This window comes from Lolium perenne, chromosome 1 (assembly GCF_019359855.2).
Source record: "Lolium perenne isolate Kyuss_39 chromosome 1, Kyuss_2.0, whole genome shotgun sequence".
Taxonomy (NCBI): Eukaryota; Viridiplantae; Streptophyta; class Magnoliopsida; order Poales; family Poaceae; genus Lolium; species Lolium perenne.
The window spans coordinates 233,559,401-233,631,489 of NC_067244.2; the positions used below are offsets into that span (position 1 = coordinate 233,559,401).

The 72,089-nt window shown below is 43.4% G+C and overlaps 3 long non-coding RNA genes across 3 annotated transcripts; all 3 read right to left on the reverse strand.

The window, feature by feature from the left end:
• Positions 1–12,085: 12,085 nt before the first annotated feature.
• Positions 12,086–12,622, reverse strand: LOC127321462 (uncharacterized). The gene is made up of 2 exons (XR_007864112.2): positions 12,541–12,622; positions 12,086–12,361 (listed from the first exon to the last, which is right to left on the reverse strand). It is a non-coding gene; the product is annotated as an uncharacterized lncRNA (long non-coding RNA).
• A 1,810-nt stretch (positions 12,623–14,432) lies between these two features.
• LOC127321374 (uncharacterized) lies at positions 14,433–14,967 on the reverse strand. The gene is made up of 2 exons (XR_007864030.2): positions 14,882–14,967; positions 14,433–14,703 (listed from the first exon to the last, which is right to left on the reverse strand). It is a non-coding gene; the product is annotated as an uncharacterized lncRNA (long non-coding RNA).
• Positions 14,968–21,455: 6,488 nt separating this feature from the next.
• On the reverse strand, positions 21,456–21,992 carry LOC127321409 (uncharacterized). The gene is made up of 2 exons (XR_007864079.2): positions 21,906–21,992; positions 21,456–21,726 (listed from the first exon to the last, which is right to left on the reverse strand). It is a non-coding gene; the product is annotated as an uncharacterized lncRNA (long non-coding RNA).
• Between the last annotated feature and the right edge of the window lie 50,097 nt (positions 21,993–72,089).

Below are 72,089 nucleotides of genomic sequence, written 5' to 3' on the forward strand. Positions count from 1 at the left end.
AGTGCCAAGGTAAGTTTTTTGCTCCTCCGGCATTTTTTTACCGGAAAACTTTCTTTCACTTAACACTTATGATTTTTGTTTAACAGTCATCCCGGAAGCTTCTATTGAGGCCCTCAAGGAGCAGCTTGCCACCGCCCAACGTACGACTTCCTGTCTTCCGGTTGGCTTGCTCCTTCTTTTCATCTTAATAGCACAACTTTTGTTAACATCTGCTTTTTCGGGTTCCAGAGGAGAAGGACCAGCTTATCCGGCAGCACCAGGAGGAGCTGAGCGCCCAGAAGACCAGCTACCAGGAGCTCAAGGGCCAGCTCATCCAGCTTGGACTTGACCATGCCAAGGCGTTGAAGGCTGCTGAAGCCGATGCGGCGACCAAGCTGCATGAAGCGCTGGAGGACGCCGGCAACTCCAATGCGGTGTTGCAGGCTAAGCTGGAGGAGCTTGCCAAGGCGTGGAAAGCTGCCGAGGAGAAGGCCGCGCGGCTGGAGGCGGAGCAGAAGGAGTATGACCGGCTGGTCGTGCAAACTGATGCACATGCCTTCCGTAAGTTTTCTTCCTTTTTCCTTTTCCGATTTCTGCTTATAAGCTTTTTTCTTCCGGTTGCATTTTCTTAGCCTCTTTCTTTCTTTGGGTAGATCTCTTCCCGAACTCCCAGGCTTTCGCCATGAAGAGGGTGGAAGAGCACCGTGTCGCCCAGGCCTACGAGAACCTTGGTGCGCCATGGGACCCCTATGACCATCTGGTTGCGCTGAACACGCGGGTCTCCCATATGCGCGCCATCGATCGGAATCTTTCTGATATTCCTGATGTAGCTACCCACCTCTTCAGGACTCTCTGGCCTGGAGAAGTGGTGCTAGACACCTTCTCCCTGATCAGCGACCGCCTCAAGGGTGCCGGCAGGAGGATCCGGGAGTGGCAGTGCTCTTCCGCCCGCGCTGGGGCAGACTGTGCGCTCCGCGTCGCCTGCTCTTGGTATCCGGAGCTGAACCTGGACGCCCTCACCGGAGTGCGCGAAGGAGCGGAAACCGGTCTGGACCCGGTCCTCACCGCTAAGCGGCAGGATCGTGCGTACCACATCGCGGAGTACGCCGACGTGCGCACCTTCATCCCTCCCCCTCCTGACGTCAAGGACTATCTCGACGAGGAGGAGGATGAAGCTGACGAGGAGCCTCTGGACGGTCCTGATGCTGGCGATGCTCCTCCGGAAGCCCCTGCTGCCTGATGATCTTCTGTTAAGTGTTTTCCTGTGAAATATCTGTTGGTCCTGCTTGACTGAAAACATTGATTGTTAAATTCTACCCCGGTATGCCGGGGTTTATGATGTAAAACTTTAAGTTTCCTTTTGGTTGTGGCACAACAGTTTATGCCGGTATGTTATACCGGTAGTTAATTATCTTTACGTTTGCCTTAGCATATTTGCTTATCGTTTTGCTTTTATCCTGCACTGCAAAGATTTCAAAATTGTTTCCGCATCCAATTCGATGCATACTTGGTTCTTTTGCCTTGGCTCTGCCTGCCTTCTCTGGGCGTTCTTTGGTGTATGAGCACAAGGTTCTTTTACCAAACAAGCATTTTCTTGAACTTAGAAATAACTTCGAAATTTTGCAAAAAACCGGTTTAACCGGGGTTAGTTAAGCTTTTCCGGACTGTTTGTTCCCACTGTCTCTTTTCGCAGTTCACGTGCTTAATTGCTACTGGTTTATCTTGCTTGCCATGAAGCCGGTTTGCGGACAGCAGCAGAGTCGAAGACTCCGGTAGGTTTAGCACGCTACTAAACCGGAAAGAAAAAATGTTCACTAAGCAACCGGTGAACTGAAAAAATAAACATGTTGCATGCAACTTAGGTTGGGTAGTCCCCGAGATTCATTTGCGGTTCCGACATCTTTTTATTCATAGCATATAAGGTACAAAAAGGAATTTCTTACTCCACAACTTCAAGAGTAGAAAGGACGCAGCAGAGCTACGTTCCATGGACGCTTGCTCTCCTCTCCGGACCTGTCCGCCTTTTCTTTTTTCCACTCCTGTGCATCGATCAAGTAATAGGCATCATTGTGAAGAGCTTTGCTCACAATGAAGGGACCTTCCCATGGTGGTGAAAGCTTATGCCGGCCTTCAGTGCGCTGCACTAGGCGTAGCACCAGATCTCCTTCCCGGAATACTCTCGGGTTAACCTTCCGGTTATGATAGCGTCTGAGGTTTTGCTGGTAAATGGCTGTTCTTGCCAATGCTAACTGTCTTGCTTCTTCTAGCAAGTCCACATCATTTTCTGTGGCCTCTTTGACCTCTTGCTCAGTATAGAGTTGTACCCTTGGTGAGTCATGGATGATGTCGGTTGGTATGACCACTTCTGCTCCATATACCATGAAGAATGGAGTGTATCCGGTGGACCGGTTTGGAGTTGTTCTTATGCTCCACATCACTGATGGTAGCTCATCAAGCCAACACCCTGGTGATTTCTCCACCGCTTCGATGAGTCTTGGTTTGATACCGGAAAATATCAAAGCATTCGTTCTTTCCACTTGGCCATTGCCTTGTGGGTGTGCCACTGAGCACAAATCCAACCGGATGTTGTTGTCCTCACAAAACCTTTTGAACTCACCTTGAGCAAAGTTTGTTCCATTGTCTGTGATGATGCTATGCGGGTAGCCATACCGCAAAATGACATCTTTTAAGAACTTCACCGCTGTGTGCCCATCACACTTTGCGATAGGTTTCACTTCTAGCCACTTGGTGAATTTATCCACCATAACCAAGATGTGAGTTATGCTGCTCCTTGCAGTCTTGAATGGGCCCACCATATCAAGGCACCAAACAGCAAATGGCCATGTTAACGGTATGGTTTTTAAGCCGGATGCTGGGGTATGATTTTGCTTGGCATACCTCTGGTACCCATTGCATTTTCTTACCAAATCCTCAGCGTTTTCCAAAGCAGTAGGCCAGTAGAACCCATGCCGGAATACTTTTGCTACCAGCGCCCTTGATGAAGCGTGGTGCCCACATTCTCCTTGGTGAATCTCCTCAAGCATTTCTTTTCCTTCTTCCGGCTCCACACATCTTTGAAGGACACCGGTAACGCTTCTCTTGTACACCTCGCCATTGATGAATGTGTATGCCTTGGACCTTCTTTGGATTCTTCTTGATTCATTTTCGTCATCCGGCAAGGTGCCGTTGATCAGGAATTCCTTAATAGGTTTAACCCACGAAGGTGTCTCTCGAACCAGAATCACAGGTGCGTCTATCTCCATGCTATCCACCAGCATTGTCTCCTCCGATATGGCTGTAGCAGTCCCCGAGCTTGTCGGTGCAGTCCCCGGGTTTACCGGTGCAGTCCCCGGGTTTCCTTCATCGATGTCCATGGGTACCACATGCGATTCAGGTACGAAAATTGATTCCGATTCCGGGCTTGGTTTGATTGATGGCTCTCTTAAGTGTGCCAAGGCTATTCCGGGAGGAATTTCCTGCCTAGATGAGCCCAGCTTGGACAAAGTATCCGCGGCTTCATTTTCTGCCCGTGGCACATGGTGAAACTCACAGCCCTCAAAGAAGCCGGCAATCTTTTGCACGTGAAACCGGTACAAAGCCATGTTAGCATCCTTTGCGTCCCAATCTCCGGAACATTGTTGCACCACAAGATCTGAATCTCCATAGCAAATGATCCGGTGTGCACCGATTTCTTTTGCGACCTTTAACCCATGGATCAAGGCCTCATATTCAGCGACATTGTTTGATGCCCTGAAATGCACTTGCAGAACATACCGGAGATGATCTCCCTTTGGCGAGGTAAGCACCACACCAGCACCTAGACCCTCTTTGAGTTTGGATCCATCAAAGTGCATTTTCCAGTATTCTATTTTCTGATCCGGCGGCTTGTATTGCATCTCCGCCCAATCAATAAGGAAATCAGCCAAAGCCTGTGATTTTATGGCATCTCTTCTTTCGTACACCGGTACATATGGTGATATCTGGATTGCCCACTTTGCAATCCTTCCGCTAGCATCCTTGTTGCACATGATGTCGGAAATGGGTGCTTCACTCACCACTTTCATGGGGTGTTCTTCAAAGTAATGCTTGAGCTTGGTAGCGGCCATGTACACGCCATAAGTCATCTTTTGGAAGTGAGGGTAGTTTTGTTTTGAGAGGGAGAGCACCTCGCTCAGGTAGTATACCGGCCTATGGACGGTTTTTCCTTCCTCTTCTCTTTCAACTACAATTACTACGCTTACAACCCGGTTTGTTGCTGCTATGTATAATAGCATTGGCTCCCTTTCTAGAGGGGAAGCCAGTATAGGCGCTATAGCCAACATTGTTTTTAGCTCTTTAAACGCTGCGTCTGCCTGAGGGGTCCAGACGAACTTGTCAGATTTTTTCATGAGAGCATAGAGTGGCAGAGCTTTTTCTCCCAACCTGCTTATGAACCGGCTTAGCGATGCTAAGCTTCCGGTAAACTTTTGCACGTCTTTGAGATCGCGCGGTATAGTCATTCTTTCAATTGCCCGGATTTTTACCGGATTGACCTCAATGCCCCGGCTTGATACGAGAAAACCAAGCAACTTGCCGGCAGGGACACCAAAGGTGCATTTTGCCGGATTGAGCTTCATCCTGAATCTTCTCAAGTTATCAAATGTTTGCCGGAGGTCATCGATTAAGGTTTCTTTTACTTTGGTTTTTACCACGATATCGTCCACATAGACTTGCACGTTCTTTCCGATTTGATCAAACACGCATTTTTGAATACAGCGCTGGTACGTTGCACCAGTGTTGCGCAAACCAAAAGGCATAGTGACATAGAAATAAGCCCCGTGCGGGGTAATGAACGCAGTTTTTATTTGATCTTCCTTTTTCAAGGGGATTTGGTGGAAACCGGAATAAGCATCCAAGAAAGACAACAGCTCACATCCTGCAGTGGAATCAATCACTTGATCGATCCGCGGTAAAGGGAAAGGGTCTTTTGGGCAAGCTTTGTTCAAGTTGGTGTAGTCGATGCACATGCGCCACACCTTTGGAGCTTTTTCTTCCATGTTCTCTTCCTTCTTCTTCTCGACCAGCACCGGATTGGCTAGCCACTCAGTGTGCAGTACTTCCACAATGAAACCGGCAACTAGTAACTTTGTCACTTCTTCTCCAATTATCTTTCTCCTGTCTTCAGCAAACCGGCGTAGCGGCTGCCTTACTGGCTTTGCATCTTTCCGGACATTTAATGAGTGCTCAGCCAGCTCCCTCGGAACACCTACCAAGTCATCAGTAGACCAGGCAAAGATATTCCGATTCTCACGGAGGAAGCTGACGAGCGCGCTTTCCTATGCCTCATTCATGCCGGCACCGATACGAACGGTGCGCTCTGGGTAAGCCGGGTCCAGCACAATGTCCTTTGTTTCTTTTGTCGGCTTGAATGCCGGTGTGCCCAGGTTTGCACTCATTGCCGCTAAGCTCAGCTGTGAAGACTGAGCCAGCGCAACTGCAGCTTGCATCCTACTTTTTTCTTCAGCGATCACCAGCGATTCTGCCAGGTTTAATCCGGTGGAAGTTGTTTCCAGTGAGACTTTGTAGTTTCCCACCACTGTCAAGGGTCCACGAGGTGCCGGCATCTTCATCTTGAGATATGCCGTGTGAGTCGAGGCCATGAACGCAGCCAATGCCGGTCTCCCCAGCAAAGCATGGTAAGGACTATCTAAGTCCACCACCTCGAACTCCAGGTTTTCAACCCAATAGTTGTCACGTCCTCCAAACGACACATCAACCCGGACTTTTCCAACCGGTGCACAGGACAGGCCCGGAACGATTCCGTGGAACGTTGTGCGTGTTGGCTGAAGCATGTTTTCTGTTATGCCCAGCATGTTCATGGTGTGCCGGTACATGATGTTTATGCTGATCCCATTGTCTATCAGCACCTTGCTGAACTTGACTCGAGCGTTTGGCCCTTGCATGATTGGGTCCAAGACAAGAGCATAGCCACCCGGGTTAGGCATGATCTTAGGGTGATCCTTGAACGACCACGAGATTTCTTGGTCAGACCACAACATGTATTTTGGTACTGCCGGCATCACCGCGTTCACTTCTATGGAACGGCGATGTAGGCTCTGTCTGTCGGTTGGTTCAGTTACGAACACAATGCAGCACATATCTGGGTCATGGTAAACATTCCGGCCCAAATGTGCCGGTGGAGGCGGTTGGCCATTGCCTTCTCCCACCTAGTTAACTTGCTGGTATTGCTGCCGGTTTGGCTGTACCGGTAAGGCGTTTGCCCCGGTAAGCGGTGGTGGTGGTAGCTGTTGTTGCCGCGGCATGTCTTGCGGTAGTTGTGCATCTTTTACCGTTCCCTTTTGCATCAAGTACTTGGTCCAGGTACAATCTTTTGTCAGATGGTTTGATGGGTGTGCCGGATTCGGCGTGTGCCACCGGCAAGGTTGGTCCATGGCAGCTTCCATGGTGTACTTCGCGGGTTCTTGCCAGTTCTTTTTTTGGCCCCAGGGTTTCTTTTCTACCCAATGTTTTTTAGGACCCGCCCATGGCTGCGATCCGATTCTCTGTCTCTGACTGCCGCTGGCCTCAGAGTTTTCTTGTACAGCAGCAACTTGCTGCGGACCGTACCTTCGATCCGGAAAATCTTCCCTTCTTTTGTTGTTCCGGTTATCCCGGTGTTGCTCTTGGCGTTGCTGTTCCGGCTCAGGTTGTACCGCCGGCTGCGTTGGGTCTCCCAACGCATAGCTATCCGCCACACGTATCATCTCTGCCAATGTTGTCGGCATGTTCCGCTGCAACTTTTTCCACAACGGTGAACCGCTTCTGCATCCACTGCTAAACCAAGCAATGGCTTGCGCCTCTATCACCCCTTCACAGGAGTTCCTTGTAGTGTTCCACCGGGCCAGATAATCCCGGTCTGTTTCATTCGGGCGCTGCATGCACAGAGCGAGCTGCTGCGGCCTGTTTGGCCTTTGATAGGTGCTGCTGAAGTTGCTTACGAAAGCTTCCTCAAAGTCCAACCAGCCATTTATGCTTCCTGCCGGCAAGTTGTTTAGCCAGATTCTTGCCGGTCCAACCAAGAACGATGGTATGATTCTCACGGCCCAACGCCGGTTTCCTCCTCCTGCTACGGTTCCTCCGCCGCCTGCGACGTATACCGCGGTTACGTAATCTGCGAACCAGTCTTCCGGCTTCGTGGTGCCATCATATGTTTTTGTGTCACGGGGCAACATAAAGTTGCGAAATGGTGGTTTTTCTTTCATGATCCTTGGGCCAAAGCACTTTGGGCCCGGCGGACCTTCTTCCTCGATCATTTCTGACAAGTATACTCTATCCAGACGGTGCCTCGCATCCCGTTCCGGTAGGTATCTTTCTCCCAAGCGTTCTCCCAATGGGTTCCGGTATGCTGCCGGTCTTGCGGAATCAGCCTCATCATAACATTCCGGTACCGCGGTCCTTGCCTGCCGGTACCTTGGGGGATCTATTTCCTCCTCATCGTACGCCGCCCTTGCAGCTCGATAGTTTTTCCCGGTTTCTTGTCTACCGGCATGATTGTTTCCGGCATAGCCTTCCTTGGCGTAGCCTCTGTTTGCCCCTTGGCTTTTTCTACCGGCATCGGTTTGCCCGGCTTGCTGTTTTCCGGCAAGAACCGGATCGTACACAGTCATCTGCTGCGCATTCACCTCTTTTTCTCTTCTTCTGTCCGGATGGGGGGACGAAGCCTGCCCATGGGACTTGCTACCGGCATTCTTTGTTGAACGCGCGGATTTTGAGGCCACAACTTTGTTTAGCTTAACAAGCTGTTCGGCGTGCTGCTGCTCGATAGTCTCAAGCAGTTCCCGGACATGCTCTTGTTTCTTCACCAGAGCGTCCCCGGAAAGCGATTCACAGAGTGCTACAGCGGCTTTAGCGGCTTTCATAGTTTTATCCGGACTACTGTACTTAGGTTTTTCTACAATGCTCATAGATGCAGAGATACTCTTGCCGGCAGCAACTTCTTTGCGCAGATCCTGATCTAGATTGCGAGCCTTAAGCCGGTTTTCCGGTATCCTAGCAGCATGCGCGCTAACAGAAGCAAAGCCATGGGCAGCGTTATACTCACGTACAGTTAGGTTCAGCTCGCGCTGCGCCCTGACGATGTCCTTGCCGCTCTCGAGTATCTTCTGGCGCTGCGCCTCTAGCTCCGCCTGAGCCGCTGCTGGGTCGATGTTCTGCGCGATGGGGGTGGCGAGGACATTCATCGCCGCTTGGAGTGGTGTTTCCGGTGGCGCGGATGATGCTCCCGCAGCGCCTGCGCCGCGTTCCAGCGGTGGCTTGGCCGCACGGGTCGAAACCGCACGCCCTGCGCCTTCTTCCGCAGCTTCTTTGCAGGCGTCGACCGCGCCTGCCATCATCACCTCCACGCTGCCAGGAGCGCGGCCTGCATGTAGCCATCTTGGCGGATCCGGCGCCACCAGTACCGGCGAAAGGCACTGGCGCACAGGGACGGTGCCGAAGTAGATGCGGTGGCTGCTGAACTCGATGATGCGGCCGTTCTTGGGGAAGATGCCGCCGTTGGCGAAACAGCCCGCGTTGTCGTTGATGAAGTCCATGGCGTAGATGCGCTGCACCAACGCGGAGACCGTACGCTGGCCGGCGACGTCGAGGATGCCCACCCGAATATGAACTCCAGCAAGCGCCACTTCATGCCCCACGGTGGGCGCCAACTGTCGTCGTGGCGAATGAGCAGATGCCATGGGATGGCTTAAGTTGGGGCCGAATGGGCGCTAGAGGATTCGGGGGAGGGTTTGCGACTAGATGGGATGAACTTCCGGATGCTTTCCTCAAGAACACAACCAAAGGCCGGTATGCAAGAAGAGAGACAAGAGGAAGAACTCTGCTCTAGATCGCTAGCTTCATTGATCTCAACATGGTTACAGGTTCTTGGATACAAGGTTCATCATCTAATCTCATATATCGTAACGTCCCCGTAAGAGGCTTTGCCCCTTCTCCTTATATAGGGGAGAGGGTGGCTTACAGAACAAGAAACCCTAATGGCATCTTTGACTGGACAAACTACTTTACAAATATACTTTAATCATGGATGACGCCGGGGTCTTCTTTAATCAGGGACGCTGACGTCCTCCGGCTTCTTTCAGCGTCACCCCTCACTTTGGCGCCAGGGCTCCGATTAAAGTTACTTTGCTTAGCTCATCCTTGTCTTCTTGCTCTGAAGAGAATCTTTGACCAGTCCTGCCGACATGCCCTTCCTTCCGGTAGCCCGGTATCTTCTTTATCCGGTTCCGGTATACCCCTCTAGGGGATACCGGCTTAGCTTTACTTAGCCAAACTCTTATCTTCGTGCTCCGGTAAGAATATTAAACCGGTATCTTGATGGCTCAAACCATCCGGTTTGGCATGCCTTTGGCATACCGGGGGTCATCCCCCCAACAATTTTCATGGTGTAGTTTGTGGTGGCTAACAAGTCATGCGCTCTGTAATGACGTGGTAGATGGATGGAGGCACTTATCACCGCGCCATAGACTGTTGGTGACATGTTGAATGGTCGCCCCATCACACTGACTAATGTGACTCAACCATCATGCCTAGCGTGATGCCACTATTTTTTTTGCATAGAAGAGAGATGGGAGGGGGAGATGATGAGATGGAGAGTGGTGATGGGTGGCGATTAAAGTAATGAATCTCACATTTCTAGCATCTGATTTTTCATTGTTTGCACACGTGCTAGATATTTTCTATGTAGTATACAACCCACTCGGGACTTTAAGCGAAAAAGTAAGGAGTATTCGGTAAAGCCTCAACTTCTTCTATTGATCATCGTCAACTCAGTCTACTTCAAAGACATAATATTTATTACATCACATCCTACGACAATTTCTACATGTTTTTATTCAACACTCTTTTTTGCATAAACATGACAATACAGGTGGTTTTATGATCACAAAGGCACACCCTCCTTGAGTAAAGCCCTCCTTGCGACAGGCATTAGCACATGCACCGTTATTGCATGGAAAACCCTGATATCTGACGCTCTTCTGTTTGCAGGTCTTGGCTTCCGATCCTACAAAACAACCACCACAATATGGTGCACGAAAAAACTTAAGTACCTACAATGATCCACCAAATAAAAATAGATAGATTTGTAATGGAGTAACGAGTTCATATATGAGTGGACAACATATAGATAAAGCATTGAGGAAGTTTCTTGCTTTTCATATGAAATTTCGAGATGTCACTTACCAAGAGCAAAGAGAAGTGGTGTGAGGAGAAGCATGCATAGCAGGATTGGCACTTTGATGACTCCCATGTCTTCACGAATAAAAAGTTGGAAAGGCAAGTGAGAAAGAATACGATATATGCAAATGAAAATAATCCACACCATATCTTATAGCCTTGGAAGGTTAGGAAAAAGAGTCAAAGATATGATTGTGATACCGTATCTGCAAGATATGTAGCTTCTACAATTACGATATTCTATCTCAAAGATATCTATGAATATACATGAAATCAAATTGGAAGGAAGATCTAAACCACAAAATTTAAGGAGTATAATAATGTATACATTTAACTTCTACCTATTAAAGGTTTTCATAGCTGCATATATATCCATTTCACAAGGGAACATATGACATGCTAATAGGTTATTTGTCAATAAGAATTCGTCTTATAATAGAGAAATAATATATTTTAAAAATCATGAAGTGTTCTTACCGAAAATAGTGTCAAAATAAATAAGGGCACAACTAGTTATAGGGCACCCGACAATGGAAATACCACCAATTGTTTCTAAGGGCATGAGAAGATACAATAAGCGAACAAGTATCCTAAGTAAAATTAGAGGCCCAAGCGGCCAGAGGAATTACGTTTCAGCCTCCCAACTATTTTTAGACTCGTGTGGCTCGTTGTCTAGACGACAATTAGAAAGACCAGCTTCTTGAAGCTTCGGCGTAGTGCCAACACCTCCAATAAACACCGTTAAAACTACACCATTAGGAAGCATTCATGTTAGGTGTTTCCCATCGGCTCCACTGCTATTGAATATATTTTTACTATTGTAAACGTAGAATGTTAATAACTAATATTGTATCACCAATATAGCCAACCGTTCTTCTGTATATAAGGGGTGCGGTCTAGGAATCATTTGTACTAGTTCTACACACAATCCAATTTAGAAGCACTAGGCTTTACATCCTCAAAGTACGACCGGACCTTGGTAAATACACTTGTAACTTTGGTGCCAAGATTTCCAAAACAAACTTGCTTTTCCTCGACATTTTTCTCACCCCTTGAGGTAAGTAGCTGTTGGTGTCGCAAATGTGATCCCACCAGGATTCTCACCTAGGATTCTATCTAGAGCCTTGGGTGTCATGTGGACTCTGTCTTGTCCTATAAATGTTCATTTTCAGTTGGAACGAGCATTACAAAAATTCCTAGTCCGTTTGAGGTATAGAAAGTTCCTATAAATCCAAATTAAGAAAAACGAGGTTTCTGTTTTCTAAACATAGATACCAATACAATGAGATTACTTGGAGGATCACATGAATAATTGAAAGCAGTGGTATAAACTTATCACATTATGCAAATATGTGTGATTAAAGCATAATGAACTACAAAGTTCATCGGTACGATTACAAAAGTAACCCCATTGACGGTGCTTTGTCGGATGGCATCAGCAAAAAATAACACCAATTTTTTTGGGCCAGCATTTGAGCATTCTTGATGCCAAATATGGGTCGGGGATAATAATACATCATGGTAGACTTGAATTTTTAAATTTTCATGGTGTAGTTTGTGGTGGCTAACAAGTCATGCGCTCTGTAATGACGTGGTAGATGGATGGAGGCACTTATCACCGCGCCATAGACTGTTGGTGACATGTTGAATGGTCGCCCCATCACACTGACTAATGTGACTCAACCATCATGCCTAGCGTGATGCCACTATTTTTTTTTTGCATAGAAGAGAGATGGGAGGGGGAGATGATGAGATGGAGAGTGGTGATGGGTGGCGATTAAAGTAATGAATCTCACATTTCTAGCATCTGATTTTTCATTGTTTGCACACGTGCTAGATATTTTCTATGTAGTATACAACCCACTCGGGACTTTAAGCGAAAAAGTAAGGAGTATTCGGTAAAGCCTCAACTTCTTCTATTGATCATCGTCAACTCAGTCTACTTCAAAGACATAATATTTATTACATCACATCCTACGACAATTTCTACATGTTTTTATTCAACACTCTTTTTTGCATAAACATGACAATACAGGTGGTTTTATGATCACAAAGGCACACCCTCCTTGAGTAAAGCCCTCCTTGCGACAGGCATTAGCACATGCACCGTTATTGCATGGAAAACCCTGATATCTGACGCTCTTCTGTTTGCAGGTCTTGGCTTCCGATCCTACAAAACAACCACCACAATATGGTGCACGAAAAAACTTAAGTACCTACAATGATCCACCAAATAAAAATAGATAGATTTGTAATGGAGTAACGAGTTCATATATGAGTGGACAACATATAGATAAAGCATTGAGGAAGTTTCTTGCTTTTCATATGAAATTTCGAGATGTCACTTACCAAGAGCAAAGAGAAGTGGTGTGAGGAGAAGCATGCATAGCAGGATTGGCACTTTGATGACTCCCATGTCTTCACGAATAAAAAGTTGGAAAGGCAAGTGAGAAAGAATACGATATATGCAAATGAAAATAATCCACACCATATCTTATAGCCTTGGAAGGTCAGGAAAAAGAGTCAAAGATATGATTGTGATACCGTATCTGCAAGATATGTAGCTTCTACAATTACGATATTCTATCTCAAAGATATCTACGAATATACATGAAATCAAATTGGAAGGAAGATCTAAACCACAAAATTTAAGGAGTATAATAATGTATACATTTAACTTCTACCTATTAAAGGTTTTCATAGCTGCATATATATCCATTTCACAAGGGAACATATGACATGCTAATAGGTTATTTGTCAATAAGAATTCGTCTTATAATAGAGAAATAATATATTTTAAAAATCATGAAGTGTTCTTACCGAAAATAGTGTCAAAATAAATAAGGGCACAACTAGTTATAGGGCACCCGACAATGGAAATACCACCAATTGTTTCTAAGGGCATGAGAAGATACAATAAGCGAACAAGTATCCTAAGTAAAATTAGAGGCCCAAGCGGCCAGAGGAATTACGTTTCAGCCTCCCAACTATTTTTAGACTCGTGTGGCTCGTTGTCTAGACGACAATTAGAAAGACCAGCTTCTTGAAGCTTCGGCGTAGTGCCAACACCTCCAATAAACACCGTTAAAACTACACCATTAGGAAGCATTCATGTTAGGTGTTTCCCATCGGCTCCACTGCTATTGAATATATTTTTACTATTGTAAACGTAGAATGTTAATAACTAATATTGTATCACCAATATAGCCAACCGTTCTTCTGTATATAAGGGGTGCGGTCTAGGAATCATTTGTACTAGTTCTACACACAATCCAATTTAGAAGCACTAGGCTTTACATCCTCAAAGTACGACCGGACCTTGGTAAATACACTTGTAACTTTGGTGCCAAGATTTCCAAAACAAACTTGCTTTTCCTCGACATTTTTCTCACCCCTTGAGGTAAGTAGCTGTTGGTGTCGCAAATGTGATCCCACCAGGATTCTCACCTAGGATTCTATCTAGAGCCTTGGGTGTCATGTGGACTCTGTCTTGTCCTATAAATGTTCATTTTCAGTTGGAACGAGCATTACAAAAATTCCTAGTCTGTTTGAGGTATGGAAAGTTCCTATAAATCCAAATTAAGAAAAACGAGGTTTCTGTTTTCTAAACATAGATACCAATACAATGAGATTACTTGGAGGATCACATGAATAATTGAAAGCAGTGGTATAAACTTATCACATTATGCAAATATGTGTGATTAAAGCATAATGAACTACAAAGTTCATCGGTACGATTACAAAAGTAACCCCATTGACGGTGCTTTGTCGGATGGCATCAGCAAAAAATAACACCAATTTTTTTGGGCCAGCATTTGAGCATTCTTGATGCCAAATATGGGTCGGGGATAATAATACATCATGGTAGACTTGAATTTTTAAATTTTCATGGTGTAGTTTGTGGTGGCTAACAAGTCATGCGCTCTGTAATGACGTGGTAGATGGATGGAGGCACTTATCACCGTGCCATAGACTGTTGGTGACATGTTGAATGGTCGCCCCATCACACTGACTAATGTGACTCAACCATCATGCCTAGCGTGATGCCACTATTTTTTTTTGCATAGAAGAGAGATGGGAGGGGGAGATGATGAGATGGAGAGTGGTGATGGGTGGCGATTAAAGTAATGAATCTCACATTTCTAGCATCTGATTTTTCATTGTTTGCACACGTGCTAGATATTTTCTATGTAGTATACAACCCACTCGGGACTTTAAGCGAAAAAGTAAGGAGTATTCGGTAAAGCCTCAACTTCTTCTATTGATCATCGTCAACTCAGTCTACTTCAAAGACATAATATTTATTACATCACATCCTACGACAATTTCTACATGTTTTTATTCAACACTCTTTTTTGCATAAACATGACAATACAGGTGGTTTTATGATCACAAAGGCACACCCTCCTTGAGTAAAGCCCTCCTTGCGACAGGCATCAGCACATGCACCGTTATTGCATGGAAAACCCTGATATCTGACGCTCTTCTGTTTGCAGGTCTTGGCTTCCGATCCTACAAAACAACCACCACAATATGGTGCACAAAAAACTTAAGTACCTACAATGATCCACCAAATAAAAATAGATAGATTTGTAATGTAGTAACGAGTTCATATATGAGTGGACAACATATAGATAAAGCATTGAGGAAGTTTCTTGCTTTTCATATGAAATTTCGAGATGTCACTTACCAAGAGCAAAGAGAAGTGGTGTGAGGAGAAGCATGCATAGCAGGATTGGCACTTTGATGACTCCCATGTCTTCACGAATAAAAAGTTGGAAAGGCAAGTGAGAAAGAATACGATATATGCAAATGAAAATAATCCACACCATATCTTATAGCCTTGGAAGGTCAGGAAAAAGAGTCAAAGATATGATTGTGATACCGTATCTGCAAGATATGTAGCTTCTGCAATTACGATATTCTATCTCAAAGATATCTATGAATATACATGAAATCAAATTGGAAGGAAGATCTAAACCACAAAATTTAAGGAGTATAATAATGTATACATTTAACTTCTACCTATTAAAGGTTTTCATAGGTGCATATATATCCATTTCACAAGGGAACATATGACATGCTAATAGGTTATTTGTCAATAAGAATTCGTCTTATAATAGAGAAATAATATATTTTAAAAATCATGAAGTGTTCTTACCGAAAATAGTGTCAAAATAAATAAGGGCACAACTAGTTATAGGGCACCCGACAATGGAAATACCACCAATTGTTTCTAAGGGCATGAGAAGATACAATAAGCGAACCAGTATCCTAAGTAAAATTAGAGGCCCAAGCGGCCAGAGGAATTACGTTTCAGCCTCCCAACTATTTTTAGACTCGCGTGGCTCGTTGTCTAGACGACAATTAGAAAGACCAGCTTCTTGAAGCTTCGGCGTAGTGCCAACACCTCCAATAAACACCGTTAAAACTACACCATTAGGAAGCATTCATGTTAGGTGTTTCCCATCGGCTCCACTGCTATTGAATATATTTTTACTATTGTAAACGTAGAATGTTAATAACTAATATTGTATCACCAATATAGCCAACCGTTCTTCTGTATATAAGGGGTGCGGTCTAGGAATCATTTGTACTAGTTCTACACACAATCCAATTTAGAAGCACTAGGCTTTACATCCTCAAAGTACGACCGGACCTTGGTAAATACACTTGTAACTTTGGTGCCAAGATTTCCAAAACAAACTTGCTTTTCCTCGACATTTTTCTCACCCCTTGAGGTAAGTAGCTGTTGGTGTCGCAAATGTGATCCCACCAGGATTCTCACCTAGGATTCTATCTAGAGCCTTGGGTGTCATGTGGACTCTCTCTTGTCCTATAAATGTTCATTTTCAGTTGGAACGAGCATTACAAAAATTCCTAGTCCGTTTGAGGTATGGAAAGTTCCTATAAATCCAAATTAAGAAAAACGAGGTTTCTGTTTTCCAAACATAGATACCAATACAATGAGATTACTTGGAGGATCACATGAATAATTGAAAGCAGTGGTATAAACTTATCACATTATGCAAATATGTGTGATTAAAGCATAATGAACTACAAAGTTCATCGGTACGATTACAAAAGTAACCCCATTGACGGTGCTTTGTCGGATGGCATCAGCAAAAAATAACACCAATTTTTTTGGGCCAGCATTTGAGCATTCTTGACGCCAAATATGGGTCGCGGATAATAATACATCATGGTAGACTTGAATTTTTAAATTTCAATGGTGTAGTTTGTGGTGGCTCACAAGTCATGCGCTCTGTAATGACGTGGTAGATGGATGGAGGCACTTATCACCGCGCCATAGACTGTTGGTGACATGTTGAATGGTCGCCCCATCACACTGACTAATGTGACTCGACCATCATGCCTAGCGTGATGCCACTATTTTTTTGCATAGAAGAGAGATGGGAGGGGGAGATGATGAGATGGAGAGTGGTGATGGGTGGCGATTAAAGTAATGAATCTCACATTTCTAGCATCTGATTTTTCATTGTTTGCACACGTGCTAGATATTTTCTATGTAGTATACAACCCACTCGGGACTTTAAGCTAAAAAGTAAGGAGTATTCGGTAAAGCCTCAACTTCTTCTATTGATCATCGTCAACTCAGTCTACTTCAAAGACATAATATTTATTACATCACATCCTACGACAATTTCTATATGTTTTTATTCAACACTCTTTTTTGCATAAACATGACAATACAGGTGGTTTTATGATCACAAAGGCACACCCTCCTTGAGTAAAGCCCTCCTTGCGACAGGCATCAGCACATGCACCGTTATTGCATGGAAAACCCTGATATCTGACGCTCTTCTGTTTGCAGGTCTTGGCTTCCGATCCTACAAAACAACCACCACAATATGGTGCACGAAAAAACTTAAGTACCTACAATGATCCACCAAATAAAAATAGATAGACTTGTAATGGAGTAACAAGTTCATATATGAGTGGACAACATATAGATAAAGCATTGAGGAAGTTTCTTGCTTTTCATATGAAATTTCCAGATGTCACTTACCAAGAGCAAAGAGAAGTGGTGTGAGGAGAAGCATGCATAGCAGGATTGGCACTTTGACGACTCCCATGTCTTCACGAATAAAAAGTTGGAAAGGCAAGTGAGAAAGAATACGATAGATGCAAATGAAAATAATCCACACCATATCTTATAGCCTTGGAGGGTCCGGAAAAAGAGTCAAAGATATGATTGTGATACCGTATCTGCAAGATATGTAGCTTCTGCAATTACGATATTCTATCTCAAAGATATCTATGAATATACATGAAATCAAATTGGAAGGAAGATCTAAACCACAAAATTTAAGGAGTATAATAATGTATACATTTAACTTCTACCTATTAAAGGTTTTCGTAGGTGCATATATATCCATTTCACAAGGGAACATATGACATGCTAGTAGGTTATTTGTCAATAAGAATTCGTCTTATAATAGAGAAATAATATATTTTAAAAATCATGAAGTGTTCTTACCGAAAATAGTGTCAAAATAAATAAGGGCACAACTAGTTATAGGGCACCCGACAATGGAAATACCACCAATTGTTTCTAAGGGCATGAGAAGATACAATAAGCGAACAAGTATCCTAAGTAAAATTAGAGGCCCAAGCGGCCACAGGAATTATGTTTCAGCCTCCCAACTATTTTTAGACTCGCGTGGCTCGTTGTCTAGATGACAATTAGAAAGACCAGCTTCTTGAAGCTTCGGCGTAGTGCCAACACCTCCAATCAACACCGTTAAAACTACACCATTAGGAAGCATTCATGTTAGGTGTTTCACATCGGCTCCACTGCTATTGAATATATTTTTACTATTGTAAACATAGAATGTTAATAACTAATATTGTATCACCAATATAGCCAACCGTTCTTCTGTATATAAGGGGTGCGGTCTAGGAATCATTTGTACTAGTTCTACACACAATCCAATTTAGAAGCACTAGGCTTTACATCCTCAAAGTACGACCGAACCTTGGTAAATACACTTGTCACTTTAGTGCCAAGATTTCCAAAACAAACTAGCTTTTCCTCGACATTTTTCTCACCCCTTGAGGTAAGTAGCTGTTGGTGTCGCAAATGTGATCCCACCAGGATTCTCACCTAGGATTCTATCTAGAGCCTTGGGTGTCATGTGGACTCTGTCTTGTCCTATAAATGTTCATTTTCAGTTGGAACGAGCATTACAAAAATTCCTAGTCCGTTTGAGGTATGGAAAGTTCCTATAAATCCAAATTAAGAAAAATGAGGTTTCTATTTTCCAAACATAGATACCAATACAATGAGATTACTTGGAGGATCACATGAATAATTGAAAGCAGTAGTATAAACTTATCACATTATGCAAATATGTGTGATTAAAGCATAATGAACTACAAAGTTCATCGGTACGATTACAAAAGTAACCGCATTGACGGTGCTTTGTCGGATGGCATCAGCAAAAAATAACACCAATTTTTTTGGGCCAGCATTTGAGCATTCTTGACGCCAAATATGGGTCGCGGATAATAATACATCATGGTAGACTTGAATTTTTAAATTTTCATGGTGTAGTTTGTGGTGGCTAACAAGTCATGCGCTCTGTAATGACGTGGTAGATGGATGGAGGCACTTATCACCGCGCCATAGACTGTTGGTGACATTTTGAATGGTCGCCCCATCACACTGACTAATGTGACTCAACCATCATGCCTAGCGTGATGCCACTATTTTTTTTGCATAGAAGGGAGATGGGAGGGGGAGATGATGAGATGGAGAGTGGTGATGGGTGGCGATTAAAGTAATTGAATCTCACATTTCTAGCATCTGATTTTTCATTGTTTGCACACGTGCTAGATATTTTCTATGTAGTATACAACCCACTCGGGACTTTAAGCTAAAAAGTAAGGAGTATTCGGTAAAGCCTCAACTTCTTCTATTGATCATCGTCAACTCAGTCTACTTCAAAGACATAATATTTATTACATCACATCCTACGACAATTTCTATATGTTTTTATTCAACACTCTTTTTTGCATAAACATGACAATACAGGTGGTTTTATGATCACAAAGGCACACCCTCCTTGAGTAAAGCCCTCCTTGCGACAGGCATCAGCACATGCACCGTTATTGCATGGAAAACCCTGATATCTGACGCTCTTCTGTTTGCAGGTTTTGGCTTCCGATCCTACAAAACAACCACCACAATATGGTGCATGAAAAAACTTAAGTACCTACAATGATCCACCAAATAAAAATAGATAGATTTGTAATGGAGTAACAAGTTCATATATGAGTGGACAACATATAGATAAAGCATTGAGGAAGTTTCTTGCTTTTCATATGAAATTTCCAGATGTCACTTACCAAGAGCAAAGAGAAGTGGTGTGAGGAGAAGCATGCATAGCAGGATTGGCACTTTGACGACTCCCATGTCTTCACGAATAAAAAGTTGGAAAGGCAAGTGAGAAAGAATACGATAGATGCAAATGAAAATAATCCACACCATATCTTATAGCCTTGGAAGGTCAGGAAAAAGAGTCAAAGATATGATTGTGATACCGTATCTGCAAGATATGTAGCTTCTGCAATTATGATATTCTATCTCAAAGATATCTATGAATATACATGAAATCAAATTGGAAGGAAGATCTAAACCACAAAATTTAAGGAGTATAATAATGTATACATTTAACTTCTACCTATTAAAGGTTTTCGTAGGTGCATATATATCCATTTCAAAAGGGAACATATGACATGCTAATAGGTTATTTGTCAATAAGAATTCGTCTTATAATAGAGAAATAATATATTTTAAAAATCATGAAGTGTTCTTACCGAAAATAGTGTCAAAATAAATAAGGGCACAACTAGTTATAGGGCACCCGACAATGGAAATACCACCAATTGTTTCTAAGGGCATGAGAAGATACAATAAGCGAACAAGTATCCTAAGTAAAATTAGAGGCCCAAGCGGCCACAGGAATTACGTTTCAGCCTCCCAACTATTTTTAGACTCGCGTGGCTCGTTGTCTAGATGACAATTAGAAAGACCAGCTTCTTGAAGCTTCGGCGTAGTGCCAACACCTCCAATCAACACCGTTAAAACTACACCATTAGGAAGCATTCATGTTAGGTGTTTCCCGTCGGCTCCACTGCTATTGAATATATTTTTACTAGTGTAAACGTAGAATGTTAATAACTAATATTGTATCACCAATATAGCCAACCGTTCTTCTGTATATAAGGGGTGCGGTCTAGGAATCATTTGTACTAGTTCTACACACAATCCAATTTAGAAGCACTAGGCTTTACATCCTCAAAGTACGACCGAACCTTGGTAAATACACTTGTCACTTTGGTGCCAAGATTTCCAAAACAAACTAGCTTTTCCTCGACATTTTTCTCACCCCTTGAGGTAAGTAGCTGTTGGTGTCGCAAATGTGATCCCACCAGGATTCTCACCTAGGATTCTATCTAGAGCCTTGGGTGTCATGTGGACTCTGTCTTGTCCTATAAATGTTCATTTTCAGTTGGAACGAGCATTACAAAAATTCCTAGTCCGTTTGAGGTATGGAAAGTTCCTATAAATCCAAATTAAGAAAAACGAGGTTTCTGTTTTCCAAACATAGATACCAATACAATGACATTACTTGGAGGATCACATGAATCATTGAAAGCAGTGGTATAAACTTATCACATTATGCAAATATGTGTGATTAAAGCATAATGAACTACAAAGTTCATCTGTACGATTACAAAAGTAACCCCATTGACGGTGCTTTGTCGGATGGCATCAGCAAAAAATAACACCAATTTTTTTGGGCCAGCATTTGAGCATTCTTGACGCCAAATATGGGTCACGGATAATAATACATCATGGTAGACTTGAATTTTCAAATTTTCATGGTGTAGTTTGTGGTGACTAACAAGTCATGCGCTCTGTAATGACGTGGTAGATGGATGGAGGCAGTTATCACCGCGCCATAGACTGTTGGTGACATGTTGAATGGTCGCCCCATCACACTGACTAATGTGACTCAACCATCATGCCTAGCGTGATGCCACTATTTTTTTTGCATAGAAGAGAGATGGGAGGGGGAGATGATGAGATGGAGAGTGGTGATGGGTGGCGATTAAAGTAATTGAATCTCATATTTCTAGCATCGGATTTTTCATTGTTTGCAAACGTGCTAGATATTTTCTATGTAGTATACAACCCACTCGGGACTTTAAGCGAAAAAGTAAGGAGTATTCGGTAAAGCCTCAACTTCTTCTATTGATCATCGTCAACTCAGTCTACTTCAAAGACATAATATTTATTACATCACATCCTACGACAATTTCTACATGTTTTTATTCAACACTCTTTTTTGCATAAACATGACAATACAGGTGGTTTTATGATCACAAAGGCACACCCTCCTTGAGTAAAGCCCTCCTTGCGACAGGCATCATCACATGCACCGTTATTGCATGGAAAACCCTGATATCTGACGCTCTTCTGTTTGCAGGTCTTGGCTTCCGATCCTACAAAACAACCACCACAATATGGTGCACGAAAAAACTTAAGTACCTACAATGATCCACCAAATAAAAATAGATAGATTTGTACTGGAGTAACGAGTTCATTTATGAGTGGACAACATATAGATAAAGCATTGAGGAAGTTTCTTGCTTTTCATATGAAATTTCCAGATGTCACTTACCAAGAGCAAAGAGAAGTGGTGTGAGGAGAAGCATGCATAGCAGGATTGGCACTTTGACGACTCCCATGTCTTCACGAATAAAAAGTTGGAAAGGCAAGTGAGAAAGAATACGATAGATGCAAATGAAAGTAATCCACACCATATCTTATAGCCTTGGAGGGTCCGGAAAAAGAGTCAAAGATATGATTGTGATACCGTATCTGCAAGATATGTAGCTTCTGCAATTACGATATTCTATCTCAAAGATATCTATGAATATACATGAAATCAAATTGGAAGGAAGATCTAAACCACAAAATTTAAGGAGTATAATAATGTATACATTTAACTTCTACCTATTAAAGGTTTTCGTAGGTGCATATATATCCATTTCACAATGGAACATATGACATGCTAATAATAGGTTATTTGTCAATAAGAATTCGTCTTATAATAGAGAAATAATATATTTTAAAAATAATGAAGTGTTCTTACCAAAAATAGTGTCAAAATAAATAAGGGCACAACTAGTTATAGGGCACCCGACAATGGAAATACCACCAATTGTTTCTAACGGCATGAGAAGATACAATAAGCGAACAAGTATCCTAAGTAAAATTAGAGGCCCAAGCGGCCACAGGAATTATGTTTCAGCCTCCCAACTATTTTTAGACTCGCGTGGCTCGTTGTCTAGACGAAAATTAGAAAGACCAGCTTCTTGAAGCTTCGGCGTAGTGCCAACACCTCCAATCAACACCGTTAAAACTTCCATTAGGAAGCATTCATTTTAGGTGTTTCCCATCGGCTCCACTGCTATAGAATATATTTTTACTATTGTAAACGTAGAATGTTAATAACTAATATTGTATCACCAATATAGCCAACCGTTCTTCTGTATATAAGGGGTGCGGCCTAGGAATCATTTGTACTAGTTGTACACACAATCCAATTTAGAAGCACTAGACTTTACCTCCTCAAAGTACGACCGAACCTTGGTAAATACACTTTTCACTTTGGTGCCAAGATTTCCAAATCAAACTTGCTTTTCCCCAACATTTTTCTCACCCCTTGAGGTAAGTAGCTGTTGGTGTCGCGAATGTGATCCCACAAGGATTCTCACGTAGGATTCTATCTAGAGCCTTGGGTGTCACGTGGACTCTGTCTTGTCCTTGAAATTTTCATTTTCAGTTGGAACGAGCATTACAAAAATTCCTAGTCCGTTTGAGGTATGGAAAGTTCCTATAAATCCAAATTATGAAAAGCGAGTTTTCTGTTTTCAGAACATTGATACCAATACAATGAGATTACTTGGAGGATCACCTGAATCATTGAAAGCAGTGGTATAAACTTATCACATGATGCAAATATGTGTGATTAAAGCATAATGAACTACAAAGTTCATCGGTACGATTGCAAAAGTAACCTCATTCACGGTGCTTTGTCGGATGGCATCAGCAAAAAATACACCAATTTTTTTTTGCCAGCATTTGAGCATTCTTGACGCCAAATATGGGTCGCGGATAATAATACACCATGGTAGATTTGAATTTTTTAATTTTCATGGTGTAGTTGGTGGTGGCTAACAAGTCATGCGCTCTGTAATGACGTGGTAGATGGATGGAGGCACTTATCACCGTGCCATAGACTGTTGGTGACATGTTGAATGGTCGCCCCATCACACTGGCTAATGTGACTCAACCATCATGCCTAGCGTGATGCCACTATTTTTTTTTGCATAAAAGAGAGATGGGAGGGGGAGATGATGAGATGGAGAGTGGTGATGGGTGGCGATTAAAGTAATTGAATCTCACATTTCTAGCATCTGATTTTTCATTGTTTGCACACGTGCTAGATATTTTGTATGTAGTATACAACCCACTCGGCACTTTAAGCGAAAAAGTAAGGAGTATTCGGTAAAGCCTCAACTTCTTCTATTGATCATCATCAAATCAGTCTACTTAAAAGACATAATATTTATTACATCACATCCTACGACAATTTCTACATGTTTTTATTCAACACTCTTTTTTGCATAAACATGATAATACAGGTGGTTTTATGATCACCAAGGCACACCCTCCTTGAGTAAAGCCCTCCTTGTGACAGGCATCAGCACATGGACCGTTATTGCATGGAAAACCCTGATATCTGACGCTCTTCTGTTTGCAGGTATTGGCTTCCGATCCTACAAAACAACCACCACAATATGGTGCACGAAAAAACTTAAGTACCTACAATGATCGACAAAATAAAAATAGATAGATTTGTAATGGAGTAACGAGTTCATATATGAGTGGCCAACATATAGATAAAGCATTGAGGAAGTTTCTTGCTTTTCATATGAAATTTCCAGATGTCACTTACCAAGAGCAAAGAGAAGTGGTGTGAGGAGAAGCATGCATAGCAGGATTGGCACTTTGACGACTTCCATGTCTTCACGAATAAAAAGTTGGAAAGGCAAGTGAGAAAGAATACGATAGATGCAAATGAAAATAATCCACACCATATCTTATAGCCTTGGAAGGTCGGGAAAAAGAGTCAAAGATATGATTGTGATACCGTATCTGCAAGATATGTAGCTTCTGCAATTACGATATTCTATCTCAAAGATATCTATGAATATACATGAAATCAAATTGGAAGGAAGATCTAAACCACAAAATTTAAGGAGTATAATAATGTATACATTTAACTTCTACCTATTAAAGGTTTTCGTAGGTGCATATATATCCATTTCACAAGGCAACATATGACATGCTAATAGGTTATTTGTCAATAAGAATTCGTCTTATAATAGAGAAATATTATATTTTAAAAATCAAGAAGTGTTCTTACCGAAAATAGTGTCAAAATAAAGAAGGGCACAACTAGTTATAGGGCACCCGACAATGGAAATACCACCAATTGTTTCTAAGGGCATGAGAAGATCCAATAAGCGAAGAAGTATCCTAAGTAAAATTAGAGGCCCAAGCGGCCACAGGAATTACGTTTCAGCCTCCCAACTATTTTTAGACTCGCGTGGCTCGTTGTCTAGACGACAATTATAAAGACCAGCTTCTTGAAGCTTCGGCGTAGTGCCAACACCTCCAATAAACACCGTTAAAACTACCATTAGGAAGCATTCATGTTAGGTGTTTCCCATCGGCTCCACTGCTATTGAATATTTTTACTATTGTAAACATAGAATGTTAATAACAAATATTGTATCACCAATATAGCCAACCGTTCTTCTGCATATAAGGGGTGCGGCCTAGGAATCATTTGTACTAGTTGTACACACAATCCAATTTAGAAGCACTAGGCTTTACATCCTCAAAGTACGACCGAACCTTGGTAAATACACTTGTCACTTTGGTGCTAAGATTTCCAAATCAAACTTGCTTTTCCCCGACATTTTTCTCACCCCTTGAGGTAAGTAGCTGTTGGTGTCGCGAATGTGATCCCACCAGGATTGTCACCTAGGATTCTATCTAGAGCCTTGGGTGTCACGTGGACTCTGTCTTGTCCTTGAAATGTTATTTTTCAGTTGGAACGAGCATTACAAAAATTCCTAGTCCGTTTGAGGTATGGAAAGTTCCTATAAATCCAAATTATGAAAAATGAGGTTTCTGTTTTCCAAACATAGATACCAATACAATGAGATTACTTGGAGGATCACATGAATCATTGAAAGCAGTGGTATAAACTTATCACATGATGCAAATATGTGTGATTAAAGCATAATGAATTACAAAGTTCATCGGTACGATTACAAAAGTAACCCCATTCACGGTGCTTTGTCGGATGGCATCAACAAAAAATAACACCAATTTTTTTGGGCCAGCATTTGAGCATTCTTGATGCCAAATATGGGTCGCGGATAATAATACATCATGTTAGACTTGAATTTTTAATTTTCATGGTGTAGTTTGTGGTGGCTAACAAGTCATGCGCTCTGTAATGACGTGGTAGATGGATGGAGGCACTTATTACCGCACCATAGACTGTTGGTGACATGTTGAATGGTCGCCCCATCACACTGACTAATGTGACTCAACCATCATGCCTAGCGTGATGCCTCTATTTTTTTGCATAGAAGAGAGATGGGAGGGGGAGATGATGAGATGGAGAGTGGTGATGGGTGGCGATTAAAGTAATTGAATCTCACATTTCTAGCATCTGATTTTTCATTGTTTGCACACGTGCTAGATATTTTCTATGTAGTATACAACCAACTCGGCACTTTAAGCGAAAAAGTAAGGAGTATTCGGTAAAGCCTCAGCTTCTTCTATTGATCATCGTCAACTCAGTCTACTTCATAGACATAATATTTATTACATCACATCCTACGACAATTTCTATATGTTTTTATTCAACACTCTTTTTTGCATAAACATGACAATACAGGTGGTTTTATGATCACCAAGGCACACCCTCCTTGAGTAAAGCCCTCCTTGTGACAGGCATCAGCACATGGACCGTTATTGCATGGAAAACCCTGATATCTGACGCTCTTCTGTTTGCAGGTCTTGGCTTCCGATCCTACAAAACAACCACCACAATATGGTGCACGAAAAAACTTAAGTACCTACAATGATCCACAAAATAAAAATAGATAGATTTTTAATGGAGTAACGAGTTCATATATGAGTGGCCAACATATAGATAAAGCATTGAGGAAGTTTCTTGCTTTTCATATGAAATTTCCAGATGTCACTTGCCAAGAGCAAAGAGAAGTGGTGTGAGGAGAAGCATGCATAGCAGGATTGGCACTTTGACGACTCCCATGTCTTCACGAATAAAAAGTTGGAAAGGCAAGTGAGAAAGAATACGATAGATGCAAATGAAAATAATCCACACCATATCTTATAGCCTTGGAAGGTCGGGAAAAAGAGTCAAAGATATGATTGTGATACCGTATCTGCAAGATATGTAGCTTCTGCAATTACGATATTCTATCTCAAAGATATCTATGAATATACATGAAATCAAATTGGAAGGAAGATCTAAACCACAAAATTTAAGGAGTATAATAATGTATACATTTAAATTCTACCTATTAAAGGTTTTCGTAGGTGCATATATATCCATTTCACAAGGGAACATATGACATGCTAATAGGTTATTTGTCAATAATAATTCATCTAATAATAGAGAAATAATATATTTTAAAAATCATGAAGTGTTCTTACCGAAAATAGTGTCAAAATAAATAAGGGCACAACTAGTTATAGGGCACCCGACAATGGAAATACTACCAATTGTTTCTAAGGGCATGAGAAGATCCAATAAGCGAAGAAGTATCCTAAGTAAAATTAGAGGCCTGAGCGGCCACAGGAATTACGTTTCAGCCTCCCAACTATTTTTAGACTCGCGTGGCTCGTTTGTCTAGATGACAATTAGAAAGACCAGCTTCTTGAAGCTTCGGCGTAGTGCCAACACCTCCAATCAACACCGTTAAAACTACACCATTAGGAAGCATTCATGTTAGGTGTTTCCCATCGGCTCCACTGCAATTGAATATATTTTTACTATTGTAAACATAGAATGTTAATAACTAATATTGTATCACCAATATAGCCAACCGTTCTTCTGTATATAAGGGGTGCGGTCTAGGAATCATTTGTACTAGTTCTACACACAATCCAATTTAGAAGCACTAGGCTTTACATCCTCAAAGTACGACCGAACCTTGGTAAATACACTTGTCACTTTGGTGCCAAGATTTTCAAACAAACTTGCTTTTCCCCGACATTTTTCTCACCCCTTGAGGTAAGTAGCTGTTGGTGTCACGAATGTGATCCCACCAGGATTCTCACCTAGGATTCTATCTAGAGCCTTGGGTGTCACGTGGACTCTGTCTTGTCCTTGAAATGTTCATTTTTAGTTGGAACGAGCATTACAAAAATTCCTAGTCCGTTTGAGGTATGGAAAGTTCCTATAAATTCAAATTATGAAAAACGAGGTTTCTGTTTTCCAAACATAGATACCAATACAATGAGATTACTGAATTGGAGGATCACATGAATCATTGAAAGCAGTGGTATAAACTTATCACATGATGCAAATATGTGTGACTAAAGCATAATGAACTACAAAGTTCATCGGTACGATTACAAAAGTAACCCCATTCACGGTGCTTTGTCGGACGGCATCATCAAAAAATAACACCAATTTCTTTGGGCCAACATTTGGGCATTCTTGGCGCCAAATATGGGTCGCGGATAATAATGCATCATGGTAGACTTGAATTTTTAAATTTTCATGGTGTACTTGGTGGTGGCTAACAAGCCGTGCGCTATGTAATTGTAGCGACCCGGAAAAATACCCCTATTAGATTTTGGTTGTTCTTTTTCTTTTGTGCATCATCATGGCATCATGCATGCATCATATACATGTTTTGAAAAAAAATAAAACTATTTTTATAAACCCTAAATATTTTATTTCCCTCTCGTACGGGTTTTATAAGAAACCTCCTTTTTGTCTATTCTTTTTTTATAAAACCCTATCCTGTCTCCCTGGGCTCTCTCCCTCTCTGGCCCATCTCTCTTCCTCTCTCTTCCAGCCCCTTGCACCAGCCCAACATCGGTGGCCCGTACCCCTTCGTGTGGCCTCTTTCTTTTCCCCCATCCTCTTTCGTCCTCTCTGGAAAGCGACGGAAGCACGCCGATGGCGTGGGCAGTGGTCCTCCACCACGCCACCACCGCACCACCCTCCCCCATTTGAGCCTCCCCTCTCCTTATCTCGTCCTTGGACCACGCACCAGTTTCTCGTCCTCATCCACACCACCTGCCTCCTCCACCATGCCTTTCCCCCTCCACCTTTCTTCTCCATCACGAAAGGAAGCAGCGAGGAGAAAACCCCACAACACCGTGTGCTCCTCGTCGCCGCCCAGTCATCTCCGGTCACCCCGAGCGGTTCCGCCACCACCAATCGATGCCCCTCGACCTCCTCTATCTCCTGGTGAGAGGAATCGTCCCGGGAGGCCCTCAGTCGAGCACACCATCGCTGTTTCTCCACCACGGCCGCCGCCGTTCATCGGAAAATTCCGGCTCCACCGACCTCCTCCGGCCAGACCGAGCTCATCTGCGCGTCTCTGGTATCCTCGCGCGTCTTCTGGACAACCTCTTCTCCTCCTTTGCTTCTTGGTAGCTTCCCCCTTTTTGATGTCGAGCTCGTCCGTCGCAGACCTCGCCACCGGCGTCTCTCCGGTGTTCCCTGATGCTGGCGCGCAGTTAACGTGCACGTTGGGAACCCCAAGAGGAAGGTGTGATGCGTACATCGGCAAGTTTTCCCTCAGTAAGAAACCAAGGTTTATCGAACCAGTAGGAGCCAAGAAGCACGTTGAAGGTTGATGGCGGCGAAGTGTAGTGCGGCGCAACACCAGGGATTCCGGCGCCAACGTGGAACCTGCACAACACAACCAAATTACTTTGCCCCAACGTGACAGTGAGTTTGTCAATCTCACCGGCTTGCTGTAACAAAGGATTAGATGTATAGTGTGGATGATGATTGTTTGCAGAAAACAGTAGAACAAGTATTGCAGTAGATTGTATTTCAGTATAGAGAATTGGACCGGGGTCCATAGTTCACTAGAGGTGTCTCTCCCATAAGATAAACAGCATGTTGGGTGAACAAATTACAGTTGGGCAATTGACAAATAGAGAGGGCATGACCATGCACATACATATTATGATGAGTATTGTGAGATTTAATTGGGCATTACGACAAAGTACATAGACCGCTATCCAGCTTGCATCTATGCCTAAAAAGTCCACCTTCAGGTTATCATCCGAACCCCCTCCAGTATTAAGTTGCTAACAACAGACAATTGCATTAAGTATTGCGCGTAATGTAATCAGTAACTACATCCTCGAACATAGCACCAATGTTTTATCCCTAGTGGCAACATCACATCCATAATCTTAGAGATTTCTGTCACTTCCCCAGATTCACGGAGACATGAACCCACTATCGAGCATAAATACTCCCTCTTGGAGTTACAAGCATCTACTTGGCCAGAGCATCTACTAGTAACGGAGAGCATGCAAGATCATAAACAACACATAGATATAACTTTGATAATCAACATAACATAGTATTCTCTATTCATCGGATCCCAACAAACACAACATATAGAATTACAGATAGATGATCTTGATCATGTTCGGTAGCTCACAAGACCCGACAATTAAGCACAATGAGGAGAAGACAACCATCTAGCTACTGCTATGGACCCATAGTCCAGGGGTAGACTACTCACACATCACTCCGGAGGAGACCATGGCGGCGTAGAGTCCTCCGGGAGATGATTCCCCTCTCCGGCAGGGTGCCGGAGGCGATCTCCTGAATCCCCCGAGATGGGATTGGCGGTGGCGGCGTCTCTGGAAGGTTTTCCGTATCGTGGCTCTCGGTACTGGGGGTTTCGCAACGAAGGCTTTAAGTAGGCGGAAGGGTAGGTCAGGGGGCAACGCGAGGGGCCCAGGAGACAGGGCGGCGCGGCCAAGGGTGGGGCCGCGCCACCTGCCCTCCTGGCCACCTCGTGGCCCCACTCCGTTGACTCTTCGGTCTTCTGGAAGCTTCGTGGCAAAATAGGACCCTGGGCGTTGATTTCGTCCAATTCCGAGAATATTTCCTTACTAGGATTTCTGAAACCAAAAACAGCAGAAAAACAAAGAATCGGCACTTCGGCATCTTGTTAATAGGTTAGTTCCATAAAATGCACGAATATGACATAAAGTGTGCATAAAACATGTAGATATCATCAATAACGTGGCATGGAACATAAGAAATTATCGATACGTCGGAGACGTATCAGCATCCCCAAGCTTAGTTCCTGCTCGTCCCAAGCAGGTAAACGATAAACAAAGATAATTTCTGGAGTGACATGCCATCATAACCTTGATCATACTATTTGTAAGCATATGTAGTGAATGCAGCGATCAAAACAATGTATATGACATGAGTAAACAACTGAATCATAAAGCAAAGACTTTTCATGAATAGTACTTCAAGACACGCATCAATAAGTCTTGCATAAGAGTTAACTCATAAAGTAATAATTCAAAGTAGAGGTATTGAAGCAACACAAAGGAAGATTAAGTTTCAGCGGTTGCTTTCAACTTATAACATGTATATCTCATGGATATTGTCAACATAAAGTAATATAACAAATGCAATATGCAAGTATGTAGGAATCAATGCACAGTTCACACAAGTGTTTGCTTCTTGAGGTGGAGAGAAATAGGTGAACTGACTCAGCAATAAAAGTAAAAGAAAGGTCCTTCAAAGAGGAAAGCATCGATTGCTATATTTGTGCTAGAGCTTTAATTTTTAACAAGAAAACAATTTTGTCAACGGTAGTAATAAAGCATATGTATCATGTAAATTATATCTTACAAGTTGCAAGCCTCATGCATAGTATACTAATAGTGCCCGCACCTTGTCCTAATTAGCTTGGACTACCGGGATTATCGCAATGCACATGTTTTAACCAAGTGTCACAAAGGGGTACCTCTATGCCGCCTATACAAAGGTCTAAGGAGAAAGCTCGCATCGGATTTCTCGCTATTGATTATTCTCAACTTAGACATCCATACCGGGACAACATAGACAACAGATAATGGACTCCTCTTTTATGCATAAGCATGTAGCAACAATTAATTTTCTCATATGAGATTGAGGATATATGTCCAAAACTGAAACTTCCACCATGGATCATGGCTTTAGTTAGCGACCCAATGTTCTTCTCTAACAATATGCACGCTCTAACCATAAGGTGGTAGATCGCCCTTACTTCAGACAAGATGAACATGCATAGCAACTCACATGATATTCAACAAAGAGTAGTTGATAGCGTCCCCAGGAACATGGTTATCGCACAACGAGCAACTTAATAAGAGATAAAGTGCATAAGTACATATTCAATACCACAATAGTTTTTAGGCTATTTGTCCCATGAGCTATATATTCTAAAGGTGAAGAATGGAAATTTAAAGGTAGCACTCAAGCAATTTACTTTGGAATGGCGGAGAAATACCATGTAGTAGGTAGGTATGGTGGACACAAATGGCATAGTGGTTGGCTCAAGTATTTGGGATGCATGAGAAGTATTCCCTCTCGATACAAGGTTTAGGCTAGCAAGGCTATTTGAAACAAACACAAGGATGAAGCGGTGCAGCAAAACTCACATAAAAGACATATTGTAAACATTATAAGACTCTACACCGTCTTCCTTGTTGTTCAAACTCAATACTAGAAATTATCTAGACTTTAGAGAAACCAAATATGCAAACCAAATTTTAGCATGCTCTATGTATTTCTTCATTAATAGGTGCAAAGTATATGATGCAAGAGCTTAAACATGAGCACAACAATTGCCAAGTATCACATTATCCAAGACATTTTAGCAATTACTACATGTATCATTTTCCAATTCCAACCATATAACAATTTAACGAAGAAGAAACTTCGCCATGAATATTATGATTAGAGCCTAAGGACATACTTGTCCATATGCTACAGCGGAGTGTGTCTCTCTCCCACACAAAGAATGCTAGGATCCATTTTATTCAAACAAAACAAAAAACAAACCGACGCTCCAAGCAAAGCACATAAGATGTGACGGAATAAAAATATAGTTTCAGGGGAGGAACCTGATAATGTTGTCGATGAAGAAGGGGATGCCTTGGGCATCCCCAAGCTTAGACGCTTGAGTCTTCTTGATATATGCAGGGGTGAACCACCGGGGCATCCCCAAGCTTAGAGCTTTCACTCTCCTTGATCATGTTGTATCATCTCCCTCTCTTGATCCTTGAAAACTTCCTCCACACCAAACTTAGAACAACTCATTAGAGGGTTAGTGCACAATCAAAATATACATGTTCAGAGGTGACATAATCATTCTTAACACTTCTGGACATTGCACAAAGCTACTGAAAGTCAATGGAATCAAAATATCCATCAAACATAACAAAACAGGCAATGCGAAATAAAAGGCAGAATCTGTCAAAACAGAACATTTCGTATTGACGAATTTTATTGAGGCACCAGACTTGCTCAAATGAAAATGCTCAAATTGAATGAAAGTTGCATAAATATCTGAGGATCACTCACGTAAATTGGCATAATTTCTGAGTTACCTACAGAGAATTTTGCCCAGATTCGTGACAGCAAAGAAATCTGTTTCTGCGCAGTAATCCAAATCTAGTATGAACTTTACTATCAACGACTTTACTTGGCACAATAAAACACTAAACTAAGATAAGGAGAGGTTGCTACAGTAGTAAACAACTTCCAAGACACAAAATAAAAACAAAGTACTGTAGTAAAAACATGGGTTGTCTCCCATAAGCGCTTTTCTTTAACGCCTTTCAGCTAGGCGCAGAAAGTGTGTATCAAGTATTGTCGAGAGATGGTGTATCAACCTTACCTTGGGCTTTACCCTTACCTTTCTTGTTCTTTTTCTTTCTCTTTGATTTAGGAAATATATGATTTCCCCCCGGTGTAGAGGTGAATTCCAGGGTGCCTTCTCCCACATCTATGACTGCTCCCAATAGTTTCAGCAGGGATCTTCCGAGTGTGATTTTTCCTATCCCTACACATTCAATAACAAGATAATCAATAGATATTGTTCTTCCAAGAATGGTTGTATGCACACCTGCGGCTATTCCCTTAGGAATTATAACAGAGTTATCAATGAGAGTTATTTCTTCTCTTCCTTCATCAACTCCCCAAAGTTTCAAAGATTTATAAATGCTCTCAGGTATAAGGCAAAATTCAGACATAATATCACAATTGGCATGAAGAGTTTGATCACCGATAACAATTTTAACAGTAGGATCCCATAATGAAGGTTCAGAGTTCACTAAAACTTGTTCAAGACGATTACGAACATGGTGATAGTTGTCATCCAAGCGAGATGTACTTATCTCGAGATTGTTTAATCTATTATAAATGCTAATAAGGGCTGAATCAAAGTTATTAGCTGAATCATGTGATGCAACCAACTTCTTTATGGCATTAAAAGCTTGATCCCCATTGCAATGAAGGAAATCTCCTCCCACTAAAGCATCCAAAGCATATCTATAGCGAATCATAAGACCAAAATAAAAATTACTAAGGAGGAAACTTAGAGTCATTTGAGGTTCAGTTCTACGATAAGAAGTAAAAATTCTAGACCAAGCATCCTTAAAACTCTCCTCATCCCCTTGTTTAAAAGTGAAGACTAATTCTTCAGGCGAAGAAGTAACAGGTTCAGAGCTAGACATGGTAACAAAAGTAACTAATTTTTTTTTGTATTTTTAATATAGAGTGCAAGACAGTAAATAAAGCAAACTAGATAAAGTAAATGCAAGTAACTAATTTTTTTGTGTTTTTGATATAGCAAACAAGATAGTAAATAAAGTAAAACTAGCAACTAATTTTTTTGTGTTTTGATTTAGTGCAGCAAACAAAGTAGTAAATAAAACTAAGCAAGACAAAAACAAAGTAAAGAGATTGGGATGTGGAGACTCCCCTTGCAGCGTGTCTTGATCTCCCCGGCAACGGCGCCAGAAAAATTGCTTGATGGCGTGTACAGCACACGTCCGTTGGGAACCCCAAGAGGAAGGTGTGATGCGTACAGCGGCAAGTTTTCCCTCTGTATGAAACCAAGGTTTATCGAACCAGTAGGAGCCAAGAAGCACGTTGAAGGTTGATGGCGGCGAGATGTAGTGCGGCACAACACCAGGGATTCTGGCGCCAACGTGGAACCTGCACAACACAAACCAAGTACTTTGCCCCAACGTAACAGCGAGGTTGTCAATCTCACCGGCTTGCTGTAACAAAGGATTAGATGTATAGTGTGGATGATGATTGTTTGCAGAAAACAGTAGAACAAGTATTGCAGTAGATTGTATTTCAGTATAGAGAATTGGACCGGGGTCCACAGTTCACTAGAGGTGTCTCTCCCATAAGATAAACAGCATGTTGGGTGAACAAATTACAGTTGGGCAATTGACAAATAGAGAGGGCATGACCATGCACATACATATTATGATGAGTTTTGTGAGATTTAATTGGGCATTACGACAAAGTACATAGACCGCTATCCAGCATGCATCTATGCCTAAAAAGTCCACCTTCAGGTTATCATCCGAACCCCCTCCAGTATTAAGTTGCTAACAACAGACAATTGCATTAAGTATTGCGCGTAATGTAATCAGTAACTACATCCTCGAACATAGCACCAATGTTTTATCCCTAGTGGCAACATCACATCCATAATCTTAGAGATTTCTGTCACTTCCCCAGATTCACGGAGACATGAACCCACTATCGAGCATAAATACTCCCTCTTGGAGTTACAAGCATCTACTTGGCCAGAGCATCTACTAGTAACGGAGAGCATGCAAGATCATAAATAACACATAGATATAACTTTAATAATCAACATAACATAGTATTCTCTATTCATCGGATCCCAAAAAACACAACATATAGAATTACAGATAGATGATCTTGATCATGTTCGGCAGCTCACAAGACCCGACAATTAAGCACAATGAGGAGAAGACAACCATCTAGCTACTGCTATGGACCCATAGTCCAGGGGTAGACTACTCACACATCACTCCGGAGGCGACCATGGCGGCGTAGAGTCCTCCGGGAGATGATTCCCCTCTCCGGCAGGGTGCCGGAGGAGATCTCCTGAATCCCCCGAGATGGGATTGGCGGCGGCGGCGTCTCTGGAAGGTTTTCCGTATCGTGGCTCTCGGTACTGGGGGTCTCGCAACGAAGGCTTTAAGTAGGCGGAAGGGTAGGTCAGGGGGCGACGCGAGGGGCCCAGGAGACAGGGCGGCGCGGCCAAGGGTGGGGCCGCGCCACCTGCCCTCCTGGCCACCTCGTGGCCCCACTCCGTTGACTCTTCGGTCTTCTGGAAGCTTCGTGGCAAAATAGGACCCTGGGCGTTGATTTCGTCAAATTCCGATAATATTTCCTTACTAGGATTTCTGAAACCAAAAACAGCAGAAAACAGCAACTGGCACTTCGGCATCTTGTTAATAGGTTAGTTCCAGAAAATGCATGAATATGACATAAAGTGTGCATAAAACATGTAGATATCATCAATAATGTGGCATGGAACATGAGAAATTATCGATACGTCGGAGACGTATCAACGTACTCTTTTCCTTTTCAGGGCACTGTCACACCCCAACTTTTGCAACCTTGATTTATTGTTCTGAGTACAAAAATGAGGGGGAACAAAAACTTTTTCTATAAGTAATTAGATGAATTTCCTTGATCTGTCTGTTAAGATGAATTGCTTGGATCTGTTGGTAGATATATTGTCTTGTTTTGCTTGTTGAGTTTTGTCTTGAGCTACCTCAAGGAACAACACCTCTAGTGGTAAAATCTTCCTTGAATTCAAAACTTGGGATCATCTACCCCTTCATACATCCCTCTCTAATACCCTAGTCAAAACCCCTAAGGCATCACAAATTTGGCTAAGTCCTAAAACTGTTATCAGGTCCCATTTTGGAGACCGTGGATTAAGCTACCCCTTGCCATCCAAGGCAATGAATCTGGTCCTAAACCTACCTTATCATAAGCACTTCCCAACCATGTCCTTGTCTTGAACCAAATCCCTCTTATACTCATTTATCCTTGTCTGTTTTGAGGGCAAGTCAAAACTCTGTTTTTGGCAGGCTTAAAATATTCAAACTTTGGTAGTTGATCTCTAAGCACCCTCAACTGTTATTGTTGACCTCTATGCATAGATCTCATCTATGCAACACCCCATACAACTTCCACGTATTGCATGTCCCAATCTACCCCCTCAATTCTTATTTTCACTTGATCTTGTACCCTATCTACTATTTCAGCACTAGATCACTTGCTCCTCACTTATATTTGTATATCTTTATTCCATGTTTAATCTCCACAAAACCAAGAGTGAAGATGGTAGCTACATTATGTAGCCACCCTCTACCCTGAGATCACTTCTCCCCAAAATATTTTATTTGCCAGAAATCCTATTTAAGATTCCTCTCTAATTTTCACTACAAAACTAATCCTAGTTTTATCAAAGCTTTTCAAATTTATTTTCTCAATCAAAATAGGAAATGTGTGTGGTATCTCATATCACCTAATATCCTCCCAAAAATATTTGCTTTATAATTATTCTCCTTGTTTTGTTTTCTAACGAAATGCATGTTTATGGTACTTATACCAATTCTTGTTTTTCTCTTGCTTGTTTTTAAACATGAGAAAATCTAGCTTGCTTTATCAAGTGAGTAGGACACTTTGAACTCCTATATCCACATAGTTTCTCTCAACACTTTCAAATTACCCTTTCATTTCAAAACTTGCCATAGCCATAGGAGAGATCCCTACCTTATTTGTTGAGCCATTTTTATAAAGTAACCTTTGTGCCCAACTATACCTCTTTATTGACACTTAATAATGCTTATGCATTATTGCATGTGATCATGCTCACACCTCCTATTCTCTCTCCATCAATATTTGAGTATCACATTTTTCAACTCTCCATTTCCTTCTACCTTGATCAAATTTATCACTAGCACCACACCACCTCTTGTTAAACCTACTTGATCACTTGCTCTATTTTGGCAAAAAGAGAGCCGGTCATACCATGTATTGCATGCATGCATGTGTGTGTGTGTGCCCTACTCCTCCCTCTTTACACTCTCTAGTTTGGGCAAACCAACCAATACCATAAACTTGCACCCATAGTATGGCACCCTCTCTCTCTTTTCTTCCTTTTTCCAAACCCTAGGTTGACGCCACCCCCTTTTTCCCTCCCCTCTTCCTTCATCCTGTACATGGCCGGGCCATGGTGCCTCTACACCACACAACCAACCCGCACACACTCCTGGCCCAAACCCCACCCCTTGGGTCTTCCCTGGACCCTCCCTCTCTTCTGCCTAGGCCCAGGAACGAGCAGCCCAGCCCCATCGACCCAAACCCTGGCCTCCAGGAGACGTGCACGCTCAGGACCTCCCGCACGCACGCTGCATCCTTCCCGCTCGCACCCTCCTCCCTTCCCGCGCCTGCTGACCTCGCTGCTGACGCCACCTTCTACGACACGCTCCAGCCCCACCCAGACGTCAGCAAGCGCCTCTCCATTGGCCAGTGGCACCGCGCGCACGCCCTCCCATTGGCCACGGTCACCACCCCCGCACCCTGCCCCGCCTATAAAACCCCCCCTTCCCACTCCTCTTCCTCCTCACACCCTTCCTCTCTCTCCCTGAGAACCACACCGAAGGCACCCAGGGCGTCCCTCTGCTCGCAGCTCGCCGGCGTGGTCACCACTGCCCGTGGTCACCGTATGGGTGGCGGACACGGCCGAGCACGCCCCGAACACCCTTCTCCCTCCCTCTCTGCCCCGCCTCGTTCGCCCTCACCTCCTCGTCCTAACCCGCCACATTTCCTCGCCCAGGGCTGCCGGAGACCGCCGCCGCCGAGCTCCGCCCGGGTGTGCTGCGGAGAAGACGCGACGAGAGGAGCCGCTGCGGAAGCGAAGGGAGCTGCTGGAGGCGCTCGTCGACGGCCTCGACCCTCCGCCACTCGCCCCGACGACGCCGATGCCCGCCGCCCTCCCGCGCAAGTGAGCCCTGGCCGCTCGCTCTTTTTCTTCGTCGGCCGTCCGCGTCTCTGCGAGGAATCGCGAGGACGACGACGCCTCGTGCGTGCATGGGCCACGTCGGCCATGCAACCGCCTGGGCCCCCTCCCTTTTCTTTTCTCCCTTTTATTTGTTTTTCCTCCACCTGGCTAATCACCTGGGCCGGCCCAACTCCCACTCCCGCACGGCCCAGTCACCTTCCCGCCCCTTTTTAAATTTTTTTTTTTTGAAATTTCTGTTAATTTGTATTGAAAACCAGTGGCACTAAAATTTGAATAACTCGAGTTGTACATATTCAAATCAATTGAAACCAATTGCATTGGATCAAAAATTTAAATACCTTTCCATTGCCACTGACCCCATATTTTTAGGATTTTTGTACGAATTTTAGTGCATTAAACTTGATCGCTGGTTATTGTTTAGTATTTCTAATTTCTAAATTTGAAAATTAACCTTTTTGAGTGAATCCAATTCTGTTAGCCTTGTTTTAGTACTGACCATCTAGAATAATTAGTGTTAGACCCTTTTCATAACTTTTTGGCTACTATTTGTGCTAAGTGTGTGTCACATGAAATGTTGTACCAAAACTTTTTCTTATTTAAAATCCTTGACCACCTCTTCTTTTTAAAAATGGTCAACCTATGTTTCATTCTTGCAAAACAAAACTCTCTGAGACTTAAACCAAGTTTCTTGTGTTTTTATAAGATTGCAACTGTTGGGGTATATGGTTTACTTTGTTTTTTTTAGTGTAGTGTTTAAGAATAAAAGAGACAAATGTTTTCTACCTCTTCAAAGATGTTTTGAAAATAAAGGATGAATGTTTTTGAGGGCAAAGCATTGCGCTAGTATTCTTGATAGTGTTATCTATTAGGGGATGTTTAATTCATACCTTGGTTATAACCATGAAGGCAATTTCTCTTTTGTAAAGCTCTCATGCCTTTATTTAGGAGGAATAAATTGGGTGTTCTCAAAATCAAATTTAAAGTTGAATTGTGATGCTTAGTATGTTAGATCTTAGTAAAGTGGTTAGCTTTTGATGGATGATTGCTGATTGTTGTTTTGGTGCAATGTGTTGATTGTGTTCCTCTCATATTTTCCGGCGTTAGATGCGAACAATTTCGGAGAAGAAGAAGAAGTGGAATCGGACGAGGATTTTATTTACGTTGTTGGAAGTCTTATTTGATGGAGTTGGAGAAGTCCAGGGACAAACAAGCCAACCAAGGCAAGCCATCTTTTGATCTCTTGCTGTTTATCCTTCTTGTTGTGTTCATTGTTCCCTTATATACTTGGCTCCTTGTACCTTGTGTTATGTTTGGTCCCCTACACGATGCATACTTACTCTTAAGTATGTGAACCCCTTGTTGATGTGATGCATGCTTACCCTAAGCATGTATGCCCCTTGACCATTTTTTTTATCATATTCTTAGTGGTATGATGATTAACATCATGACCCTTGATGAATTACCTTATTTATGTTGTCCCTATACATGCTTACCCTAAGCATGTATGAACTCCTCGACACCTAAATCAGCATCCCGTTAGTGGTATGATGGCTAGCATCATGTCATTGTGACTCTTAGTTCCTTCATAAAACTATAGGTTGGGAACCCCCTTGGAAAAATACCTTGTTGAAAAGAATTTTTGAAAACCTTGGGTAAGTTGGACTTACCCAAGCGTGTGTTTATGAAAGGAAAGGATCTTGGCAAAGTGGTTGGGATATTACGAAAACTTTGGCGCCTAAGTACTCACCCATGACAATTTACTAGCGCAACCACAATATCCAAAGTGGGTACGGGCTTAGTCCGTAGTTTGTTGAATTTAACATGAGATACCTTCACCACTCTCTAGGAGGGTCACGATGACCTCTGACACCGGGTTGCACTCTGAAGGAGGCAATACACTGCATTAACTTGCAGCCGGACGATTACTGAGGGTCTTCTGTCGTGGCGCCGGAGATACGCTCAAAAAGGAGGTATGCTGCCGGGGTGCCGAGAAGGGTTAAGCCCGCAGGGAAGGGCTCAGGTTAAGGGAGACAGGCGAAAGACTATGACCGCTTATCCGAGTCTCGCATACTTTCGTATGACGATCCGGGGATGATCCCGGCGGATTTATCGGTTCTTGTGGGGAAAGTGCGCAAACTCTGCAGAGTAAAATCTATTCGAATAGCCGCGTCCGCGGTCATGGACGGTTGGAATGGCTGTTGCTTAGCCTGATGAGTTTTTGGTTTACAAAAATTGTTTGGAAAATGAAAGAAAGGAACTTGTTTTCGGAGTACCGGAAGGGTACGGGAATGGTTTGGTTGACCATATGGAGATGGTCGGAAAGAAAACAAAGTTGGGTTACCCCCTCCCTAGTGTTTTATGTTGTAGAACTCTTTGAAGTATCTTCTTCAATAGAGATATAGAGATGTCTTAGATAAATTCTTGAAGTGTCCCCCTTCAATCGAGAAGTTGGGATGCTATCTCCACCAAAAACATCTCTTCTCTTCTACATGCTATTTCCACAAGAGAAATTAGCTCTTCCCTCTTGTCATCTAGATTAGCACTTGTTATCTTGCACTCTTGCAAAGTACCTTCTTGATGGTTTGCAAGTACAATTCCAAATGTACTCACGGCTTTGTCCCTGGCTATTTACTTGGCCAGACTTGGAGGAATTCGATAGATGATGAAGGAGTTGACGATGTCTATGCGATCTAGGAACGTCTTCCCAGTCAGTTGCCTGTAGGGTTAAGGCAGATGACTTGGGCTCTGCGCTACTGAAGTGATTCCGCGACTCTGATGATTAGATTAGGCCCTTCGAGGCTATTATGTAAAGGTTGGTCATTTGATCTCATTGTAATTTTTTTATTCCGCTTTGTAATGAAGGATGTAATTTGATATCAGTTCGGTTATGTGTTCACGGCACACTGATCATGGGATCGTGAACTGTATACATAACAGGGTATTTCGGACAGTTAGTCCGGGGTCCCCACAGAGCTGGTATCAGAGCTATCCTGACTGTAGGAGACCTTAGTTAGCATGGACGTTAGTTAGGAAACTAGTACTTGGAAAAAAAAAACTATTTCCAGAAATCAAATTCCCTCTTTAGTAAACGGAAGAATAACTTCCACTTTTCTTATCCCGTCAAAACTTCAAATTCTTACCTCACTCTCTGATTTCCAAAGAATTTGAAAACCTTTGACCCTACTACCTCACCTTGTTCCAAAACTAGGTATTGGACGATGTCCCCAACTCAGACCGGAGACTCAAACTCTAAGATGGATAAATCTTTCAGGAAGACTCATGTATCTCCAACATCAACTATTGAAGGTTGGACGCCAACTCATCTGTATGCATACGGGGATGATAATGGCATGTCTTTGGTTGTCAACAAAGTCTGTCAAGGAGCTGACCTTGTTCCTCCGTGGACATGCACTTTTTGCAGTCGTCAGGGATCAAGTCCTCAGTTTCTTGACTAGTAATTTTTAGGTCAGCAACGAGAAGATCTTGACTTCGGGAGCACCTCAACAGCTACCCCTCTAAAGACCTCACGTTCCCAGGATGGTGAGACTAGGAGTCCTACATAGTTTTAGCCTCTGCCTCAACATCAACGACTCAACACCAGGCTGCATCACCACCATTTGCTTCGAGAATCCTTGTTGAAGACGCCAACATATGTGACCAACACCAAACCTATAGGATGGATAGGACAAACTCAGTCGCTTTGATTGAGCTACCCGACGTATTAGGCATCCCTAGATTCTTAGAGTGTTTTTCTTGGTGTGATGATTGCTTATAGTTCCCTAGTGTGCTTCCTTGAGTGACCTTTATCTGTTAATTGTGTGTATGATTGTCTTGATCCTTCGGCCTAAAAAATACTCTTAGTGTGATAACCCAGAATAGGAAGCCTCCCTAAGATGTTTTCACCCTCGCCTACCTCGCCGATGTATTGCTAACATCTAGTTAGTTGGATATGTTAACGAAAGGCTCTAACTCTGACCCCGTTAGCAGTTGTTTTTCAACCATCAGAAAAACTAACCCAAACCCCCATCTATGCTAACTTCCTTCAAGATCAGCTGGAGCATCTCGACTACGCCAAGAAATAATAAGCCTTCAAGAGTGACTGCACCTCTGCGAGAAGACATACTAACTTGGTCTAACCTTGGAGTATATCACGCTAACCTCGAGGATTTCTTCTTGAAACCACCCTCTAACACACCGTCTAACAAGCTGAGAAAACAATAGCGTCAAAGACAAGCTGCATCACATGGTTCATCTGCTCCTCATCAAGTGAAGCTCCTGAAGATACTTCAAGACTCAAGACTTTCGGCGTAGTTTTCCCGCTAACTTCTTAGCTAGTAGAAGTCAGCACCGACCCTCAAGCTCAAGATTGTCTTCGACGACCTCAGTTGCTGCTTCATATGGATACCAATCAAGCGTTTCGTCGACTTACTAACTCACCGCGCGTCCCAAACGGTTTAGTTAACACCTTGAGTGCCTCTTGAAGTCGTGGTCTGTGTGTTTCCCCCGAAGACTCTTCAACTGAATGCGGAAGATCGACGACTTCTTCAGAAGCCCCCAACAGAACCACCAGGCAGAAGCTCTGAGTTTTTCTGAAGGCTCGATGAAAATTTTTAAGGGTGGAAGACTTCATCTTCCATTAAAATTTTAAAGCTAACTCTAAAAAGTTTTCAAACGTGCTAAAGCACCATTGGAGTGCACTAACTTTTCCGAAATCGTGGACTCCGCTAGGATCGTTAAGAAGCTACAAGATCTAACACCTGCATGGCGTAGTCAACCTCTCTTCATGAAGCTCGCCACCGGCAGGAATCCATCATATCTCCCAGAAGATGAAGAAACGATCTCTTCGACAACTTTGTGTCTACAGAAGAATGGAGTCTAACCTTGGTTAAACTTTACAACCCCTCTAGTTCTACGCTCAGTAATCTCGTGACGAGATTATTTTAAGGGTGGAAGATCTGTCACACCCCAACTTTTGCAACCTTGATTTATTGTTCTGAGTACAAAAATGAGGGGGAACAAAAACTTTTTCTATAAGTAATTAGATGAATTGCCTTGATCTGTCTGTTAAGATGAATTGCTTGGATTTGTTGGTAGATATATTGTCTTGTTTTGCTTGTTGAGTTTTGTCTTGAGCTACCTCAAGGAACAACACCTCTAGTGGTAAAATCTTCCTTGAATTCAAAACTTGGGATCATCTACCCCTTCATACATCCCTCTCTAATACCCTAGTCAAAACCCCTAAGGCATCACAAATTTGGCTAAGTCCTAAAACTGTTATCAGGTCCCATTTTGGAGACCGTGGATTAAGCTACCCCTTGCCATCCAAGGCAATGAATCTGGTCCTAAACCTACCTTATCATAAGCACTTCCCAACCATGTCCTTGTCTTGAACCAAATCCCTCTTATACTCATTTATCCTTGTCTGTTTTGAGGGCAAGTCAAAACTCTGTTTTTGGCAGGCTTAAAATATTCAAACTTTGGTAGTTGATCTCTAAGCACCCTCAACTGTTATTGTTGACCTCTATGCATAGATCTCATCTATGCAACACCCCCTACAACTTCCATGTATTGCATGTCCCAATCTACCCCCTCAATTCTTATTTTCACTTGATCTTGTACCCTATCTACTATTTCAGCACTAGATCACTTGCTCCTCACTTATATTTGTATATCTTTATTCCATGTTTAATCTCCACAAAACCAAGAGTGAAGATGGTAGCTACATTATGTAGCCACCCTCTACCCTGAGATCACTTCTCCCCAAAATATTTTATTTGCCAGAAATCCTATTTAAGATTCCTCTCTAATTTTCACTACAAAACTAATCCTAGTTTTATCAAAGCTTTTCAAATTTATTTTCTCAATCAAAATAGGAAATGTGTGTGGTATCTCATATCACCTAATCTCCTCCCAAAAATATTTGCTTTATAATTATTCTCCTTGTTTTGTTTTCTAACGAAATGCATGTTTATGGTACTTATACCAATTCTTGTTTTTCTCTTGCTTGTTTTTAAACATGAGAAAATCTAGCTTGCTTTATCAAGTGAGTAGGACACTTTGAACTCCTATATCCACATAGTTTCTCTCAACACTTTCAAATTACCCTTTCATTTCAAAACTTGCCATAGCCATAGGAGAGATCCCTACCTTATTTGTTGAGCCATTTTTATAAAGTAACCTTTGTGCCCAACTATACCTCTTTATTGACACTTAATAATGCTTATGCATTATTGCATGTAATCATGCTCACACCTCCTCTTCTCTCTCCATCAATATTTGAGTATCACATTTTTCAACTCTCCATTTCCTTCTACCTTGATCAAATTTATCACTAGCACCACACCACCTCTTGTTAAACCTACTTGATCACTTGCTCTATTTTGGCAAAAAGAGAGCCGGTCATACCATGTATTGCATGCATGCATGTGTGTGTGTGTGCCCTACTCCTCCCTCTTTACACTCTCTAGTTTGGGCAAACCAACCAATACCATAAACTTGCACCCATAGTATGGCACCCTCTCTCTCTTTTCTTCCTTTTTCCAAACCCTAGGTTGACGCCACCCCCTTTTTCCCTCCCCTCTTCCTTCATCCCCGTACATGGCCGGGCCATGGTGCCTCTACACCACACAACCAACCCGCACACACTCTGGCCCAAACCCCACCCCTTGGGTCTTCCCTGGACCCTCCCTCTCTTCTCGCCTAGGCCCAGGAACGAGCAGCCCAGCCCCATCGACCCAAACCCTGGCCTCCAGAGACGTGCACGCTCGGGACCTCCCGCACGCACGCTGCATCCTTCCCGCTCGCACCCTCCTCCCTTCCCGCGCCTGCCGACCTCGCTGCCGACGCCACCTTCTACGACACGCTCCAGCCCCACCCGCACGTCGCCAAGCGCCTCTCCATTGGCCGGTGGCACCGCGCGCACGCCCTCCCATTGGCCACGGTCACCACCCCCGCACCCTCCCCCGCCGATAAACCCCCCCCTTCCCACTCCCCTTCCTCCTCACACCCTTCCTCTCTCTCCCCGAGAACCACACCGAAGGCACCCAGGGCGTCCCTCTCGCTCGCAGCTCGCCGGCGTGGTCACCATCGCCCGTGGTCACCGTATGGGTGGCGGACACGGCCGAGCACGCCCGAACACCCTTCTCCCTCCCTCTGCCCCGCCTCGTTCGCCCTCACCTCCTCGTCCTAACCCGCCACATTTCCTCGCCCAGGGCTGCCGGAGACCGCCGCCGCCGAGCTCCGCCCGGGTGTCTTTGCGGAGAAGACGCGACGAGAGGAGCCGCTGCGGAAGCGAAGGGAGCTGCTGGAGGCGCTCGTCGACGGCCTCGACCCTCCGCCACTCGCCCCGACGACGCCGATGCCCGCCGCCCTCCCGCGCAAGTGAGCCCTGGCCGCTCGCTCTTTTTCTTCGTCGGCCGTCCGCGTCTCTGCGAGGAATCGCGAGGACGACGACGCCTCGTGCGTGCATGGGCCACGTCGGCCATGCAACCGCCTGGGCCCCCTCCCTTTTCTTTTCTCCCTTTTATTTGTTTTTCCTCCACCTGGCTAATCACCTGGGCCGGCCCAACTCCCACTCCCGCACGGCCCAGTCACCTTCCCGCCCCTTTTTAAATTTTTTTTTTTTGAAATTTCTGTTAATTTGTATTGAAAACCAGTGGCACTAAAATTTGAATAACTCGAGTTGTACATATTCAAATCAATTGAAACCAATTGCATTGGATCAAAAATTTAAATACCTTTCCATTGCCACTGACCCCATATTTTTAGGATTTTTGTATGAATTTTAGTGCATTAAACTTGATCGCTGGTTATTGTTTAGTATTTCTAATTTCTAAATTTGAAAATTAACCTTTTTGAGTGAATCCAATTATGTTAGCCTTGTTTTAGTACTGACCATCTAGAATAATTAGTGTTAGACCCTTTTCATAACTTTTTGTCTACTATTTGTGCTAAGTGTGTGTCACATGAAATGTTGTACCAAAACTTTTTCTTATTTAAAATCCTTGACCACCTCTTCTTTTTAAAAATGGTCAACCTATGTTTCATTCTTGCAAAACAAAACTCTCTGAGACTTAAACCAAGTTTCTTGTGTTTTTATAAGATTTCAACTGTTGGGGTATATGGTTTACTTTGTTTTTTTAGTGTAGTGTTTAAGAATAAAAGAGACAAATGTTTTCTACCTCTTCAAAGATGTTTTGAAAATAAAGGATGAATGTTTTTGAGGGCAAAGCATTGCGCTAGTATTCTTGATAGTGTTATCTATTAGGGGATGTTTAATTCATACCTTGGTTATAACCATGAAGGCAATTTCTCTTTTGTAAAGCTCTCATGCCTTTATTTAGGAGGAATAAATTGGGTGTTCTCAAAATCAAATTTAAAGTTGAATTGTGATGCTTAGTATGTTAGATCTTAGTAAAGTGGTTAGCTTTTGATGGATGATTGCTGATTGTTGTTTTGGTGCAATGTGTTGATTGTGTTCCTCTCATATTTTCCGGCGTTAGATGCGAACAATTTCGGAGAAGAAGAAGAAGTGGAATCGGACGAGGATTTTATTTACGTTGTTGGAAGTCTTATTTGATGGAGTTGGAGAAGTCCAGGGACAAACAAGCCAACCAAGGCAAGCCATCTTTTGATCTCTTGCTGTTTATCCTTCTTGTTGTGTTCATTGTTCCCTTATATACTTGGCTCCTTGTACCTTGTGTTATGTTTGGTCCCCTACACGATGCATACTTACTCTTAAGTATGTGAACCCCTTGTTGATGTGATGCATGCTTACCCTAAGCATGTATGCCCCTTGACCATTTTTTTTATCATATTCTTAGTGGTATGATGATTAACATCATGACCCTTGATGAATTACCTTATTTATGTTGTCCCTATACATGCTTACCCTAAGCATGTATGAACTCCTCGACACCTAAATCAGCATCCCGTTAGTGGTATGATGGCTAGCATCATGTCATTGTGACTCTTAGTTCCTTCATAAAACTATAGGTTGGGAACCCCCTTGGAAAAATACCTTGTTGAAAAGAATTTTTGAAAACCTTGGGTAAGTTGGACTTACCCAAGCGTGTGTTTATGAAAGGAAAGGATCTTGGCAAAGTGGTTGGGATATTACGAAAACTTTGGCGCCTAAGTACTCACCCATGACAATTTACTAGCGCAACCACAATATCCAAAGTGGGTACGGGCTTAGTCCGTAGTTTGTTGAATTTAACATGAGATACCTTCACCACTCTCTAGGAGGGTCACGATGACCTCTGACACCGGGTTGCGCTCTGAAGGAGGCAATACACTGCATTAACTTGCAGCCGGACGACATCGAGGGTCTTCTGTCGTGGCGCCGGAGATACGCTCAAAAAGGAGGTATGCTGCCGGGGTGCCGAGAAGGGTTAAGCCCGCAGGGAAGGGCTCAGGTTAAGGGAGACAGGCGAAAGACTATGACCGATTATCCGAGTCTCGCATACTTTCGTATGACGATCCGGGGATGATCCCGGCGGATTTATCGGTTCTTGTGGGGAAAGTGCGCAAACTCTGCAGAGTAAAATCTATTCGAATAGCCGCGTCCGCGGTCATGGACGGTTGGAATGGCTGTTGCTTAGCCTGATGAGTTTTTGGTTTACAAAAATTGTTTGGAAAATGAAAGAAAGGAACTTGTTTTTGGAGTACCGGAAGGGTACGGGAATGGTTTGGTTGACCATATGGAGATGGTCGGAAAGAAAACAAAGTTGGGTTACCCCCTCCCTAGTGTTTTATGTTGTAGAACTCTTTGAAGTATCTTCTTCAATAGAGATATAGAGATGTCTTAGATAAATTCTTGAAGTGTCCCCCTTCAATCGAGAAGTTGGGATGCTATCTCCACCAAAAACATCTCTTCTCTTCTACATGCTATTTCCACAAGAGAAATTAGCTCTTCCCTCTTGTCATCTAGATTAGCACTTGTTATCTTGCACTCTTGCAAAGTACCTTCTTGATGGTTTGCGAGTACAATTCCAAATGTACTCACGGCTTTGTCCCTGGCTATTTACTTGGCCAGACTTGGAGGAATTCGACAGATGATGAAGGAGTTGACGATGTCTATGCGATCTAGGAATGTCTTCCCAGTCAGTTGCCTGTAGGGTTAAGGCAGATGACTTTGGCTCTGCGCTGCTGAAGTGATTCCGCGACTCTGATGATTAGATTAGGCCCTTCGAGGCTATTATGTAAAGGTTGGTCATTTGATCTCATTGTTATTTTCTTATTCCGTTTTGTAATGAAGGATGTAATTTGATATCAGTTCGGTTATGTGTTCACGGCACACTGATCATGGGATCGTGAACTGTATACATAACAGGGTATTTCGGACAGTTAGTCCGGGGTCCCCACAGGCACCGAGTGGGGCTGGAAAGGTTTTTAATGAGGCGGGCTCGCGGTGCTGCAATATAATAAAAATAGTGGAGATGTACTTCTTGTTCTTCGACACGCTCGGGGGCTAATGCCTTTGAGGTCACAAAATATACACAACATAGCTGAACTCAATTTGCAAAAAAAAATCGCCTTGGTACAAAACACCTCGCCAAATAAAAAGAAGATCAATGGTTAACACCCATAAATATAGTATACTCAGTTGCCTTGGTTTAATACCTCGCAAAACACAATATAGAAAAGTCGCCACCAAAACACTCGGGGGCTTGACGGTCAAAAGTAAAAACATATACATGTTTGGCGACTTTACAATATAGATTATGCTCGCAACATACAAGAAGCAACAAAGGAGAAAGTACAGCAAGATAAAGGAAAAACCCTCAGAGAATGCCTAGCACATGATCTATGGTTATTCGCTCATTTGTAGCACGAGTACTATGCTCAGCATAGCTACCCTTCACGAAGAACTCAGCATCCATCCGAAGAAGTTCATCCATCATATCTTCTGCTACAGGAGTCACAATATCGTCGATTTTGCCCATGTTTCTCTTCTTTTTTGACATCTTGGCCAGGCACTTGGAAACAATTTGATTCATGGGCAATTTTGGATAGCAAATTTTTATCATCATCATAGCAAATCTTGCGCCAGCAGATAGTTGGACCCGCACAAAGCCATGGATTCGAGGGGCATCTCGAAATTTCTCCATCAAAGCAGGAAGAGTTTCTGGCATCTTGTTGCGCGGGAACATGGTCCCATAAACTAAAAACAAGGTCCTTGTACAGAAGTCGAGGAAATCACGGACCTGAGCTGCGCGATCTTAGAATCTGACAATTTGGCGGGTACGCTCAGGTGTGACCCAAAAATTAGAACCATGTTGTGCAGCAAGTCTGAGTAGTACATTGGCTCGAGCCTCAACACGTTGGTCTTCGGCAGCAGTATCTAAAAATGAGCCTGTTTCAGGGAAGAAATTATTAAAGAAGGAAAAATCGCAGGAACGACATCAATCATGGTTAAATGCATGAAGCATACCTGTCATATCCAGACTGGCGTCAGTCATCAGTTGAAGCATATAATTTTCTCGAGAAGAAGCTGCGGTAGCCTCAGCAACCGCGGCATCCTTCATAGCCATAGCATCCTGAGACTATTGAAGAGCAATTTTTTCCCTCTCTGAAGATCTTCGAGACTGTTCCATTAGTACAAGAATTTGTTTTTTCATGGATTGAAGCTGTTGGCGAAGTTCTTGGAAATCTTGCGAGGAGTGTTTACTCGAAGAACCTTCGATAAGGTTATCATCGACAAGGGTTTTCTTCGAGAAGGAAGAAGCAGGAGAAGTATTGGCAGGACAAGGATTGGCGGAGTAGTTATCAAATATCAACTGGAAAAGAAAATTTCAGTATCAATGATCATGCAAAATAGAATTCCATTGATCTTCGGGAAATTTACACAGATATTACAGAAAGGGGTCTTCAAAAGGATTGCTACGACAATTGTCGCCAAAGCTACTATGGCGACAACTTCAAAAGAAACGGGAAAATAAAAAAGATAGGGCATTCTACTATACCTCCGGCTTCGACGAGCTAGGAGCAGGAGTGGGCTTGAATCCAAGATAAGCAAGGATCTTCTTTGTGTTGGGCTTCGCAGCCTTGATCAGCGATCGCCACTTCGTGGTCTCCATCTCCTGCGTGTCGCCAACCTTGGTCCAGTCGATGTTTTGTTGACTGTCAGCAACCAGGGCGACAGTGCTTTCAACGGCAACCTTCATATTTTCCTGGCGCAGCTTCAGTCCAACATCTTCTGGCGGATTAAAGTCCTTGGCAAGAGCAAGGAAAGTCGCGGGTTCCTTTTTCTTAGGGAAGAAGTAAGGGTAGAGTCGCGACAATCCTTCCTGGGCCTGCTCAATGCCGTCACGGGCTTCTGTTCCGTGAAACTCAAGGAAAGCAAGTGCGTCGATGAGGGGATTGATACGTCTCCGACGTATCGATAATTTCTTATGTTCCATGCCACATTGTTGATGATATCTACATGTTTTATTCACACTTTATGTCATATTTATGCGTTTTCCGGAACTAACCTATTGACGAGATGCCGAAGGGCCAGTTGCTGTTTTCTGCTGTTTTGGTTTCAGAAATCCTAGTAAGGAAATATTCTCGGAATCGGACGAAATCAATGCCCAGCATCTTAGAATCCCCGGAAGCATCCAGAACCCGAGAGTCGCCAGAGGGGGGCCACAGGGGCCCCAGATGATAGGCCGGCGCGGCCCAGGCCCTGGCCGCGCCCCCATATGGTGTCGTCGCCTCGTTGACCTTCTGACGCCGCCTCTTCGCCTATAAGAAGCACCTCGACCTAAAACCTCGATACGAAAAAGCCACGGTACGAGAAACCATCCAGAGCCGCCGCCATCGCGAAGCCAAGATCTGGGGGACAGGAGTCTCTGTTCCGGCACGCCGCCGGGATGGGGAAGTGCCCCCGGAAGGCTCCTCCATCGACACCACCGCCATCTTCATCAACGCTGCTGTCTCCCATGAGGAGGGAGTAGTTCTCCATCGAGGCTCGGGGCTGTACCGGTAGCTATGTGGTTAATCTCTCTCCTATGTACTTCAATACAATAATCTCATGAGCTGCCTTACATGATTGAGATTCATATGATGATGCTTGTAATCTAGATGTCGTTATGCTAGTCAAGTGAATTTTACTTATGTGATCTCCGGAGACTCCTTGTCCCACGTGTGTAAAGGTGACAGTGTGTGCACCGTGTGGGTCTCTTAGGCTATATTTCACAGAATACTTATTCACTGTTATGAATGGCATAGTGAAGTACTTATTTATATCTCTTTATGATTGCAATGTGTTTTGTATCACAATATATCTGCATGCTACTCTAGTGATGTTATTAAAGTAGTTTTATTCCTCCTGCACGGTGTAATGGTGACAGTGTGTGCATCCGTGTTAGTACTTGGCGTAGGCTATGATTGTGATCTCTTGTAGATTACGAAGTTAACTATTGCTATGATGGTATTGATGTGATCTATGCCTCCTTTCGTAGCGTGAAGGTGATAGTGTGCATGCTACGTTAGTACTTGGTTTAGTTGTGTTGATCTGTCATGCACTCTAAGGTTATTTAAATATGAACATTGAATATTGTGGAGCTTGTTAACTCTGGCATTGAGGGTTCGTGTAATCCTACGCAATGGTGTTCATCATCCAACAAAAGAGTGTAGAGTATGCATTTATCTATTCTGTTATGTGATCAAAGTTGAGAGTGTCCACTAGTGAAAGTCTAATCCCTAGGCCTTGTTCCTAAATACCGCTATCGCTGCTTGTTTACTGTTTTACTGTGTTACTACTGCTGCGTTACTACTGCTTGTTTACTGTCCTGGGCAAAGCACTTTTCTGGTGCCGTTGCTACTACTTATTTATACCACCTGTATTTCACTATCTCTTCGCCGAACTAGTGCACCTATTAGGTGTGTTGGGGACACAAGAGACTTCTTGCTTTGTGGTTGCAGGGTTGCATGAGAGGGATATCTTTGACCTCTTCGTCCCTGAGTTCGATAAACCTTGGGTGATCCACTTAAGGGAAACTTGCTGCTGTTCTACAAACCTCTGCTCTTGGAGGCCCAACACTGTCTACAGGAAAAGGAGGAGGCGTAGACATCAAGCTATTTTCTGGCGCCGTTGCCGGGGAGGAAAGGTAAAAGGCACTCATACTCCGGTTCTAGGTAAAGTACTTTTCTGGCGCCATTGTGTTTGTGCTCGAAGCTATTTCCTTTAGATCCTGCAATTGCATCTTTTTGTTTCTTGTTTACACTAGTTAGGCATAATGGAAAACAACAAAAATATGAGAGATCTTTATGAACTTTATCTTGAATTAAGACATGATGTGTTTGAAGAGAGAATTAAAAAACCCATGGAACTCTATATGCATACTAATGGGAATGTTATTAATATGAATGCTTTGAACACTATTGTTGCTCATGCTATGGAAAATTCTAAGCTTGGAGAAGCTGGTTTTGATGAGCATGATCTTTTTAGTCCCCCAAGCATTGAGGAAAAAATTTACTTTGATGATACTTTGCCTCCTATTTATGATGATTATAATGATAGTAGCCTTTTGGTGCCACCTGTTATGGAGGATAAATTTGATTATGATTACAATATGCCTCCTATATTTGATGATGAGAATAATAATGATAGCTACTTTGTTGAATTTGCTCCCACTACAACTAATAAAATTGATTATGCTTATGTGGAGAGTAATTATTTTATGCATGAGACTCATGATAATAATGCTTTATGTGATAGTTATATTGTTGAGTTTGCTCATGTTGCTACTGAAAGTTATTATGAGAGAGGAAAATATGGTTGTAGAAATTCTCATGTTACTAAAACACCTCTCTATGCGCTGAAATTTTTGAAGCTGCACTTGTTCTATCTTCCTATGCTTGTTACTTTGCTCTTCATGAACTTGTTTATTTACAAGATTCCTTTTCATAGGAAGCATGTTAGACTTAAAAGTGTTTCTAATTTTCCTCTTGATGCTCTCTTTTGCTTCAAATACTATTTCTTGCAAGTGCATCATCAAAACTGCTGAGCCCATATTAATGGCTATAAAGAAAGAACTTCTTGGGAGATAACCCATGTGTTATTTTGCTACAGTACTTTGTTTTATATTTGTGTCTTGGAAGTTGTTTACTACTGTAGCAACCTCTCCTTATCTTAGTTTAGTGTTTTGTTGTGCCAAGTAAAGTCGTTGACAGTAAAGTTCATACTAGATTTGGATTACTGCGCAGAAACAGATTTCTTGCTGTCACGAATCTGGGCAAAATTCTCTGTAGGTAACTCAGAAAATTATGCCAATTTACGTGAGTGATCCTCAGATATGTACGCAACTTTTATTCAATTTGAGCATTTTCATTTGAGCAAGTCTGGTGCCTCAATAAAATTCTTCAATACGAACTGTTCTGTTTTGACAGATTATGCCTTTTATTTCGCATTGCTTCTTTTGCTATGTTGAATGGATTTCTTTGTTCCATTGACTTCCAGTAGCTTTGGACAATGTCCATAAGTGTTAAGAATGATTGTGTCACCTCTGAACATGTGAATTTTAATTATGCACTAACCCTCTAATGAGTTGTTTTGAGTTTGGTGTGGAGGAAGTTTTCAAGGGTCAAGAGAGGAGGATGATACACTATGATCAAGAAGAGTGAAAGCTCTAAGCTTGGGGATGCCCCGGTGGTTCATCCCTGCATATTTCAAGAAGACTCAAGCATCTAAGCTTGGGGATGCCCAAGGCATCCCCTTCTTCATCGACAAATTATCAGGTTCCTTCTCTTGAAACTATATTTTTATTCGGTCACATCTTATGTACTTTACTTGGAGCGTCTGTTTGTTTTCGTTTTTGTTTTGGTTTGAATAAATGCTTGTGTGGGAGAGAGACACGCTCCGCTGGTTCATATGAACACATGTGTTCTTAGCTTTTAATGTTCATGGCGAAGGTTGAAACTGCTTCGTTAATTGTTATATGGTTGGAAACAGAAAATGCTACATGTAGTAAATTGCTATAATGTCTTGGATAATGTGATACTTGGCAATTGTTGTGCTCATGTTTAAGCTCTTGCATCATATGCTTTGCACCTATTAATGAAGAAATACATAGAGCATGCTAAAATTTGGTTTGCATATTTGGTCTCTCTAAGGTCTAGATAATTTCTAGTATTGAGTTTGAACAACAAGGAAGACGGTGTAGAGTCTTATAATGTTTTCAATATGTCTTTTATGTGAGTTTTGCCGCACCGCTTCATCCTTGTGTTTGTTTCAAATAGCCTTGCTAGCCTAGCCTTGTATCGAGAGGGAATACTTCTCATGCATCCAAAATAATTGAGCCAACCACTATGCCATTTGTGTCCACCATACCTACCTACTACATGGTATTTCTCCGCCATTCCAAAGTAAATTGCTTGAGTGCTACCTTTAAATTTCCATTCTTCACCTTTACAATATATAGCTCATGGGACAAATAGCTTAAAAACTATTGTGGTATTGAATATGTACTTATGCACTTTATCTCTTATTAAGTTGCTTGTTGTGCGATAACCATGTTCCTGGGGATGCCATCAACTACTCTTTGTTGAATATCATGTGAGTTGCTATGCATGTTCGTCTTGTCTGAAGTAAGGGCGATCTACCACCTTATGGTTAGAGCGTGCATATTGTTAGAGAAGAACATTGGGCCGCTAACTAAAGCCATGATCCATGGTGGAAGTTTCAGTTTTGGACATATATCCTCAATCTCATATGAGAAAATTAATTGTTGCTACATGCTTATGCATAAAAGAGGAGTCCATTATCTGTTGTCTATGTTGTCCCGATATGGATGTCTAAGTTGAGAATAATCAATAGCGAGAAATCCGATGCGAGCTTTCTCCTTAGACCTTTGTACAGGCGGCATAGAGGTACCCCTTTGTGACACTTGGTTAAAACATGTGCATTGCGATAATCCCGGTAGTCCAAGCTAATTAGGACAAGGTGCGGGCACTATTAGTATACTATGCATGAGGCTTCCAACTTGTAAGATATAATTTACATGATACATATGCTTTATTACTACCGTTGACAAAATTGTTTCTTGTTTTCAAAACCAAAGCTCTAGCACAAATATAGCAATCGATGCTTTCCTATTTGAAGGACCATTCTTTTACTTTTATTGTTGAGTCAGTTCACCTATTTCTCTCCACCTCAAGAAGCAAACACTTGTGTGAACTGTGCATTGATTCCTACATATTTGCATATTGCACTTGTTATATTACTTTGCATTGACAATATCCATGAGATATACATGTTACAAGTTGAAAGCAACTGCTGAAACTTAATCTTCCTTTGTGTTGCTTCAATACCTTTACTTTGAATTATTGCTTTATGAGTTAACTCTTATGCAAGACTTATTGATGCTTGTCTTGAAAGTACTATTCATGAAAAGTCTTTGCTATATGATTCAGTTGTTTACTCATGTCATTACAATTGTTTTGATCGCTGCATTCATCACATATGCTTACAATAGTATGATCAAGGTTATGATGGCATGTCACTCCAGAAATTATCTTTGTTATCGTTTACCTGCTCGGGACGAGCAGAAACTAAGCTTGGGGATGCTGATACGTCTCCGACGTATCGATAATTTCTTATGTTCCATGCCACATTGTTGATGATATCTACATGTTTTATGCACACTTTATGTCATATTTATGCGTTTTCCGGAACTAACCTATTGACGAGATGCCGAAGGGTCAGTTGCTGTTTCTCTTGTTTTGGTTTCAGAAATCCTAGTAAGGAAATATTCTCGGAATCGGACGAAATCAACGCCCAGCATCTTAGAATCCCCGGAAGCATCCAGAACACCCGAGAGTCGCCAGAGGGGGGCCACAGGGGCCCTAGATGATAGGCCGGCGCGGCCCAGGCCCTGGCCGCGCCCCCATATGGTGTCGTCGCCTCGTTGACCTTCTGATGCCGCCTCTTCGCCTATAAGAAGCCCCTCGACCTAAAACCTCTATACGAAAAAGCCACGGTACGAGAAACCATCCAGAGCCGCCGCCATCGCAAAGCCAAGATCTGGGGGACAGGAGTCTCTGTTCCGGCACGCCGCTGGGACGGGGAAGTGCCCCCGGAAGGCTCCTCCATCGACACCACCGCCATCTTCATCAATGTTGCTGTCTCCCATGAGGAGGGAGTAGTTCTCCATCGAGGCTCGGGGCTGTACCGGTAGCTATGTGGTTAATCTCTCTCCTATGTACTTCAATACAATAATCTCATGAGCTGCCTTACATGATTGAGATTCATATGATGATGCTTGTAATCTAGATGTCGTTATGCTAGTCAAGTGAATTTTACTTATGTGATCTCCGGAGACTCCTTGTCCCACATGTGTAAAGGTGACAGTGTGTGCACCGTGTGGGTCTCTTAGGCTATATTTCACAGAATACTTATTCACTGTTATGAATGGCATAGTGAAGTGCTTATTTATATCTCTTTATGATTGCAATGTGTTTTGTATCACAATATATCTGCATGCTACTCTAGTGATGTTATTAAAGTAGTTTTATTCCTCCTGCACGGTGTAATGGTGACAGTGTGTGCATCCGTGTTAGTACTTGGCGTAGGCTATGATTGTGATCTCTTGTAGATTACGACGTTAACTATTGCTATGATGGTATTGATGTGATCGATGCCTCCTTTCGTAGCGTGAAGGTGATAGTGTGCATGCTACGTTAGTACTTGGTTTAGTTGTGTTGATCTGTCATGCACTCTAAGGTTATTTAAATATGAACATTGAATATTGTGGAGCTTGTTAACTCCGGCATTGAGGGTTCGTGTAATCCTACGCAATGGTGTTCATCATCCAACAAAAGAGTGTAGAGTATGGATTTATCTATTCTGTTATGTGATCAAAGTTGAGAGTGTCCACTAGTGAAAGTCTAATCCCTAGGCCTTGTTCCTAAATACTGCTATCGCTGCTTGTTTACTGTTTTACTGCGTTACTACTGCTGCATTACTACTGCTTGTTTACTGTCCTGGGCAAAGCACTTTTCTGGTGCCGTTGCTACTACTTATTTATACCACCTGTACTTCACTATCTCTTCGCCGAACTAGTGCACCTATTAGGTGTGTTGGGGACACAAGAGACTTCTTGCTTTGTGGTTGCAGGGTTGCATGAGAGGGATATCTTTGACCTCTTCCTCCCTGAGTTCGATAAACCTTGGGTGATCCACTTAAGGGAAACTTGCTGCTGTTCTACAAACCTCTGCTCTTGGAGACCCAACACTGTCTACAGGAAAAGGAGGGGGCGTAGACATCAGGGATCATTGTCAGGATCTTCAAGTTCAAATTCTTGGTTTGTTTTCCCTGTCGAGGAAAAAATATGTTGGTCAACAAACAAGTAAATAAAAGCAAGTCCAAGGAATGCAAAATAGATCGAGTACTTACTGACAAAGCGACGGTTTTGTGAATCCACGAGCAGCTTGTGCGGTTTTATGCTCGCTCAAGGCAGTCTCAGCGTCATGAAGCCTCTTCTGAAGCTCTTCGACACCAGCATCTTCTGCTTTGGCCTTGTCAGCCTCTTCCTTAGCCTTACTAGCATTAGATTCGGCCTTCTTACGAGCCTCCTCACTTTGCTCTAATTTCTGAGCAAGTGTGTCGGCATGTTTGTTGGCCTCCGCAAGTTTTTCTGCCAAAATAGTCAAAAGTAAGTCAAAATTACAACAAGAAAGGAGCAAGAAGTCATGGGCAAAGAGAAGCAGGAAGTCAGTACCTTCAGCTTTGCTAGCATACTCGCGGTACCCAACGAATTGGGCACCGAAGCGGATGAACTCCTTAATTAAAGGCTATTAAAGAAAGACAAAGAAAGAAAGTGTCAGTAGGAAACAAAAATGCGATAGCACAAAATAAAAAGAAGCAAACAGTGAAAATATCAATAGCATCAGAAAGCGTTCAAGAACTTACATCATCCAGAAGAGGAGTCGAGGAGCTACCCAATTGCAGGGTAGGCTCTGTGATTGTTTCAACCCTCGCCCTTTTTGGTGAAGGGACAAGGGGGCTCGCAGGAGGAGGAGGTTCGTCGGTGTTTTTTGAGGAGGCGAAGAGTCTTCTCCTTCAACTTGCACTTCAGAAACAACTAAAGTATGCGACGTACTCGTTCGAGCAGTCGCATCAAAAGCTGGCATTTCTTCCTCGTCACCACTACGATTAAATGGCGGCAGTATAAGAAGCAAGATAGACAAAAATCTTCAAATAGCAAAACAGTAAGAAACAAAAGGTGACTTACGAACTGACGAGGGCTTCAAGGTATGGATCGAAAGCTACCTTCCGACGTGAAGGAGCAGCTTCTTCGGCTTTGGAGGTGCCGGAATCTTCGACATCCATCCTTTTCCTTTTGTTCTTTGGGGAAACAACAGGAGGAGGAGACTGTGCCGATGCGGTAGCCTCAGAGGCAGCTTCCTTTTCAGAAGATCCCGCAGATTTTCGAGAACCTGCGGGTTCATTCTCAAAAGAAGGAGCATCTTGGTTGTCATCAGTGACAACAGCTCGTTCTTCGACTTCTCCACCTTCAGGAAGGGGAGGAAGCGAGACAAGATCTGGGTGGTTCTATACAAAAACAAGGGGAGGCGTCAACAAAAGAGTTATGTAAAGGATGGCAAATAAAAATGAGCCAGTCGACAAAGGTTACCTTGGGAAGCTCATTGGTGGCGCTATATGGTTTTACGCGACAAGAAGAAGGGACAGGATCTTTTGAAGTCAGGGAGGAGATCTTCCAGACAAGTTTTTCTAAATCCTTGATCGACAAATCTACCGACAACTGATCCACATCATTGTCGCCAGTATACTTCCAGAGGGGATTTTTGCGAGCCTGCAGAGGCTGCACTCTGATTCTAAGGATGTACGCCGTGATCTGGATACCCGACAGCTCTTTGCCGCGGGTGTTTTGCAGCTCGTGGATGCGGGTCATCAATGCCTCCGTCGCCGTTTTTTCTTCCTCGGTAGCCTTTGCATCCCAGGAGCGGCGGCGATAGATTTTCTCGGCACCATCAAAAGGAGGGATGTTGTCTTCCGCACATCCATGATTTTCCTCATGGATGTACAGCCACTTCTTGCGCCACCCTTGAACTGAGTAAGGGAATTTGACATCGAAGTAATCGACATCAGGGCGGACGCAGATAACAACGCCGCCTATGTTATAGGCGACATTGGGAGAGCCATTGCGGCGACAAAAGAAAATGCGCTTCCACAACGCCCAGTTAGGCTGGACGCCGAGGAAGGACTCGCAGCGGGTGATGAAGATGGAAATGTGGAGGATAGAATTGGGTGTGAGGTGATAAAGTTGCAGTCCATAAACAAAAAGCAACCCCCGAAGAAAAGGGTGAATGGGGGCAGAAAGGCCGCGGATGAGATGATCGACAAAACTAACCCGATACTCCATTGGAGGGGTTGGGTAGCTCTCTTCGCTGGGGAAGCACAGCGCCTTGGGCTTCTTGCTTATCCCCAGTTTCTTCAGGAGGTTGATGTCTTGGGTAGAGATTTTGGATCTCTCCCATTCAGCGCTCCCCAGATCCGCGGAAGCCATTGTTGATTCTGGCGTGCTGTGCCTTGTCAGTCTGCGCGGTGGCATCAACAATGGCGCAGGAGTACAGCTCGAGGGAAGTTGAGCTCAGGGAACTATGGGGAGCAAGAGGAGATTTTTGCAGAGGAGAGCAGGAGAGCGGCGCGAGCGAAAGTGCTGGAGGAAGAAGAAGGGGACCTTATATAGAGGTGCGGCGAAGCGGCGTACCGTCGGATGGAAAAAGTGTGCGGCAGATGATGTCCACGTGGAACAGGGGTAAAAAAGTAATTTCACCCTGGAGGAGTTACAGTGCGTGCGCCAAGAAAAGCGGAGGACGTGTGTCCCCCACTTGCACGACGTGTCAATATGATGCGTAATTGTGGCCCGCAAGGCAGCGAGAGAGAACTTCTCGCGATTTCCAGGAACTGCGGTCGTGGCTATCGTCAGCAATGACGTCACTTTAGCAAGAGAAAAATTCGACTTACCAGCTTCATAAAAAAGGCGACAGCAAAAGATATTGGAGAGCCTTTGATATTGGAGAGCCTTTGATATTGAAGAGCCTTTGATCAAATACAAGTTTTTGATCAAATGCTCGGGGGCTACTTTGGAAAAATGAAAAATTCGAGAAAGACAAAATAGAAATGGTGTGAGCCTATGATCAAATACAAATATATGCTCATAGCCTCAGGGGCTACTCCCATCGGGAGCGCTGTTCGCGCACCCGAGAGATTTGAAAATTTCGGCAGAGGAAAAAAATATAGCGGCATAAGGCGTGGAGCCTACACCCAAGCACAAGTCCTTGGCTGTAGACTCGGGGGCTACTCCCATCGGGAACGCTGTTCGCGTGCCCGATGAAATTATAAAAAAGAAAGAAAGATAGAAGAACAAGAGAGTATATTTCGAGTTATAAGTAACTCTACATATACTCCCATCGGGAGAGCAATATAAGTCATCCGTTGACTCAATAAAATGTGCCATTCCAACAGCCGAATAAGCACTCGACAATATATTCTCAGAACGCCAAAGTTGCGAACAATTTCTGAATGCCGCAAAATTTGCGAAGGTAAGACCCCAGATCCGTTCTGTGTGGCGTGGCGCCGTCTCTGACGTCGGTTTTCTACTTTTATCCATATCAACAGATACGAAGAAAAATCCTAACGGACGCGTTAGGTACCCGATAAATATGACTGGGACTCGACAGAATGGTAAGACCTTAAGCGGCACCTGTCGGAGTTTACACCAGTATCCCGAGATAAGGTCCAGGGACGTGATCTTGAAGTAGGTTTTTGCGGATTGCCACTAGAGCAGTTAACTAGTACCTGATCCGTCAGATGAACTAGCCCTAACTACCATTATCCATGTACAATATAGAAATTCATATGAAGAAATATAGAGAAGCTTAAAGTTGTCGAGTAAATATAAACAGTGGAGATTTTCCCTGACTCTACGATTCAAGCAAAATCTCGGGGGCTACTGACATAGGCATGCCCAATGGGCCTGCCGAAGATAGTACCCGGGGTTTACTGAAGGCCCACGACTCGAAGAATAAGAAGAATCGGAAGCCCAAGTTGATATTAAGGAAAGCTAGAGTTGTATTAGGAGATGATGTTTGTAATCTTGCGGGATGAGTTGGAAACCCTCCCGGACTCTGTAACTTGTACAATACGAATCACTCGACTCCACCTCCTATATAAGGGGGAGTCGAGGGACAAAGAAAGCATCGAATCATTGTCTCTCAAACCCTAGTTTTCATAATCGTCGAGTACATTTCGGCTGAAACCTTCGAGATCTACTTGCCCTCTACTTCCAACTAAACCCTAGTCTACAACCCGTAGGCATTGACAAGTTAATCCCTTGTCACCCGTAGTCCTCAGCTCCTGACACATTTCCGACAACCCCCCTGCAGCTTCGTCCCAGTCAGCTTCGCCCGGACCTGCGCGTCAGTTTCTGCAGCTAGCCCAGGTCTCGGTGAGAAAAGCCCCGGGCCCTTTTCTATTTTCTGAAAAATTGCAAAATTGTGTAATTCTGGCATAAATCATATCTTTTAAATGGTAGCTCGAAATAAAAAGTGTTATATATGAAAATTGATCAGAATAACATAAGGAACATTAATATGCCATCCATTCATCTGTTTGCATCTCGCATCATGTCACGCATTGATAGTTATGCATGTTCACGTATCATATATGCGGAGTATTTCGGAACACCGACGTGGTATTCCCCGCTCCGTTTAATATTGAAGTAGCTCACCCTTGCCATGTCGTGCCATGCTAATCAACACTTAAATTTGTCGGTAGAAAATGCAACCTCAACCTAATTGTTTGTCCGGGGTTCCGACTCCGTTTAAATGGATAAGTTGCATTGCACCATATCTGCCATGTCATGCATAACACCATGATCATGCTGGATCTTATTTATCCGTAGTAGTAAGACTTGCATGCGTTGTGTGTTCCAACATTTGCTTCTTCCGGATAGGATCACGAAGTGGTGTTGTGAGATACGCCAAGTTCTCCGGATGTCCCTCGGCAAGCTTTAACAGGCAAGCATTTCCCCTATACTTCTGCCCCTACAGAAGTCGATCACCTATTTTATTTTGCCTTCTCCCTCATGCTATCCTCGAGTTGCGTTCTTATCACGTGTCCCTTCCACTTGTTACCTCAAGCAGCCTATATTGCCTCCACCAAACACCTACAGCTATTGTTTGGTTATCGGGTCTGCCTTGCGAGTCATAGTGCATGCTAGTGCTGTTTATATCGTGTTACCGTTATGCTATCTTATCGGGTTATCAGTTCGGGAACATGAAACATGGTTTATGGTTATATCTGTTGAGGATATCATGGTTACTTGTTAATAGTTGTTAGCGGAGACATCGGTGGGTCAGCTGATCGTTTTGTGACGGCTCACTTGTGTTTCTTTAAAACCTAGGACCCCGAGTTCTTGTTATCTGTTCCGAGACTGAGCGCTCTAACCACACGTGGGTATGTTTCTGGGTCTCCCCTCGACCACTGCCGGAATCTACAGCTTTGTCCAGTGGCCACAACTAGTTTGCAATGTTTTACCATTTGTTGTTTGCGTGCATGCCAACCTGTTACTTATTTATTTTGGGAAGCCCCTGGGTGCCATGTATCCCTTGTTTCTGGTATGCACGTATAGGTCTCGGAGCCTCTGTGAAGTGGTTTATCGCCCCAGTGTGTGTTTACACCACCTAGCACGCTGGCGCACATAGCTAAGTCCGCTTCGAAGATACGGCCGGACTTCGATACGGGTTTAACTTGGTTAGGTGGCTTCCTGGACATTGTTGTCGTGAAGGAGAGTGCGAGTCATGATATCCACCTGTCGCAAGTGGGTTGATCGTGCGTGTGGGCACATTTGGGCACCCCTGCAGGGTTACATCTTATCGATAAGCCGTGTCCGCGGTTATGGACGACTTGGAGCTGTATGACTAGACCATAGACAACTTACACCTGTTGTTTCCATACTAATAACTTGCGTAGTAAGTTAGCACAACTTAAATAATAACAGGTTAAAACTTGACAACCGTGTGAGTGCCTTTGTAAGTACTTCTTGGCGAAGGGGGAACACATCGGCTGTGTTATGTTTGCAGAGTATAGAACTGTTAGTTATGCGCTCTCTCACCTTCTCTGATAGACGACTGTTGTAGAGTGTCTCTATAGGTTTTTAGTGCATGCACGCTGCCGCTTAACCCCACCATATTGCCTATGATGTTCCTCTTGCGTCCTCTAAGTCCCCTGCGTGCCTCAAGTACAAAGGATGACTGGTTTACGAATGCTTATACGTCTTGAAGTCTTGTTAAGTACGAACCCGTACTTATTGCTGCTTCTACGGGATATAACCGGGCAGGTATGAAGATATGTTCGATGAAGACGACGTTAGCAAGGTTACCCTTCCGACTTGGCCTGGGCAGGGTTATGGACGCCACTGGTTATCTTCAGGACTCTTAGTCCAATTTGTATCTTGTCCGTACTCGGATGTATTTGATCTTCTGTATGATTTGGATCTTTGTATGTATCTATTTGTACCTTGACTCGTTGAAGTCGTTGTTGTAATATATTTGTTTCTTGTGGGCTCTATTGTAATCATGTTGTAATGTTACCGCTCGTGATTGATTCCACCCGCATCGCGTGCATGCTTCGGCGTGTACGAGGCGCTTGGTGGTGCGTCTCCTAGAATCGATATCGTGCAGATTTCGGCGGAGTCACTGGGATCCTCATGGTACCGGTTCCGGGGCGTCACAAGTTGGTATCAGAGCCTCAGGTTGTCGATACCCCACTAGTCCAGCCTGTAGGATAACCTTGCCAAACGGATGTTGTGTCTAGTATCAAAACCTATTTTCTGAAACATCGTTGGATAGTTCTGATTAGCTCTAAATTTTTCTCCTTACCTAAATTCTTTCTCCTCTTACCTTTGCGATTTTTGAGTCTTCTCTCTTATTCGAGTTCTCTGAGTCTTAAGTCTCTACGTGGGTTGGACGATTTTTGCCCCTTGCCTATTAGGTCCGATCTTCGGAGGTTCCGGTGAAAGAGCATCATCAACATCGGAACAAGACTTCCTGTTGGTGGTGTCACCGTTCAACATGGAGCAACAACTCTTGTTAGTGGTGTCGAGAAGATCAACACCTCGACAGAAGAAGGATCCACGCCAAGGTCGGGTGTTTGTCAACATGGTACAAGAAGATCCGATAGTTTAACCAACTCCCCCTTAGGTTGACGTGGAATCTCGGGGCGAGATTCCTTGTTAGTGGTGTCGATTGTAGCGACCCGGAAAAATACCCCTATTAGATTTTGGTTGTTCTTTTTCTTTTGTGCATCATCATGGCATCATGCATGCATCATACACATGTTTTGAACAAAAATAAAACTATTTTATAAACCCTAAATATTTTATTTCCCTCTCGTACGGGTTTTATAAGAAACCTCCTTTTTGTCTATTCTTTTTTTATAAAACCATATCCTGTCTCCCTAGGCTCTCTCCCTCTCTGGCCCATCTCTCTTCCTCTCTCTTCCAGCCCCTTGCGGCCCATCCCCCCTCTCTTCTCCTCTGGCCCGAGTCAGCCCAACCCGACAGCCTTGCACCAGCCCAGCATCGGTGGCCCGTACCCCTTCGCATGGCCTCTTTCTTTTTCCCCATCCTCTTTCGTCCTCTCTGGAAAGCGATGGAAGCACGCCGATGGCGTGGGCAGTGGTCCTCCACCACGCCACCACCGCACCACCATCCCCCATGTGAGCCTCCCCTCTCCTTATCTCGTCCTTGGACCACGCAGCAGTTTCTCGTCCTCATCCACACCACCTGCCTCCTCCACCACGCCTTTCCCCCTCCACCTTTCTTCTCCATCACGAAAGGAAGCAGCGAGGAGAAAACCCCACAGCACCGTGTGCTCCTCGTCGCCGCCCAGTCATCTCCGGTCAACCCGAGCGGTTCCGCCACCACCAATCGATGCCCCTCGACCTCCTCTATCTCCTGGTGAGAGGAATCGTCCCGGGAGGCCCTCAGTCGAGCACACCATCGCCGTTCCTCCACCACGGCCGCCGCCGTTCATCGTCAAATTCCGGCGCCACCGACCTCCTTCGGCCATACCGAGCTCATCTGCGCGTCTCTGGTAACCTCGCGCGTCTTCTGGACAACCTATTCTCCTCCTTTGCTTCTTGGTACCTTCCCCCCTTGTTGATGCTGAGCACGTCTGTCGCAGACCTCGCCACCGGCATCTCTCCGGTGTTCCCCCGCTTCTGGCGCCGCCTCCAGATGGTCTGCGCCGACGAGGCGAGAGCGACGCCCCACTGCGCGCTTCCAGGGAGCATCCACAACGTCCCTGCGTGCGCCACGCCGTGCCACGGTGATCGCCGTCCGCGCCATGCCCTGGCGTCGAACACCTCTTCTGCATACACGTAAACTTCGCCAGCGTGGCCGCCACGTCAACCCCTGGGTCCCACCCGTCAGCTTCTGGGTAGAAACCGTCTCGGTGAGAAACAGCCTCCCAGATCCAGATTCAGAACTTCTTGCATCTAGCCCCCTGGATCTTTTCCTGTACTAACCCGTAGTCCTCAGCTCCTGACACATTTCCGACAACCCCCCTGCAGCTTCGTCCCAGTCAGCAGCCCAGTCAGCTTCGCCTGGACCCGCGCGTCAGTTTCTGCAGCTAGCCCAGGTCTCGGTGAGAAAAGCCCCGGGCCCTTTTCTATTTTTTGAAAAATTGCAAAATTGTGTAATTCTGGCATAAATCATATCTTTTAAATGGTAACTCGAAATAAAAAGTGTTATATATGAAAATTGATCAGAAAAACATAAGGAACATTAATATGCCATCCATTCATCTGTTTGCATCTCACATCATGTCACGCGTTGATAGTTATGCATGTTCACCTAACATATATGTGGAGTATTTCGGAACACCGACGTGGTATTCCCCGCTCTGTTTAATATTGAAGTAGCTCACCCTTGCCATGTCGTGCCATGCTAATCAACACTTAAATTTGTCGGTAGAAAATGCAACCTCAACCTAATTGTTTGTCCGGGGTTCCGACTCCGTTTAAATGGATAAGATGCATTGCACCATATCTGCCATGTAATGCATAACACCATGATCATGCTGGATCTTATTTATCCGTAGTAGTAAGACTTGCATGCGTTGTGTGTTCCAGCATTTGCTTCTTCCCGGATAGGATCACGAAGTGGTGTTGTGAGATACGCCAAGTTCTCCGGATGTCCCTCGGCAAGCTTTAACAGGCAAGCATTTCCCCTATACTTCTGCCCCAGCAGAAGTCGCTCACCTATTTTATTTTGCCATCTCCCTCATGCTATCCTTGAGTTGCGTTCTTATCACGTGTCCCTTCCACTTGTTACCTCAAGCAGCCTATATTGCCTCCACCAACCACCTACATCTATTGTTTGGTTATCGGGTCTGCCTTGCGAGTCGTAGTGCATGCTAGTGATGTTTATATCTTGTTACCGTTATGCTATCTTATCGGGTTATCAGTTGGGGAACATGACACATGGTTTATGGTTATATCTGTTGAGGATATCATGGTTACTTGTTAATAGTTGTTAGCGGAGACATCGGTGGGTCAGCTGATCGTTTTGTGACGACTCACTTGTGTTTCTTTAAAACCTAGGACCCCGAGTTCTTGTTATCTGTTCCGAGACTGAGCGCTCTAACCACACGTGGGTATGTTTCTGGGTCTCTCCTCGACCACTGCCGGAATCTACAGCTTTGTCCAGTGGCCACAACTAGTTTGCAATGTTTTACCATTTGTTGTTTGCGTGCATGCTAGCCTGTTACTTATTTATTTTGGGAAGCCCCTGGGTGCCATGTATCCCTTGTTTCTGGTATGCACGTATAGGTCGCGGAGCCTCTGTGAAGTGGTTTATCGCCCCAGTGTGTGTTTAAACCACCTAGCACGCTGGCGCACATAGTTAAGTCCGCTTCGGAGATACGGACGGACTTCGATACGGGTTTAACTTGGTTAGGTGGCTTCCTGGACATTGTTGTCGTGAAGGAGAGTGCGAGTCGTGATATCCACCTGTCGCAAGTGGGTTGATCATGCGTGTGGGCACATTTCGGCACCCCTGCAGGGTTACATCTTATCGATAAGCCGTGTCCGCGGTTATGGACGACTTGGAGCTGTATGACTAGACCATAGATAACTTACACCTATTGTTTCCATACTAATAACTTGTGTAGTAAGTTAGCACAACTTAAATAATAACTGGTTAAAACTTGACAACCGTGTGAGTGCCTTTGTAAGTACTTCTTGGCGAAGGGGGAACACATCGGATGTGTTATGTTTGCAGAGTATAGAACTGTTAGTTATGCGCTCTCTCACCTTCTCTGATAGACGACTGTTGTAGAGTGTCTCTATAGGTTTTTAGTGCATGCGTGCTGCCGCTTGACCCCACCATATTGCCTATGACGTTCCTCTTGCATCCTCTAAGTCCCCTGCGTGCCTCAAGTACAAAGGATGACTGGTTGACGAATGCTTATACGTCTTGAAGTCTTGTTAAGTACGAACCCGTATTTATTGCTGCTTCTACGGGATATAACCGGGCAGGTATGAAGATATGTTCGATGAAGACGACGTTAGCAAGGTTACCCTTCCGGCTTGGCCTTGGCAGGGTTATGGACGCCACTAATTATCTTCAGGACTCTTAGTCCAATTTGTATCTTGTCCGTACTCGGATGTATTTTATCTTCTGTATGATTTGGATATTTGTATGTATCTATTTGTATCTTGACTCGTTGAAGTCGTTGTTGTAATATATCTGTTTCTTGTGGGCTCTATTGTAATCTTGTTGTAATGTTACCGCTCGTGATTGATTCCACCCGCATCGCGTGCATGCTTCGGCGTGTACGAGGCGCTTGGTGGTGCGTCTCCTAGAATCGATATCGTGCGGATTTCGGCGGAGTCGCTGGGATCCTCATGGTACCGGTTCCGAGGCGTCACAGTAATGACGTGGTAGATGGATGGAGGCACTTATCACCGCGCCATAGACTGTTGGTGACATGTTGAATGGTCGCCCCATCACACTGACTAATATGAATCAACCATCATGCCTAGCGTGATGCCACTATTTTTTGGATAGAAGAGAGATGGGAGGGGGAGATGATGATATGGAGAGTGGTGATGAGTGGCGATTAAAGTAATTGAATCTCACATTACTAGCATCCGATTTTCCATTGTTTGCACACGTGCTAGATATTTTCTATGTAGTGTACAACACATTCGGTACTTTAAGCGAAAAGTAAGGAGTATTTGGTAAAGCCTCAACTTCTTCTATGTATCATCGTCAACTCGGTCTTCTTCAAAGACATAATATTTATTACATCACATCCTACGACAATTTTTACTTGTTTTTATTCAACACTCTTTTTTGCATAAACATGACTCTACGGGTGGTTTTATGATCACCAATGCCACCCTCCTTGGGTAAATCCCTCCTTGTGACAGGCATCAGCACATGGACCATTATTGCATGGAAAACCCTGATATCTCACGCTCTTCTGTTTGCAGGTCTTGGCTTCCGATCCTACAAAACAACCACAACAATATGGTGTATGAAAAACCTTAATTACCTACAATGATCCACAAAATGAAAATAGATAGATGTGTAATGGAGTAACGAGTTCATATATGAGTGGCCAACATATAGATAAAGCATTGAGGGAGTTTCTTGCTTTTCATATGAAATTTCCAGATATACTTACCAAGAGCGAAGAGAAGTGGTGTGAGGAGAAGCATGCATAGCAGGATTGGCAGTTTGACAACTCTCATGTCTTCACGAATAAAAAGTTGGAAAGGAAAGTGAGAAAGAATACGACAGGTGCAAATCAAAATAATCCACACCATATCTTATAGCCTTGGAATTCAGGAAAAAAAAGTTAAAGATATGATTGTGATACCATGTATGCAAGATATGTAGCTGCTGCAATTACGATATTCTATCTCAAAGATATGTATGAATATATATGAAATAAATTTGGAAGGAAGATCTAAACCACAAAATAAAGGAGTATAATAATGTATACATTTAACTTCTACCTATTAAACGTGTTCGTAGGTGCATATATATCCATTGCACAAGGGAACATATGACATGCTAATAGGTTATTTGTCAATAAGAATTGGTCTTCTAATAGACAAATAATATATTTTTAAAATTATGAAGTGTTCTTACCGAAAAAAGTGTCAATATAAATAAGAGCACAACTAGTTATATGGTACCGGACAATGGAAATACCACCAATTGGTTCTAAGGGCATGAGAAGATCCAATAAGAAAATAAGTATCCTAAGTAAAATAAGAGGCCCAAGCGGCCCCAGTAATTACGTTTCAGCCTCCTAACTATTTTTAGACTCGCGTGGCTCGTTGTCTAGACAAAAATTAGAAATACCAGCTTCTTGAAGCTTCGACGTAGTGCCAACACCTTCAATCAACACTGTCAAAACTACCATTAGGAAGCATTCATGCTAGGTGTTTCCCATCGGCTCCACTGCTATTGGATATATTTTTACTATTGTAAACGTGGAATCTTAATAACTAATATTGTATCACCAATATAGCCAACTATTCTTCTGTATATAAGGTGTGCGGCCTAGGAATAATTTGTATTAGTTGCACACACAATCCAATTTAGAAGCACTAGGCTTTACCTCCTCAAAGTACGACCGAACCTTGGTAAATACAATTATCACTTTGGTGCCAAATTTTCCAAAAAAACTTTCTCTTCCCCGACATTTTTCTCACCCCTTGAGGTAAGTAGCTGTTGGTGTCGCGAATGTGATCCCACCAGGATTCTCACCTAGGATTCTATGTAGAGCCTTGGGTGTCATGTGGACTATATCTTGTTCTTGAAATGTTCATTTTTAGTTGGAACGAGCATTCAAAAATTCCTAGTCCGTTTGAGGTATGGAAAGTTCCTATAAGTCCAAATTATGAAAAACGAGGTTTCTTTTTTCCAAACATAGATACCAATACAATGAGATTACTTGGAGGATCACATGAATCATTGAAAGCAGTGGTATAAACTTATCACATGATACAAATATGTGTGATTAAAGAATAATGAACTACAAAGTTCATCGGTACGATTAGAAAAGTAACCCCATTCGCGGTGCTTTGTCGAACAGCATAAGCAAAAAGTAACACAAATTTTTTGGGCCAACATTTGAGCAATCTAGGTGCAAAATATGGGTCTTGGATAATAATGCATCATGGTAGACTTGAATTTTTTATTTTCATGGTGCAGTTGTTGTTGGATAACAAGCCATCCGCTCTGTAATGACGTGGTAGATCGATGGAGGCACTTATCACCGCGCCATAGACTGTTGGTGACATGTTGAATGGTCGCCCCATCACACTGACTAATGTGACTCAACCATCATGCCTAGCGTGACGCCACTATTCACTGCAAGAAAACTGTCCAACTATGACGTTTTAATAGTGACGCTGTAGGAAAACCTCATAATTTTATGACGTTTTTAAGCCACACCATCCTTAGCTGATGGAGGGGGAAATCCCTAGTAAATAGTGACGTTCTGGGGCAAAAACGTCGTTAGCTGCTTAAACAAAAATGTCATTATCTATCCGGGATGGATTACGACGTTCTAGTGCAGCCTATTGCAACGAAACAAGATCATCGTTAGGCTTTCCGCGTAATTGAAGCTTTGACTTGGCTGCCATGTCATCACTTTTCCTCAGACATATGGGACATATGCATCTCGCTAATTTTTTCCCTGTGCTGCCCACCCTTGTGTTGGGCTGCTGGTGATATCCTCCTCTGCTGGGTTGTCCTCTATTGGGCTCTTTATGATATATCTCTATTTTGATGCGCCAGCCCTACTGTTATCACGACGGCCCAAGCGGTGAATGAATAGCTAGTCCGACGGCCCATGCGGTGGATGCACTGCTCTCGCACAAATTAATAGGCAAAAACTGCTCTTGTGAGGAGTCGAACCCTCGACCGAGCAAGAACCCTCGACCGAACCACTGCGCTACGCTTGAGCAGTTAACATAGCAAAGATAGGAAGTTACTTATCCCAAAAATATCACAGCAAATACCAGGTGCGATCGAACCAGGTGCGCATCAGTTGCGGTCGAACCAATTGTGCATCAGGTGCGGTCGAACCAGCTGCGCACTAGGTAAGGTTGTCCTCTTCCTCGCATCTAGGGTTCGACCTCCTTCTCGCATTGTATCGAACCAGCTTCTTGCATTGCATCCAAAATCAAAATCGAGGCACATCGCATGGCGGCGTCAGGCAGTTCTTCGAGGTCGGGAGCATCGTCGCGTCACTGCCGGCACTCGGGCAAGCTAATCCCGTATCGGCAGCCGCCATTCAGTTACGGGCCCGCCGTACTCTATGAGTGTGCCGAGATGATGCCCCGGTGGATTTCATGGAGTGATGCAAATTCTGGGCAAAGATACAGAAATTGCAAAATTCGCTCGGTTAGTTATCCTCTTCTGAATTGCAGATTTCCCACTTCTGAATTTCATTTATCTTTTGGTTGATTTATCTTTCATATCTCTCACAGGGTGTGCCAGCTTTGAGTGGGTTGATGAACCCATGGATAAGTATCTGAAAGACTTAGTCCGTGATCT